The sequence below is a fragment of the Aotus nancymaae genome, unplaced genomic scaffold (genome assembly GCF_030222135.1).
Source record: "Aotus nancymaae isolate 86718 unplaced genomic scaffold, 86718_ANA_hifiasm-v0.15.2.pri h1tg000022l_1, whole genome shotgun sequence".
NCBI classification, from domain to species: Eukaryota; Metazoa; Chordata; class Mammalia; order Primates; family Aotidae; genus Aotus; species Aotus nancymaae.
The window spans coordinates 1,554,217-1,622,746 of record NW_026988435.1 but is presented as its reverse complement, the minus strand read 5'-3'; the positions used below and the strand labels follow the sequence as shown (position 1 = coordinate 1,622,746).

General features: G+C 44.5%; 2 protein-coding genes, 4 non-coding genes and 2 pseudogenes across 6 annotated transcripts; 5 read left to right on the top strand and 3 right to left on the bottom strand.

Moving 5' to 3' along the window:
• Positions 1–8,966: 8,966 nt before the first annotated feature.
• Positions 8,967–9,039, top strand: TRNAV-CAC (transfer RNA valine (anticodon CAC)). The gene has a single exon. It is a non-coding gene; the product is annotated as a tRNA-Val (tRNA).
• A 3,471-nt stretch (positions 9,040–12,510) lies between these two features.
• TRNAG-CCC (transfer RNA glycine (anticodon CCC)) lies at positions 12,511–12,581 on the top strand. Its single transcript has one exon. It is a non-coding gene; the product is annotated as a tRNA-Gly (tRNA).
• Positions 12,582–19,137: 6,556 nt separating this feature from the next.
• Positions 19,138–20,373, bottom strand: LOC105707697 (FAM231A/C-like protein; annotated as a pseudogene).
• Positions 20,374–23,841: 3,468 nt separating this feature from the next.
• Positions 23,842–23,913, top strand: TRNAE-UUC (transfer RNA glutamic acid (anticodon UUC)). Its single transcript has one exon. It is a non-coding gene; the product is annotated as a tRNA-Glu (tRNA).
• Positions 23,914–25,527: 1,614 nt separating this feature from the next.
• On the top strand, positions 25,528–25,847 carry LOC105707700 (large ribosomal subunit protein eL42-like; annotated as a pseudogene).
• A 1,182-nt stretch (positions 25,848–27,029) lies between these two features.
• On the top strand, positions 27,030–27,103 carry TRNAN-GUU (transfer RNA asparagine (anticodon GUU)). Its single transcript has one exon. It is a non-coding gene; the product is annotated as a tRNA-Asn (tRNA).
• A 5,333-nt stretch (positions 27,104–32,436) lies between these two features.
• Positions 32,437–33,434, bottom strand: LOC105707699 (NHP2-like protein 1). Its single transcript, XM_064379938.1, is given in 3 exon segments — positions 32,437–32,723; positions 32,726–32,839; positions 33,224–33,434. Coding segments are annotated over 3 exon segments (612 nt in total).
• A 21,297-nt stretch (positions 33,435–54,731) lies between these two features.
• Positions 54,732–64,187, bottom strand: LOC105716776 (neuroblastoma breakpoint family member 6-like protein). Its single transcript, XM_064379937.1, is given in 5 exon segments — positions 54,732–54,787; positions 58,760–58,995; positions 61,628–61,730; positions 64,011–64,031; positions 64,034–64,187. Coding segments are annotated over 5 exon segments (570 nt in total).
• Positions 64,188–68,530: the final 4,343 nt, after the last annotated feature.

Here is a 68,530-nt window from a genome sequence, read left to right as displayed (position 1 = left end):
TGGTGAACATCCTTGCATGCAGGAATAAGGCCCACTTGATCATGATGAATTATCTTTTTGATGTGCTGCTAGATTCAGTCTGCCAGTATTTTGTTGAGAATTTTTTCATCTATGTTCATCAGGGATATTGGCCTATAGTTGTCTTTTTATATTGTGTTCCTGCCAGATTTTGGTATCAGGGCGATACTGGTTTCATAGAATGAGTTAGGAATCCCTCCGCCTCAATGTTTTGGAATAGTTTTAGTAAGATTGGCAGCAGCTCCTCTTTGCACATCTGGTAGAATTCAGCTGTAAATCTGTCTGGTCCAGGGCTCTTTCAGATTAGTAGAATTTTTATTACTGATTCAATTTCTTAACTCATTATTGGTCTTTTCAGGATTTCAGTTTCTTCCTGGTTCAATTTTCAGAAGCTGTGTGTTTTCAGGAATTTCACTATTTCCTCTAGGTTTTCTAGTTTGTGCATATAGAGATGCTCGTAGTAGTCTCTGAAGAGCTTTTGTGTTTCTGTGGTATGAGTTGTAACGTCACCTTTGTCATTTCTGATTGTGCTCATTTGGAGCTTTTTTTCTTGATCAATCTAGCTAGTGGTCTATCAGTCGTGTTTATTCCCTCAAATAACCAACTTTTCATTTCATTTTGTCTCTATTTCATTTAGTTCTGCTCTGATTTAGTTATTTTTTTCCTTTTCCTAGCTTTAGGTTTTGTGTCTTGTTTTCCTAGTTCCTTTAGGTGTGATATTAGGTTCTTAACTTGAGATATTTTTATCTTTTCAAGGTAGGCATTTCGTGCCGTAAACGTCCTCTTAATACTGCTTTTTCTGTATTCCGGAGGTTTTGGCATGTTGTATCTCTACTTTCATTTGTTTCAATTTTTTAAATTTCTGCCTTAATTTTATTGTTTACCTGAAATTGATTCAGTTATTTAGTTTTCATGTATTTGTTTGGTTTTGACAGTTCATCTTGGCATTGATTTCTGCTTTTATTCTACTGTTATCAGAGAAGATACTTGATATAATTTCATTTCAAAAAAAATGACAGAGACTTGCTTTATGACTGAGCATGTGGTCAATCTTAGAGAATGTCCTGTGCACAGACGAGAAGAATGTATATCCTGTGGTTGTTGGATATTCTGTAGACATCTATTAGGTTCATTTGGTCAAGAGTCCAATTTAACCCAAAATTTCTTTGTTAGGTTTCTGCCTCAGTGATCTTTCTAGTGCTGACAGCGGAATGTTGAAGTCCTCCACTATTATAGTATGGCTGCGTGTTTCTTTGCTTAGGTCTAGTAGTATTTGTTTTATAAATCTGGGTACTCCAATGTTAGGCACATATATATTTAGGATAGTTAAATTTTCTTGTTCAATTGAATGCTTTATGATTCTATAATGACCTTCTTTGTCTTTTTTTTTTAAACTGTTGTTAGATTAGTTTTTTATTTGGTACAAGAATAGCAACTCCTGATCTTTTTTGTTTTCCATTTGCATAATAGATGTCTCTCTATCCCTTTACTTTGAGTCTATGGGGGCTATTACATGTGAGATAGGTCTCTCTTAAAGGCCACAGAAAGTTAGATTCTTTTTTCCCAAATTGCCACTCTATGCCTCCCTTTTTTTCACATGGAGTCTCACTTTGTTGCCCAGGCTGGAGTGCCGTGATGCCATCTTGGCTCACTGCAACCTCTGCCTCCTGGGTTCAAGTGATTCTCCTGCCTCAGCTTCCCAAGTAGCTGGCATTACAGGCACCTGCCACCACATCCAGGTAATTTTTGTATTTTTAGTGGAGATGTGGTTTCATCATGTCGGCCAGGCTAGTTTGGAACTCCTGACCTCAAGTGATACATCTGCCTTGGCCTCCCAAAGTGCTGGGATTACAGGTGTGAGCCACCACACCTGGCCGGCTCTACGCCTTTTAAGTGGAACTTTAAGGCTATTTACATTCAAGATTAATGTTGATGTGTGAGGTGTTGTTCCTATCATAGTGTTTAGCTAGTTGCTTTGTAGACTCAATTATGTATTTCTTTATAGGGTCTATGAGCTTTGTAATTACATGTGCTTTTATGGTAGCAAGTACCATCTATGTGTAGAACACCTTTGAACATTTTTATAGAGCCTGTCTGGTGTTAGTGAATTCCTTTAGCACTTGTCTGTCTGGGAAAAACTATTTCTTTTTCATTCATGAAGGTTAATTTGGCACAGTATGAATGTTTGACGGACACTTTTTTTTCTTTCAGGTAGCTAAAAAATAGGCCCCAATGTCTTCTGACTTGTAAGATTTCCATTGAGAAGTTTGCTGTTAGTCCGATGGGATTTCCTTTATAGATAATTTGGCCCTTTTCTTTAGCTGCCTTTAAGATTTTTTCTACACGCTGATGGTGGAAAGTCTTATGACTGTAAGCCTTGCATGGTTATCTTGTATAGTAGTATCTTGCAGAATTGTCCAAATTTCATGTATCTGGATATGAATTTCTCTAGTCAGATGAGGAAAATTTTTTCCTAAATTATTCCCTCAAATGTTTTCCAGGTTACTTGCTTTTTCTTCTTCTGTCTCAGGAATGCCAATAATCATAGGTTTGGTTGCTTTACATGACCCCATAATTCCCCAAAGCTTTGTACATTTTTTAAAAGTCCTTTTTTCTTAATTTTTGTCTGACTGGAAGAATTTGAAAGACCAAGCTTCAAGCTCTGAAATTCATTCTTCTGCTTGTCTAGTCTATTGTTAAAGCTTTCAATGTATTTGAAATTCCTTTCATGAATTTTACAATTACAAAAGTTCTTTTTTTTTTCTTAATATAGTTATCTGGACTTTCAGATACTGCATTGTTTTTCTGGTTTCTTTGTATTGGACTTTAATTTTTTCTTGAGTCTTTTTGAGTTTCCTTGCAATCCATATTTTGAATTCTTATCTGTCATTTCAGACATTTTAGTCTGGCTAGGATCAGTTGCTAGGAAACTAGTGCAATCCTTTTGAAGTGTGTAAATACTCTGAGTACGCTGGAATTCTTGCACTGATTCCTTCTCATCTGAGGGAGCTGTTGCTTCTTACTTTTGAATTTGCTATTGTTTTGAGGAGGATTTTTAATTTTTAATTTTTAATTTTTTAATGGTGTGACTGTGGTGTATGCTGTGTATGGTTGTTTGGCTTCGTATTTGGGTGCTTTCAGGGGCCCAAGCTCTGTATGTGTTCCTTGGTTGTGGATGGTTTCTGAGCAGTAGATTTCTCAGATTCTGTTGTATTGGAAGTAAAAGCTGACACATGAACCTTTGTTGCGGGCTGAGGATAAGGAATCCTCAGGAAGCTTATCTCACGGACTAAACCCTTCAGGCAGCAGGTTCTTTTTGTTTGGTGGTGCAGTTTCAGATGCTGTCCAGTAGATGGTGCTTAAGGGTAAGGGCCGGCAGGTAGGCCGGTGCGCAGTGGAAACACCTGCCCCGACAGGGTGGTAGCAGGAGGTCATGCTGGGGTGTGCTGAGGCTTCAGGGGAAGGGGTAGAGGTGCACCAGCTCCTCCTCCTGAGTAGGCAAGAATGTGATCCGCTTCGCTCTCACATCCCTGTCACAGAGCTCACAACCTTCAGTTCACAAAGCCTTTGTCCTTTGGTTCCCGGCTGTGGATATACCACTCTAACCACTTCCACTAAAATGGGGTTTGGGGCAAAGCTGCTTCTTCCAGTCCAGGGCAGGCAGCTCCATGGCCTGTATAGGGAGGGAGAGTTGGGCCCGTCCTTCCTGAAAGCCCAAGTGGCACAGGCTCGCTTGCTGGGTGGTCCCGCCGTGGAAAACTTGACAACGCTCTTAGTGCACACTCACTGGGTCCTTGAGAGAAGCACTGCCGCGTCTGCGGCCATATTGTGGGTAGGGGAGAGGTGACCCCTGCTTTTCCACGCCCGTTCCTGGGTGTCAGTGCTGTCCCCTTCTGCGATTGGTGCCACGCCAGTGTCTGCTTTGTCCGTGGAAGGGCTGTGGCTGTCTGTGCTCCCCCTCGCTTCGGGGTGACCCACGCTCAGTGTTGCATCTCCAGGGTTCCTGCAGCTCCCCAGGGACCCGCCCTGTACTTGCAAAGTCAGAGTAGGCTGTGGGGGTCTATGTGCAGGTGGACAATGACTGGAGGGTAGAGAATCCCCAGGTGGGATGGCGCTCCATCATGGCTGCACAACCAGCATGGCGGCCGCGGGCTCCGTTTGGGTCTGAGGACAATGCAGGCGTGCCTGAGTGTGCCGGCCACACAGTTCTCTGTCCCCGGGAAGTTTGCAAACCGCTAATGATGATGTTGCCCTGTCATAAGAGCAGAGGGTCTCCCCGACAGTTTAGCAGTCAGCAGACAGTCAGAGGGGTGAGGGGGGCAGAGAAGCGCTCCCACCTGCCCTGTGGAGCTCCACGGTCCTAGGGGTTGATCTCTGCCAGACTCCTGCTGCTTTCCTTTCCTGCACCCCGGCTACTTCCTGTGGGCACTCCGACACTACCTGGCTTTCTTCTCTCAGATTGCCGTTTGGAACTTGTCCGTTCACTGGTAACTTTAATCTTTCTGAGGAGAACTTGTCCCTAGTCAGCCATCTTGGAAAGTCACCAAAATTTCATTCTAGACATTTTACAGATAATCCGTAAATACCTGTTACTGGATGGAGGTGTTAGTTGATATGTATGTGTTCCTCGGTCCTTTTGTATCAGGAGAGATTGAAAACTGAGTATAAATAATAGGACTATATAACTGAAAAAAGATATTTCCCAGAGAAGCCCTTCTGAAATTTTTGTTTTAACAGTGGAAATAACTATGTTTGATACAAAGTCCTTTGACATTCAGATGTGAGTTCCCAGAGGGTGAATTAGGTGCTTTGGACACAGAAGCTGAGACCAAAGCTTGTGTGGGGGCTCTGCTGCCATCCAGTGCAGAGGGAGATTGGGAATATCTTTTAGTCTTTCTGAGCCTCAGTTTCCTCATCAGAAAGATCAGGTTATTGTTCTAGTTTTCTAAGGTCACTTTCTGCTGTTTTCTCTGAGTCTATGAGGGGGGTGAGATGTGTATTCAGCATACTCCAGACACTGCCACGGAGACCTGCCCTGGGTCTCTACTGCGTGTTTCTGGGACCTGGCCCAGACTGAGCCAATGCCCTTAAAGTGCAAACCTGAGAGACAAAATGGAAGAAAGTCAGCAAGTTTGGGGGATGAAAATAATTTTTTAAAATTGTGAAGTAATGGTGGAATGTGGGGTAGCCTATAGTGGTGAAATAAGGTCAGATTTCAAGTTGGCTTTGGATAAGATAGAGGGAAAAAGAAGTGTCTATGACATCATCAGATTCCGCAAAAAACATCTTGGGCTGAGCAGTGAATAACTTACTCCACAGTGAACTTTGCACCGTGTGAAGGAGATCACAAGATAATCTCAGGTCTGGCTTATACTGAGGGGAAACACCAAATCCAAGAGAGGAACACCAATTCCATGAAACCCTGCCCAAGACCCAGCAGCCTTGACCTTGGGGCTACCCTCACAGTGAACTCTCTTTATGTAAGTGTGGGCTTAGCAGGAATAAATGGTGCTTAGAGAAGGGTTGTAGACATCCGTTCTTGCCTTAAATAGTTCTGCCCTAAGTTTAGGAGGGGCCGAGGTAGGAGAATTCTTGTATCTGAAGCAGCATTACTAATAATATGCTTCTGTATTTCAGTTGGGAAAGGCTTTACACACAATATCTTATAAACATATTAAGTGCTGAGTTTTCCTTTCTCTGGGTTTAACACTTGGGATCAGATATGAATGTCTTCCTGAGGAACTCAAGCCAGTGGGAGGAAGAACACAAACAGATAATTTCAACAAATGTGGTAGTTCTCCTAAACTGGGTGGAGTGATAGCTCAAAGTAAGGCAGACGGGCCAAGAACACCTCTTCTATCTAAGAGGGTAAACCACTGAGAGGAATTGCTGACGACTGTCTGTTTTCATCAAGTCTCACCACAGATAACTGAACCCAGGACATGGACCACATGGTATAAAGCAGAGTTCTTTCTAGGGAAGGGAAGTTGTTGCCTCCTTGAAAAATGTGGAGCATCCCTGAGAGGCAACTTGGGACAAGTGTGTGGTTGACATGATTGGAGGTCTGCAAGCATTTCTCCGTTCAGCCATTGGACAAATGTCACTAAGAACCTTCTTTAATACTTGGCCCTGCGCTGAATACATGGATTCAGGGATCAATAAAACATTATCTAAACTGTCAAGGGGATCTCAGGTGAGTAGTCAATAATGGCCGCATTGCATGAGAAGTGCCATAATAGACACACGATGAAAATACGGGGAAGGGGATAACATTCAAAATAGGCAATGGCCTGCAGTCATTGCATCGATAATAAATGCATAAGAACAACTTTACAGTCTTAATTCAACAACTGAGAGGAAATGGACAGATTTCTCAGAAACTGCAAAATTGCAAACTCAACCAAGATGAAACAGACAATATGAATAGTCCTATAAACACTGAAAAATTGAATTTGTAATTAAATAACTCCTCACAAAGAAATGTTCAGGCCAAGTTGGTTTTACTGAAGAATTCTACTAACATTTAGAGAAGAATGAACACCAATTCACACAATCTATTATGGAAAGATGTAAGAGGAGGGAACACTTGCCAACTCATTGTATGAGGCTAATATCACTCTGACGCCAAAACCAGGCAAACACGGTACAAAAGGCAACTATAAACCAATATCCCCCTTAAATTTAGATGCAAAAATAAAAATCATCATCAAAATATTAGCAAATCAAATCCAGCAATGTATAAAAAGTCATACACCATCACAAAGCACGATTTATTCCAAGTCTGCAAAGTTGGTTCAACATTCCAAAGTTCATCAGTGTCATCCACCATTCAACAAGCTAAAAAGGAAAGGAATGGGATTATACTACTTGAGGCAGAAAAAGCACTGGCCACATCCAATACCCATTCATGAATAAAACGCTCAGATTGCTTACACAATGCCTCTTCCGGGACTTCTTAATGTGAGCAAACGACTGTTCTGATCAACGCAATGTAACGCGCGACGCTTGGCTGGCTCAGGTCGTGGGGTAGGGCCGCTTTGCGTTTTTCCTTTGGATCTGCCCCTCTTCCGGGTTTGTTCTCTAGAGCCAGCGGAAGGACTGGGTCCTCTCTCTTTGGCTCCTGTTACCCTGTCAGAAACTTCACACTCCTTCCCTTTCCAGAGAAGCTTCAGAGAGTGCTTTGCTGGGTGTGCTGGAACCAGGCAGGGCGCAAGTCTGTCGGGGTGAGCGCGGTGAGTCCACGTTTCCTCCGCTGTGAGTGCTCTTCCCGCTCCTGCAGGGAAAGGCAATGCCCCTTCTGTCTTGTCCACGTGGGACTCCAAAGGGTCCAGAGAGTTGGCAAATCCTCTCAGAGTGGGCAGGGGAGGAGACAGAATATGGAAATGGGGCGGTAGAGGGGTGGAATCCTACCGAATTTCCTGATTGAAGGCTGTCGTGAAGTAGGCCTCTGGGAGCGCGGCCCTCCAGTTTCTGGTGAGAGTAACATCCGACCAGTATCTGGTGAGGTCCAGTCTTGTCCCTGACTGCATTTTGGGCCAAAAGCAGAACGCGGCCGGCACTACGGCCTGGCGTCCTTGACCGAGCGGTCTGCATATTCCCCCGGGTGGAAACTCTTGGACTGCAGGTGTGAAGGAAATGCGGTCACCACTGCAGTGAGAAAAGCAGCTCGGGAAAATGGCACCTTCTTCTCCAAACTTTTCTTGAGACACTCTCGCTCTGTCGTCCAGGCTGGCGCGATCTGGGCTCACTGCGACTTCTGCCTCCTGGGTTCAAGCACTTCTCCTGCCTCAGCCTCCCAAGTAGCTACGTTTTTTTTTTTTTTTTTTTTGGATGGGGGAGAAAGAGAGGAGAGGAGAGAAGAGAGAGAGAGACAGAGACAGAGACAGAGATTGAGAGAGAGCGATTTTAACATCTTCAAGCAAAAAGGGACGCTTTCTGCCTGTTGGCCGTCTTCTGCTTGGTGAACGTGAAAATCCATCCAGAGGGTTTCAGTGAAAACCGCCTTTACCTCTTTGTCCCTCTTAGGTTGAAATCCACACTCCATAACCCTACTCAGCAGGAAAATTACAAAAGGCAAATATAAGACGTTTCAGTATTGTAAAAGGTAAAATGAAACTGCCCTTCAAGAAGAATCAGAAGACCGATGAGGGAGAGAGGTGAGAGCTGAATCTGAGTGGGCTGCCCCGTCTTCCAGGGTTTCACCCTCGGCCTCATGAAGGCGTGGCTTGGCCTTCATGAAATAAATATGGGAAATAAAGGGAAATACGATGTGCTCATATTTTCAAACAGCCAAGTGCCCTGAGACACAGCATTTGCTACGGTACCTGCTAAAATTTGAAAGTGTGATGAACTGTTACTTAAATTGAGCCGGGTAGACTAAGAGAGCAGCAGTGAATGATGCCCTTTAGGAGGAAGACGTCGGGGCGCTGAGGCCCAAGGGCCCTCGAGGAAAGAGCGCAGCCCGGGCCCCTCGGCCTAGGGAAGGGCGGGCAGGGACGATCCTACGGTTCCTGGGAGGATGCGAAGAGCCAAGAATGCTGACTGCCGGCGCCGGGGAAAAGTCCCTGACGTGCGGTCCTCATCCCTGGACAGGCGGCGTCCACACTTCTCCGCTGCGCGGGGCGCCCGGGGCTCTGACGCTCCAAATCCGCCGGCTGCTGCAGCTTCTGGGAGCCGGAGTGTCCGCCGGGAGGATGTAGCACCCGGCGCTCAGTTCTGGAACTAGAAACCCCACGGCCTCCCGGGTTTAGAACCCAGGTATGGCTCCCCACGGTCTTCGTTTTGGGGATAGGCGAGGAACGCTAAGCCTGGCCCTATTGCGAGCCATAGTCTCCTTACTGGCTGGTGCTTGTTGGCTTTTTTCAGTCAAATTTCTTATGTTAGACAGTAATACAAATGGCTGATCTAAGGTTTTCATGATTATATTTTGCCTATCGGTTACACGTGTGGTTTCCGTAGTGTAGTGGTTATCACGTTCGCCTCACACGCGAAAGGTCCCCGGTTCGAAACCGGGCGGAAACATGGGGATTTTAATTTAGGGGTAAAATTAATCGAGATTGGGAAACAAACACAGCACTAGTTGAACCCGTGTGTACGTTTTAGACCTCAACAATCTAGACAGATTGTCGACCAGGCTACAATGGCCACTGGCCTGCCAGTAAGGGGACTTCACAGCAGGTCTGCTCAATATTAGCTTTGGCTCCAGAAATTCCTTAAGATTCTCTTCATTCTCTTTGATTGCCTGAATTTTCACAGGCTGATGCTGAAAGTGGATGCCATCTTAGCGTATTTCCTAAGTATCCCGCTTGGCTCCGCTTTACTTTGATACAGTTACAGGTCTGACTGATTGGCAAGATCACAAAACAAAATATTTTTTGAAAAGGTTCTAAATCTGCATCTGGAAGTCGTAGAGTCAATATTTGGAAATAACATGAATTATGTACACACATACACATTTGCATGCATATCCCTTCCCCAAATGATCCTCAGAAAACCGATAGGTGTTCAAACTACTCTCCGGGAGCTTAGATAATCAACGATTTAATAAATTCAATTCCTAATATATGGTGTACACATCCTGGATTGTCCAGCCTTCTCTACCGCTTTGTCCCCGAACGCCCTCAATTTTGCCCAGGTGGATTCCAGGCCACTGACTCTCGCGTTGCTTTCTGTCCTCTCGACAGTGCGCTTCAGCACTATTGCCCCAGGTGACGCTGCTGAGAACAGCTAAGTGACCAGCACTATTGCAGCTGGAGGCCGAGGCCCAGAATCCTCAGGAATCTGCCATTTACCCAGGCGAAGAGCCCAAGGGTTCTCCCCACAGCTTCCCAACACCTTCCCAACATCCCTCTACAGATTTTTTAAAAATTAGACTTATTAACCTGTAGAGGTGGAGTGAATCAAAGAAACCACAAGATATCTCTCAGGGAACAAGGAGAGCACCAGGAATAAATCACTGGAGAATATTGAACAAGCAAGCCAAGGAAAAAAGAACGGAATGGAAACTGACAGGATGATTGCAGGGGATGGTGCTGAGGTGGATGCGAATCACTACTTACTATTAATAGATTGAGCCAAGCACACTAATGGGGCATAACTAAAATACTTAATAAGGCACTCCTTTACCCACCATGTGTTTTATAGTATGGTTGATAAAGAATGTGCCACCCTACTGGTTCTAGAATCTTCTGGAGTCAAGGAGCCAGAGCATGAGAGCATAAAAATCCTGTCACTTGAAGCCTTGGGCTCTGTACTGCTAAACCTGTCCCAGAGACTGGATTGCAAATGCAGGGGTGGTGTGATGGAAGGGACGTTTGTGTCCCCTTCAAGTTACATATTGAAGCCTTAGCCCCCAGTGTGAAGGTAGTTTTGGAGGGAGGGCCTGTGAAGGTTAATCAGATTTAGATGAGGTCATGACCGTTGGATCTCTATGATGAAATCACTATCACTATAAGAAATAGAAGGAAGACCAAAGTGCTCTCTCTCTCTCTCTCTCTCTCTCTCTCTCTCTTTCTCCATCATGCCAGGGAGAGGGAGAAGGTAGCAGTCTGCAAGTCAGGGAGTGACCCCTCACCAGGGAACGGAATCAGCTGGCAGTTTGATCTTGGACTTCTCAGACTCTCAAACTGTGAGAAAGAAATTCCTCGTGTTTAAGCCACCCAGTCTGTGGCATTTTGTTATGGAAGCCTGAGTTGAGACCACTGGTTCACTGGGGAATCCACTGATGTGAACCCATGAGAAGTTTGTGACATGTCAAGTAGTTTGCTGCTCCTGGATCTGAGTATTGGCAAGAGCTGTTAGAATGATGAGCATAGAGGGAAACAGGGTGCAGAGAATAAGGCATTAGTCATTGTACTGAAGAAATAAAGGGACTTGACATGGCTTTAGGCTGAAGTTAGGTGCAGATTAAAGCTGCGGAAGGGTCACTCGGCAAATAGTGTGGCACGTAAATGGTGTGGACTACACTGGCTGTAATTTATCTGCTTATGTTAATGGTCACAAGAGCTGATAGTGGAAAAGTGTGGTATTAAAGCAGCAGTAAGCTTGTGGAGTATCCAATACACTTAAACACCATTTTTTGAATTGAACTGAAATTGATATGTTGTGAAAACGAGAGTTTATCCAAAGAAAGATTTTCTTTGGGAAATAGGATGGATGGTGGTGAGGATAAGTGTCTAGGCGGGGTAGAGGCAGCTTTCAGTGTCTGCTGAAACACCCACGGCCACTGCATACTCTTTGGGAGATGCTGGCTTGGGGCTGATCAGAGTGTTGAGGTAGAGGGTGGTACTTGATGCTGACAGGGAACTCCCTGGTGTGTTGAGTTTTATTATCTGTGACTCTGAGATGCATATGAGACCTTTGTAAAGTTAGAAGTTGAGAGTAGAAAGTACATGTTTGTATTTTAGAAAGAGATTTGGGAATACATGTAGCTCTGGTTGATATAGACAATATGTGAAGGTTTATTGGCCAGAGCTGGTATGTGTCTTGCATGTTGGGTGGAGAATGGATAGAGCCACAGCTCTGCGAGGTCAGTGTGAAGGGTGATTTCCTTGTTGGGCTCAAGTTTATAACTCAGCTGGGACCTGGCTTGGCTTCTTGACTAGGGAAGAAGCATGATTTCATGTCACAGCTCCTGTCTTTGAAAAAGTCGTAATGACTCCCAGAGTCATTACGTGTGGGGCAAACTCTAGATTTTTCTCTTCATTGTAAACCCTCCAGGGAAGATTGAGGAAAGAAACCACTCTACTATTTGAACTTCATCAAAAGACTAATATATTAATATTTTGACCATCAATATTTCCTTAAACCAGTCTACTCCTTACATAGCTAATACATCAAGCATATTAACTTAGGAAATTGGATTCTCCCAGACAACGAATCATTGACTGCAAACGTTATTAATCTTTTTGCATCACATTTCCTTTAAATGCATTCTACATCTTTGAGCACACAAATAATAGTATTATAATGATTATAAGACCGATCGTTAATTACTCTTTTGCTAAAAATCAGCTACAAAGCACTAACTCAGTGGACCAACCTTTGTGTCTTCATTATCTCTACCTTGATTCTGGCCTTTTATTTTCTCTTTCTTCTAATTCTAATTCTGCTTCTGCTTCTCGTTTCCTCCTCGTTTAGAACTTTACTCACCTAAACCACCAGTTAGGTTACCTTCTCAGAACCAAGGCAGCAGTTTGAGGTTGACAATTGAAGATTTAGGATCAGAAAAAAGAAACACGAATGAATTTTTGATGTTTCATTATCAGGGGTTTGTAATTCAGGTAGAAAGACCTTTTTCAGAGTTAACAGATTGATCTGAAAAATAAGCTGTTTTAATATTTATAACGTTGGCTAGTAAAAGTTTTCTATAAAAACATTTTTTGCGGATGTCTTTGTTAGCTTTTAGTCGACACTTGATAAAGCCGCTTGTAAGAGTTTCTAGTCTTTCTGTATACTTCTTTCATTCTTCCCCCAGACCCTAGTAGGAGAGAAGCATTGGTGGTTCAGTGGTAGAATTCTCGCTTCCCAGGCGGGAGACCCGGGTTCAATTCCCGGCCAATGCAGTTGGTTTTTGAGCTTCACTTTCCTATTGTTCCTTTACCCTTCTGCCCTGCAAAATCATACTGCATAGCCTAAGAGTGCATTTAAAGGCTTCATCACCACAAGGTGAAGTGATGATGACAATAGTCACCAAGGTCGTGCAAAAAGACATTCAGGAGACTAACGCGGGACCCTTGCAGTTGTTGGACTCCACAAACCACTTAGCAAAGTGGCAAATACGAAGTGTTTCTGGCCAGTCGCCGCGGTTTTCATATTGGTACCTGTTAGTTTCATCTATTTTCTCGGCGGATCCCTGCAAACCCAAAAAAAAAATCAGGTTCCTGATTCACGTGCTGGACCCTAGGCTTCCCACTGAGGCATAATGGTGAGGATCAAGAAATGAAGCTCCCGGAAGGAGAGACGCTGTGGGCGGGGCAGTCACCTCAGAGGTCCAAGAGGCATCAGCGGCCCAAGAAAGGGGAAGTGTGTGGGGAAGAATCTGCGTGGAGATGAGGGGAGCGCGGAGAGTGGTACTTGTGCAGTGGACCCTCGGGGCTGTACCCCAGACACCGAGAATCGAATTTGCTAACATCGTAGCTACCGGGGCCTCCGAGTGTTTTGTGGGCCCATTGGTGTTCAGAGAGGGATTCCGGAATCTGCGTCTGGCAATGTGTGTCAACAGGTGTTGGCCTGAAATTTGGCTGGGCATAGTGGCTCGCGCCTGTAATCCCAGCACTTTGTGATGCTGAGGTGGATGGATGGCTTGAGGTCAAGAGTCCAAGACCAGTCTGGCTAACATGGTGAAACCACGCCTCTACTAAAAATACAAAAATGAGCCGAGTGTAGTGGTGTGAACTTGTTATTCCAGCTACTTGAGAGGCTGAAGCAGGAGAATCACTTGAACCCAGGAAGCAGAAGTTGCAGTGAGCCAAGATGAAGCCACTGTCCCCAGCCTGGGTGACAGAGGGAGATTGTCTCAAAAAAATAAAAAAGGTGTTGTCCTGAAAATTACATTTATATTTACTTTTTAGTTTTCTTTTTTTTTTTTTTTTTAAGAGACAGGGTCTTGCTGTGCTGCCCAGGCTGCATTGCAGTGATGCACTCCTAGCTCACTGTAGTCTGGAACTCCTGGGCTCCAGTGATCCTCCCGCCTCAGCCTCCAGGGTAGCTGAGATTACAGCTAAACCACCATGCCTGGTCCAAAAAAATATATTTGTAATATAGGAAAGCAAAGAACAGAATCTGGGAACTGTTTACCTGCTTGTGCTGTGAGGATGTAACTGCACTAGAGACACAACAAACGGCAACGGGTGATGAATTTTCTTCCAAAAGTTTTTAGAAGATTTTCTCTCCATTTAACAATCGCTTAAAATCTAGGACCAGCCACATTGGGGGAAATTTTTTTTCTTTCTGTTTCAAAAGTGAACCTCAATTTATTCAATATGAAAACTTTTCTAAGTGTGACTCCTCTGTACGTGTTGTGTATTAGACAATGCTGATACTAGGTTAGAACTAACTGGCTTGTTTTCTTTTTGTATTTAAAACTCTTTGGGGGATCTCTGACTTTCAAGAAGAAATTCTGAACTGCAATACATAATTGTTTTCTGTTTTTGTTTTAGAGATGAGGGTGTTGCTTTCTCATCCAGGTGGGAGTACAGTGGTGTGGCCACAGCTCACGGCAGCTGGCATTACAGGTGTGAGCCATGGAGCCTGGCCCATAATGTCTTATTTTATTTAGCTCTAAACAACAATCAGATGTTAGGGAAGAAAAATGTAGAAGGCCTGATTCATGAAAAGGAAATTGATGAATTACTTATGCCATGCAGCAAAAATGTTCAGACTCTAGAGTCCCAAAAGTATCTTATAGTTTTGCTGAAGGTGGCTGGTTACAAATACCAGCTGCTGCCAGGAGGCCAGTTGCAGAAATAGGAATGTAGCAGTTATGAGTATTTCTTCCTTATGTTTATATAGATATAAATTCTTTGTTTTTTTCACTCTTTATCTCCTTAGTCATCTAAAATAAGGTGTACCAATTTTATACCTTAGTACATCTGTAATTTACAGGAGACCACGAAGAACACTGAACATATCAATGAAGGTTTTGGGTCCTCTTCTCCATTTATATATAGGATAAATGTTAAGCAGAAAAAATGGCTTTGCTATTGTTTCTACTTGGATGCCAAGTTGACAAAGGGTGAGCTGATAATTAGGCCCTTCCAGGGAGCCTCTCTGCCTTAGAGATATTAGCAGGAACAAGCAGAAATTTTATGTAAAGGAGAAGCACACGTCCCTGAGTGGGCTCAAAGCACCAACCTTTGGGTTAACAACCCAACACGCTAACCTATCGCACCAGAGATGAGAATGCTGGCTTCGTGTGATCCCAAGAAGAAGAAAATACTATTAAGTAAGGCTAACCTGTAGTGCCTTCGGCCTTGCTCTCACTTGCTTCAGAAGTCAGCGCCCCTTGAGATACTCAGGTCTGTGACCGCCGGTGCCTGAGCCTCGTGGGGGAGCTTGTACACCCCTCGCCAACTCTCCTGCGATCGGTGCCGTCGGTGCAATCGGTGCGGTCAGTGCAATCGGTGCAGTTGGTGGGAAAGGATCCAGGAAAATGACTGCGTCAAAAGAAGAAACTTGAAAAAGAGTGAAAGAGGCTAGGCGTGGTGGCTCACGCCTGTAATCCCAGCACTTTGGGAGCTGAGAGGGGCGGATCACGAGATCTAGAGATTGAGAACATCCTGGACAACATGGTGAAACCCCGTCTCTACTAAAAATATAAAAATTAACTGGGCGTGGTGGCTCGTGCCTATAGTCTCAGCAACTCGAGAGGCTGAGGCAGGAGAATCGCTTGAACCCGGGAGGCAGAGGTTGCTTGTAGTGAGCCGAGATCGCGCCACTGCACTTCAGCCTGGAGACAGAGCAAGAATCCCTCAAAGCAAAAACAAAAACAAAACGGGAGCGAAAGAAGGCAGAGGTGGAGATGAGACAACAGACCTCCCAGGAGGCTTGTTGTAGAGGCAGTGGCCGGTCCTGAGAGGTGAGATTTTTTGAAATTATGTAGCAGAATGGGGTGAAAGAAACGGAGAGGCGCATGAAAGAGAGAAAAGCAGGAAAATCTGCAGACGTCCAGGAATAAAGCAGAGAAAATAGTGTGTGTTTTTACATTAAAAAATATAAGAAGTACGATGGTTGTCAGCAGGCTTCGAGGTCGTGTAGTGGTTAATACCTGCAGCCTCGGTTCTAATCCAAGTCACAGTAGTGTTTTCTACCCTGTGATTGTGGCTAACAGACCTGCAGTTTGCTTTGCCTTTAATCCCAGTGACCTCCAGAGAGCAGAGTAAACCGCTAGCCCGGAGCGCACCGCAGTCAGAAGAGGAGTTCAGCCCACAGCGAGTAAACCAGGGGCGGCCTGGTCAAAAGGAAAACTTGGACGTGCTCTTTGTCTCACAAACCCACGGGCAAAGATGCCACCTCTCAAGGACTCTTTCTCTGTAGCTTCCACTGATGAAATAATACGGTTATAGTCTTTTCTGGTAGAGAAAACAGCTCTATCAGTGGGACTTTTGAAAAACCCAAAATGAGGAAGAGCTTTTAATGAGTTTACAATAAAATCTACACTGGTTGTCATGACTACACCGGCTCGCCTCCATTCCCTGTCCACTAATTCTTATGAGAACAGTAAATTATTATTAATAATTAGCAGTATTAGTATAATTATCTGAGATGTAGTCTTGTTCTGTGACCCATGCTGGAGTGCAGTGGCTCAGTCTCGGCTCACTGCAACCTTCGTTTCCTGGGTTCAAGCAATGCAAACAGTAAATTATTAAACTACAGTTCACATAAAGTGCACAAGTCTTTAGTTCAATTTGTTTAACTTTGATAAATGTAATCACCACCCAGCTCAAGTTAAAAAAATTGTCATCACCTGAGAAAGGCCTGTAGAGCTCCTTTCCAGGCAACTCCCACCCTGTGTCCTCTTAGTTAATAACTACTCTGATGTCTATTGCCATAGGTTACAATTGCCTGTTCTTAAAATTCACATGAGTGAATGTATATATCTTTGGTATTTGGCCTTTATTCTGTAGTTATGTTCATTATACTCATGAGATCTATTAATGTAGTATCATAGATCACTTCTGAATTTTGGTTTTGATGTTACTGAAGTCTTGTGATGAATTTTTTTTTTTTTTTTTTGAGACAGAGTCTCACTCTTTTACCAGGTGCCAGGCTGGAGTTCAGTGGCATGATCTCAGCTCACTGCAACCTCCTCTTCCTGGCTTCCAGCAATTCTCCTGCCTCAGCCTCCCGAGTAGCTGAGACTACAGGTGTGTGCCACCACACCCAGCTAATATTTGTATCTTAGTAGAAACAGGGTTTCACTATGTTGGCCAGGATGGTCTTGATCTCTTGACTTCCTGATCTGCATAACAGTCTTTTGTGCACTTGAGATTCATGGAAGTACTTCAATTGCTGAGTAATGACCTGATTATAAGTTTAACATTAGTATAATTTGTCAGTCTTCTAGAATGGTTTTTCACCAGCAATGACACTTGAAGTGCTACCAAATTCTTGTCAGCAGTTGGTGTACTAACTTTGTGAAATGTAGCTATGCTTTCAGAACGGTCTGGCCAACATGATGAAATCCTGCCTCTACTAAACATACAAAAATTAGCCAGGCATGGAGGCATGCACCTGTAGTCCCAGCTACTCAGGAGGGGGAGGTTGCAGTGAGTGGAGATGGTGCCATTGCACTCCAGCTTGGGTGGGGAAAAATGTAGCCACACACTGGTGAGTGTTTAGCGCTATCTCAATGGGGAATTAATTTGTACCTGCCTAAAGAGTGATACTATCTAGCATATTTTCTTATGGCTTCCAACATATAAGAGATTCTCCTTTGCAAAAGCCTATTTGAATATTTTGCCTGATTCTATTTGGCTTAGCTCTCTATTACTGATCTATGGAAGTTCTCTTACATATTCAGAAATTGAGTCATTTTTCAAATAAGTATATTGCAAATGAATTTTCCCAGTCTGTGGCTTGACTAACAACTGAAAATTGTCAACTGAAAAATTACACAAGTTATAAACTTAGAAAGGAGATTTTATTTTTTATAAAGGTTTCAAGCGTGCAACGTGGCCATTCTGACAGACTGGGAGGCATACCCTCCTGCTGAAACTGGAAAAGTAGGTTTCCAGGGAGGGAAGAGTGGAGCAGGTATTTATGTAGATCTGGCTGGCCACATATGCATATTCAACAGGGAATAGGAGAGCTATGAATATTCATGAAAGGATCCTGCTGCATGCATGCTGAAGAAACATGTCTGCTACATGCAACCCATATTGACTTTGGGGTGGAGATAACATTTAAATGCATTATAATTAGGCCTCATGCTTCAAAAGGTGAAGGAGGGACATAAAGGCAATCAGGCGCACAGCCTCTGTAAACTGGCCAGAACCAGTCCACAGCCAGAGGTCTCTTATCGAGAGAAAGTGACTGAAATCAGTCTCTTGTCCAATCAGAGCTGTAGTTACGGCTTGTGTGTGGGGGGTGGCTCAGTCAGTGTGTGGTACTGGGTGAGCTGCGAGGGCTTCAGCATTGCTTATCTCAAGGCCAGTGCTGGTGTAGCTGCTAGAGAACAAAGGAAGAAGAAAAATATCTGTGGCAATTAGAACATACTTTATTCTTTAAGTTGAGGGGTGCATGGTTTAACCTTGCCTGGCATGGCCTTACATCTTGTGTATAATGTGGTGTCTTCCTGCTGTAAAGAGTCTGCTCTGACAGTCTCGTGGTCTCTGTTTTAACATTAGTACTGGTTGCGTGTGTCTAAACCAAAAGAGGGAGACAGTCTAAAGACAGGTGCCTGACCTTCCAGATACTGGCCAGGAAGTCAGTGCTTAAGACTTCTCTGGGGTCTCCTTGGCAAAGGGGTCTGTCTAGTTGGTTGGGTGGCTTTGGAGTTTATTTTCAGTTCTCAAAGCATTTAATTTTGATGAAATTTTGCCTTATATTTTCTTTATTTTTAAAACTTGTTATGCTCTATAAGAGATCTTTCTAATCAGGATAGTAAATGTATTATTTTAATTTTATCTCTCTATGGGTTCCAGAGTTCTAGTTTTAATTTTTAAATCGATGACATCTAAAATTCTACTCCTAACCAAAACATTCTTGGGGGTTACCAAGACAATTTCAAAAATCTTCCATAAATGGTCCTTAAAGAATTTTCTGGGATCCTGGGCTGCAGGGCACAGTGGCTTTAGTGCACCTCTGCTCTTAAGACTATTCAGAAACTGTCTCTGTGAATCCAACACGCTGTTTAAAGATCAGCAATTTAGGGCTTGCTTGCGGCTCGCAGTTATGTGGCAGCTGCTTTCTGGATCTCGTGAACGCCTGCATGCATACTTCTCCAGGAATTTTCTAACTTTGAATTCTTAAGGTATTTCCAGTGGCTTAGTGATCTCTTTCTTTTGCTTACTGCCACACACATACCACCAAATCCTGCACTCCAAGCTTCTTCTGCACCCTGGACTCCCAACCTCCAGTTAGACAATCTGCATCTTCCCGCACCTGCCTCAAGCTCCATCAGGCCACTGTGCCTCCCGCAGCAAGCAGGCCAGGTGGGATCTGGATTCCTTGTACACTTCTGAGGCAGGTGGCCAGGGGTGTGGATGATTCGGGTGGGAGTGGGTAAGGTTGAGGGCAGGAGTACACTGCAGTCTTCTGTCTTCGACCTCGCTGATCCAGGTGCTGCTCTCTCTCCAGTTATCTGCCTTCAGCCCTGTGTGGGAAATCAGGTCTGCACCCTGATCTTCCTGACTTCTCATTTTGTGAGGAACCTGAAGGGATGAACCATTGCTCTTGTTCCGTGCATTCTGTCCAAAAGGTACCATTCTCTCTACTTGCTCCGGGGCCTACCCACTTGTTGGGGTCTGTGAGAACGGCACGTCTGCTGGGGTCTCTTGACCTGGAAGAGAGTCCCAATAACTGGAGGACAGAGTGCATGCAAGAAAAGATAGACAGAAAAGCAGGGTCTGGAGGACTGAATGGGGAATGCCCCCATCAGCAGTTTATTCTGTGCACAGGGTCTCATTATATACTTTTCAGCCTGCAGTGGCTGACATCAACATTGGGAGATTACTTACAACGAAAGGAGAACAGAACGTTACAACATCATGAGTCTGGGATTCAAGATAAAACTAGTTAAAGGAGAAGCATACAATCAACTGTCTTAAAGATTGATCCATAAATGATAAAACAAACAGGTGACCTTTTCCAACTTATCAGATAATCCAGAACACAAAAGCAAGATCCTATTTTACAAAGATCGAAGCAAGCTACAAATCTTAAAGATAACAATTGCAGATGTCATGTGAATAGTCACAAGGTTCCGTGACTATTTGGTTAACAAAGTCATAAAACTACCCCAGAGCAGGTACTTCAAGAAACACAATGCCTAGTAAAACCACACAGCCTTCACCCAGCCCTTAGGTCAGTGGACCAGAGATAAACTTCTGCAAACTCCACTTCTTTCAATTCTTTCTTTCCCTTAGCTCGGCTGCCTCTGGGGGGAGAAATGTGTCTGGCCTCAAACTCCATTATGGCAGGGACACTTAGGGGTCTCTACGCTGGAGCGATCCCCACACCCACTGAGCTGTGGTGCTCAGGCTGGAATGTCACCCAGTACAGAGGCTGTGCAGCCCTTCGGTTCTGACTGCCCCACAGCAGCAAGACAAAGGCCACAGGGCATGCTGTGGTGGAACAGAATTCAGAGGCATGGGCCAAAGGTGTCTCTTTCCACAGTCCCTTTGCAGACCCCATGGAAGTAGGCACCCCTTTGAGGAGCAAGGTGGCCCAAGCCCTGGCTTCACATGCAGGCTCTTTGGTCCAGTGGGTCCTCTCTGTGCCTGGTATAGCCAACTGTTCATGCATCTCACCTGATTTCCCCTCCTCCACCACCTGAGCTCCTCCTCCACCCCCTTGCTCTGCTGTCCTTAGCACAGCAAGATCCCCAGCCCTTGGAAAAGCCCTATCCCCAGTGCTGGGGGAGGGAGTTGGGTCCAGGTCATCTAATCCCAGAAGAACAGAGAACTTGAGGCAGGAGAGAATCCTTTCCCTTTCCCTTGCGGGGTCTCTTGGCACAGCCTATCCAGGGGCCTGGGTCAGGGTCCAGATATCCTCTACCTTCCTTGAGGACCTGAATTTCCAAGCCCCCAGGGTTGGTCAACGTGGAGTCTTTCCCATTGTTCATCTAGGAACTGTAGGAATATCTCATGGGGCCCTCTCTTACCCATTAGAGACACCCAGAAAATACTCCAGCAGAAACTGGGTACAGGGCACTGGACAGCTATAATTATAATTACAAGGTGTGGAGGTCAGATATATTTTGTGACAGTTTTCTCTCTGTCTGTGGCTTGCTGGCCTTTCCACTTTCTTAGTAGCTTCTTTTGATGAGAAGATATGACTAATGCTGATGAAGTCTAATTTATCCTCTTCCTTTTATATGTATTTCTTTCTGTGTCCTACTAGTTGGTAGGCTAATCTTTGCCTTCCAACAAGTCTCAAAGTATCCTGAAAATGCTTTATACTGCTAGCTTTTCAGTTTTGGTATAAAGTTACTTCTGCGTGCAGCGTGAGGGAGAATAACACTGTTGGTCTCCTCCACCTCCACAGGAAAGTCCATCAATTGAAATGATTTATTTTCTTCAATTGAACTGCTTTTATTGACAACACGTTTATTGACCCGTATAGCTATGGATCAGTTCCAGGCCCCTTCACTCCGTCTATTTATCTATTTGTCTCTCCCGATGCCTTGCCTATAATAGCTTATAGTTAGCCTTAAAGTCAGACAGTGCAAGTCCTTGTTTTGTTCTTTTTCACACAGTGCAATAAATTTTGAAACAGGCAATAACTCATGAAACCCTTGCACACATCAGGATATGCTGTCACTTGCTCCCTTTCTGATATGGTTTGGCTGTGCCCTCACCCAAATCTCAACTTCAATTGTATCTCCCAGAATTCCCATGTGCTGTGGGAGGGGCCCAGGAGGAGGTAATTGAATCATGGGAGCTGGTCTTTCCTGTGCTATTCTCCTGATAGTGAGTAAGTTTCACTCTCTGATGGGTTTATCAGGTGTTTCCCCTTTTGCTTCTTCCTCATTTTCTCTTGCTGCTGACATGTAAGAAGTGCCTTTTGCCTCCCGCCATGATTCTGAGGCCTCCCCAGCCATGTGGAACTGTAAGTCCAATTAAACCTCTTTTTCTTCCCAGTCTCAGGTATATCTTTGTCAGCAGCATGAAAACGGATAAATACACTCTCATTTCAGAGTGCGACACATGCTCTCACTCACGTATGCTGGTTGCTGACTTGTGACCAAAGATTGTCTATTGTTCCCTCTGGGGACAATGAATCTCCAGGTGTCTGCAGGAAGGATGAACATGCAAAAAGTCCACAATACTCAGCACAGAGTCTGGATTTAGTCCCACTAGTATGGATGGGACTAATACTCTTGAAAAAGGGACCCCAGAGAGTTCTCTCACCCTCTTTCTGCCCTGATGATATGATGAGAAAGTGGCAGTCTATAAGCAGAAAAAAGCCCCTCACCATAATCCTACCATGTTGGCACGTTGATCTCAGACTTCCAATCTCCAGAACTGTGAGAAATAAATTTCTGTTGTGAGTTAGCCACCCAGTGTATGGCACATTGTTATAGAAGCCCGAACTGAGACAGGTGGAATCCCACGGAAAGTCTCTAATTTGCTAAGCTGGTCATCAGGTGGGATGTTGTCAGCTGGAAACAGGAAGAGCTGGCATTTCGTGCATAGGCAGGAAGAGAGTGGACAGAACCATTGTCATTGGCTTTGTCTGCCTTGGCAAACTGGAGACCGGGACTTGGCTCACCTTCGCCAGCCACAGGAACACTGGGAGGACCTCCAGAGGAGGTTAAGTCAACTAAATGGTAACTTTAGATCCTGAAACCTCATAGGATTTTTTCTCTTCCCTTTGATCTCTCTTCTGCCTAACCAATATGACAGGAGTCACCACCTTTCTTTCTCTTCAGAAAGGGATCCCTTTCAGACAGGACCGAAGTGGTCAGCTGTTTACCCTTGGTTTCTCTGCAGGCTCAACTGAAGAAACCTGAAGCTCCAGGAGAGGCGCGTGAAGCCAGCCGTCTGCCTGGCTGGCCCTGGTCAACAGGCTTGGAAGAGGCCGATTTGGAGGACAGAATGGAAGAAAAGACCTAAAGGCAGAATCTCATTGTGTCCAGATGTTAAAAGCCTCAAATCCTGAAGTCCTACTGTGTGGGGGAGGGAGGGAGTCTGGAGCTGGTTGGACCCCCAAGCCTTCATCTGGAGACTCATCTGCACAAGCCCAGAGAGCAGGACTATGCGCATCAATGGTTCTCAACAAGGGGCAACTTCGCCCTCACACCCCTCCCCCATCCCCGCGGGGACACTAGGCTGCAGGGAGGGAGAATGTCAAACCCCTGGAAACTCTCTCGTCAGCGGAGGCGAGGGATGCTGCTAAACACCCTAGATCCACCCAAGGGTCCCTCCCACACCCCAAAGTAGCCATTCCGCAGAGGTGGAGAAACTCGGGTGTAGATCAATGTCCACTCACTTGGCCGACAGGAAATCATGAATTGGCGACTAATTGGATCTTGGATCTGAGAAAAAAACTCCAGCGTCAGAGGAAACTCTTGGGTTTTGCCCGAAGCGTATGGAAGTGTGGCTTTGCAGTTGCCTAAGATGGGAAAATGGCAGTCGTCGCAGGTTGCAGGGGGAAGGTCAGAGACCAGTTCAGGGCCCCGATCCTTCCTGGAAAGAGTTTTCCATCCAGCCCGCCTCAGTTTCTGCATCCATCTGAGTCCTTTATGATGTCAGGGATGCCGGGGTCTGAGTGCTTTATGATGCTGAGGGTTTCCTGGTCTCACCACGGGCACCTCCCTGCTCCCGTCTCCTCCTGGCAACCTGGTGCGTGGCTCAGGCCCCAGCAACCCGCGACCGCCTTTCCATGGGCTGCTGCCTGCAAAGGCGCATCTCTAGGTCAGTGGTCAGGTGCAGCTGGGAGGCTGCACGTGGCTCAGGAACTCGGGACTTGTGGCCTTGGTGGGCCTCACTGAGCACCCATTGCATTGCCTGTGTGCTCTTATTTTGGAGATTAGAGGGAATGGCCTTGCGAGATGACTTCAGGAGCCATCAGTGACCCCCAAAAGGCAGAAGTCCTCCCAGAGCACAGGGAAACTGTCACTTCGGACCAAAGGCAGGAAAGACACTACCCTTTTCTGTCTCCCTGGTGGTCTAGTGGCTAGGATTCAGCGCTTTCACTGCTGCGGCCCGGGTTCGATTCCCGGTCAGGGAAGCTTTTGGCACCAGCCTTTCTCCCTCGGGAATCTTCCTACTCTGCTGTCAGCCAGCCTGCTCCAAGGGCCAGATGCAGAACAGTCTCCGCTGTGAGTTGCAAACCCTGGTAAAGGAGGGCAAGTCCTGGTGGACTGCCTCTCAAGACACCACTCTGGCTTATCTCCATGTCAGTTATCCGCTGAAGTAGCTTTAGAGAGTGACCGAGCATCTAACTCAGGTGTATGCAGCCGTGCAGAGTTGCCAGGCCCTGTGGATCTGCACCCAAGAACCACACCCTTTTTGCCGCTACCGCACCAGAGGCACTGATGGGGCTGAGCTGTGAACTAAGAGAGAGGCCAAGCCAAGTCATGGTATTTGTGTGTACACTGGCCCATCAGCTGAGCCTCCCCACCTCGGTTTGCAGCTACCTGCTTGTTAGGCCTTTGGAAGAGGTGACTGGAGGATGGTAGAGGAGTGAGCGCAGATGACAACCTCCGGGGCCCTTCTGTTTGGAGATTGAGTGGTGGAGGAAGATGATGTTCGCTGACCAAACAAAGGCAGCAGGTGGAGTAAGCACAGATGGAAAACTGTTGCCGGTGTCCTAAGCAGAAGGCAGGTGTAAAATTCAGCTCCAGGATGTCAAAAAAATGGTACACAGACAAATCCCACAAAGCCTGCACTCTACCAAGCACTTGCATAGGCTTCCCCTTTTCCATTCAGAACCCCATGGCCCCTATAACATCCTGGGGGATGAAGTGCACAGAATCGGCAGAGGTGGCTGGCAGAGGTGGCCAGCAGAGTGGCTGGGGTGAGGGTGGTGGCTGCGGGGTGGGAGCCCCTGCTGATAAGAGGCCTGGGTTGTCATGTGGGTGACTGTGGGTGGAATCTTTGGAGGAGGGAATGGTGGAAGCTTCCATCTTTGGTGGAAGAATGGCGAGCAGTGAGCACACCACCAGGGGAGAGAAGGCTGTGCTGTCCCTGCAGGTTATGTGCTCATTCATACTTATCTGGCAGGGGAGAGACCGTGGTCATGAAGGGGGTTCTCCAGGGTGAAACTTCCTCATCACACTCTAGACTTGCTGATCGAGGTGATTTCCTCAATGTGGGAAACGGTGTTTGTGCTAGAAGAGGGCTGTGGTGACATAACCGGGTTCAAGACTGATATCGCTTCGCGCCCACCCAAAAACGTTTATGGCTTCCTTCTCTCTCTCTCTCTCTTCTTTCTGTCCTAAAGTTGCCTCATCTTCACATCTCATCATTTTTCAAGAGTGTCTCTCTCTCATTAAAAGCCCCACTAAATATATGAAATATCACAACCAGGAAGACTGCAATGACTACATTATTCATTCGTGGAAGCTGCAGACCAGCCAGATTGACAGTCGCTTCATAGTTTCTGCTAAAACAGTGAGACATAGAGCACGTTGAAGGTTTCTCTTTGACGGGCCCCTTGCTTGTGAACTATTGCTTTCTGGCTTTCCAGCTGCAGATAAAGGCTGCAGCTGGTGGAAAAACTGAAAGCAAACCAAGAGGCACGTGGGTTCACTCCAGTGGGTCCAAGATATAGCCAGACTGTACCAGGATTAGGATTAGAACCGCGGTTGCTGCTTTCCGTGCCGGTAGCGCTCACACCGACATGGTGAATGTTCCTAAAACCCGCCGGACTTTCTGGAAGAAGTGTGGCAAGCACCAGTCCCACGAAGTGACACAGCACAAGTAGGGCCAGGATTCTCTGCATGCCCAGGGAAAGCGACATCGTGACAGGAAGCAGAGTGGCTATGGTGGGCAAACTAAGCCGATTTTCCAGAAAAAAGCCAAAACTACAAGGAAGAGTGTGCTAAGGCTTGAGTGCCTTGAGCCCCCTGCAGATCTAGGAGAATGCTGATTACTCAAAGATGCAAGCATTTTGAGCTGGGAGAAGATAAGAAGAGAAAGGGCCAAGTGATCCAGTTCTAAGTGTCATCTTTCCTTTTATGAAGACAATAAAGTCTTGAGTTTATGTTCAAAAAGAAAAGAAAAGAAAGAACCGAGGTTGCTGCAGGCATGCAGAGCTCTAACTGCTGTAGAATCCCAAGGCGCCCCACACGTACTGCCCGTCGTTTTGCTTCCCTCCCCCACCCCGCCCTCTCCTCTCTCTTTCTTTCTGTCTTTCTTCTTTCCTTTACTTCTCTCTTTTGACAGAGTTTTGCTTCATCGTCCAGGCTGGAGGGCAGTGGTGAGATCTCGGCTCACTGCTACATCTGCCTCCCAGGTTCAAGCGATTCTCCTGCCTCAGCCTCCCTAGTAGCTGGGACTGCTCACGTGCACCACCACGCCCGCTACTTTTTATATTTTTAGTAGAGATGGGCTTTCACCATGTTGGCCAGGCTGGTCTCGAACTCCTTACTTCAAGGGAGTGATCTACCCACCTCGAGATCCCAAAGTGCTGGGATTATAGGCGTGAGCTACGGCGCCCGGTCCCCTGGTTTTCTTCCTTTTTTTTTTTAACATGAAATCACTTACACTATTTTTACTTCTTTATTCTCGGACAGCTACAGGTTCTTGTGATTTTCTCTCATGTCTTCTCCTCATTTTCCCCTCTCCATTCTGATACATGTCCCATCTCCTCTGCATCTGGCCGGTGCCCTCTGCACAGGCATCCTGGGTGGTCCCGTCATCTCATCCTGGTTTCCTTTGCTTCTTCCTCCTCCCTTTCCTGTTTCCCCTTTTGAAACCCCTGCCTCTTCCTCACTCCCGCCCCACCGACCTCATCTACTGAAGCTGAGTTGAGGGAGGGGAGAGCAAGCAGAGCAGATGATTTCCTGAAGGTGGCGCACAAAATCCAGAAAGAGCCACGAGGAGTCATTTCCCTTGAGCCTCACTAGGCTGAGGCTGGGGTCACAGATCCAGGCATTTCCAGAGGCACTGGCTTCTGAAGCAGGAGCTGGTCAGTGTAGGGCAAAGGCCATCTGACCACCCCTTTGGCTTCAGAGTCACCCAGTGCACGAGTTTCTAACGGGAAAAAATGATTAGTCAACTCAACCTCTCGTTTTGCGAGGATTTGGAGTCTGCACACTAGTCCTGCAGAAAGCTAATGGCAACCCCTAGAGTTTAGTGATTGCTTAATCTATGTTGAGATGAAAACAAAAGGTTTAGATTGTCTCTGTGGCACAATTGGTTAGCACATTTGGCTGTTAACCGAAAGGTTGGTGGTTCAAGTCCATCCAGGGACTGCTTTTAAATGTTGGCTGTTGTGCACAGATAAATGTTGGCATTTGTTCCCAGATGTGGTGGCTCATGCCTGTAATCCCAGCACTTTGGGAGGCCTAGACTTGAGCTCAGAAAAAGACCAGTGAGACTCATATCTCTTAAAAAAAAAAAAAAAAAAAAAAGCCGGGTTTGGTGGCTCACATCTGTAGTCCCAGCACTTTGGGAGGCCAAGGCAGGCAGATCACCTGAGGTAGGAGTTTGAGACCAGCTTGACCAACATGGAAGAAAACCTGTCTCTACTAAAAATACAAAACAAAACTAGATGGGCGTCGTAACACTTGCTGATATTACAGATACCATCTACTCACGAGGCTGAGACAGGAGAATTGCTTGAACCTGTGTTATAAATGCCATAATCCATCCAGATTACTTTTGGTCAGACAATCAGATGTGGTTTTTTTGTTTTTATTTTTAAGATGATTCTCACTCTAATCACCAGGCTGGAGTGCAGTGGCACCATCTTGGCTCACCGCAACATCCACTTCCGGGTTCAAGTGATTCTCCTGCCTCGGCCTCCCGAGTAGCTGGGATTACAGGTGCCTGCCACTATGCCTGGCTAATTTTTGTACTTTTACTAGAGATGGGGTTTCATCATGTTAACAAGGCTGGTCTTGACCTCCTAACCTCAGGTGATCCGCCTGCCTGGGCCTCCCAAAGTGCTGGGATTACAGGCATGAGCCACCACTGGCCATCCTCTCTGCTAATTCTAATATCATGTTAGGTCTGTTCAATTTTGATTATCTGATGATTTCCCTCTTTATGGGTCATCGTTTCCTGGCTCTTTGCATGCTAGGTGTCCTCTAATTGGATGCTGGACGTCGTGAAGTTTACCTTCCTGCATACTAGGTATTTTTAAATTCATTTTTTGTCCTTGCCAGGAGGAAGTCATATTTTATAATTTCTATAAATTGTCTTGAAGTTTGTCCTGGAATGCACTTAAGTGATGTGTAAAGAGTTTGATCCCTTTGGATCTTGCTTTTATGAACTTTTAGGTGGTTCAGGAATAGTGCTCAGTCCAAGGCTGATTATATTTGATTACTAAAGCATTATGAATGATGAATAATTCCATTCTGGCTGGTGTGAACAGATACTGTTTTCTGCACTGTGTTAGTAGCTGGGATTACAGGGACATGCTGCCATGCCTGGCTCATTTTTGTATTTTTAGTAAAGATGGTGTTTTGTCATGTTGGCCATGGTGGTCTCAAACTCTTGACTTCAGGTGATCTGCCTGCTTCCACCTCCCAAAATGCTGGGATTACAGGCATGAGCTGCAGAGCCAGGCCTAAAAATATATACTTTTGCTGGGCATGGTGGCTCATGCCTGTAATCCCAGCACTTTGGGAGGCCAAAATGTGCAGATCACCTGAGGTCAGGAGCTCGAGACCAGCCTGACCAACATAGTGAAACCCCATCTCTACTAAAAATGCAAAAATTATCCAGGGGTGTGCATGCCTGTAATCCCAGTTACTCAGGAGGCTCAGAAAGAAGAATCGCTTGAACCTGGGAGGTGGAAATTGCAGGGGTCCTAGATAGAGTCACTGCACTCCTGGGTGACAAAGCAAGTCTCCATCTCATATATATGTATATATATATATGTATATATATTCCCATATACTTGGCTTAAGATCCAGATATAGCTTCAGATTGGTTTTCTCTCAGGCAATTCAACCTGTTCTGCAGCTGTGCTCTGAGATGGAGGGTAGCCAAGCAGGACCCCCAGGAAATAACTCCTGAACTTTCCGAGACGTCATCACTTACTCGGTTTCAGCCTATGGAGAAATTCAGGCATTAGAAGAGAATGAAGAGAACTTTATGAGATGTCCTGATCTCAAACTTAACTTGTTGTGTTGCCCTCAACGTCCCCTGCTGAAATGATTGCCTGGTGACAACTGTGCCCTTCCCTCCTCAGCACTGTGACTAGCAGGACACGGCATGAGGTGTGGTTCCCCGTGAGCAGATTGTTAGTTAGTAATGGCAGTCCTTTCATGTTTCTTTAGAATCACTTGTGTGTTTCCAACCTTCACAAAAGCAAGGGTGCTGCCACCCCATTTCAAACGGGGGACTGGGGTCCTTTCACATGTGAATGGAACATGATAACCCCTGCACTACAGAGACCCCTCACAGTCTCTGGCACAAGACGTATTTCTGAAAATGTTAACATCTGCCATTTTTAACTACTGGAGTCTCCAATACAAGAAATTCGACTGCTTTTCAAAATTTTAGTGAAAAAGACACCAGGAAACACAATCCCTTAGGCAGAGAGGCTGAACCTCGTTGAGGGTTCCTCATTTAGCCCCAAAGCCAAGATCCCAGGGACCCTCAATCTGGCTTCGGGATCCCACATCTCACGCAGGGTTTCCGGAAACTAAGCGCCCCTGTGCAGGATTCTCCCGGCTGACTCTCTCTGGCTCCCAGAAGCTGCAGGCATCAGTGCGTATTGAGCATCGGAGCCCTGAGTGCCCCACGCCGCAAGAGTGTGGATGCTGCCCCTTCAAGGCTGCAGACTGTGCATCGGGGGCCTTTTTCACCAGCACCGGCCATCAGGCTCTTGGCTCTTGACAGGAAATCATGCTTCGGGTCCTACCGGGAGCCAAAGGACCCTCCCTGCTCGCCCTTTCCCCAGCTTGAGGGGTCTGACCGGCTCTTTCCTTGCCAGCCCTTTGGCCTCAGCACCTCCACGTCTTCCAAAGGACATCCTTCACTGCCACTCTCACTTAGTCTATTCAACTGAATTTAAGCTGTACTTCTTCACATGTTCAAGTTCTAGCAGGTACCCTAGCAGAGGCTGTATCTCAAGGCATTTGGCTGTTTGAAAATATTGAACAACCAACTCAGGCCAAACTATGCTTCTTAGCCTGCATTGAATGTATGTGAAGCTCACGCCACGAGGTTTATGAAATGCCAGAGTTTCACTGAGCCATCACTGCCGAAGGACACAGGCAGCCTATTCAGATTTCATGATCACAGCATCTCCACCTCCATCTTGAGATTTTTTTTTTCTAAGCGCCATTTTATTGCATTCTTTCATTCATAAGACTTGAAACTTTTTATTTGCCTTTTTAATGTTCCTGCTCAACAGGTCTTGAAGTGAATTGTAAGAAAGAGTTAAGGGCAGTGTTCAGAGAAAGGCAGCATCTGTGAAGTTTTCACATTTGCCCCACAGCAAGAGGTCAACAGGCAGAGTTGCCTTTTGCTTAAAGATGTTAATATTTTCTCTAAGGTCTTCTTTAGAAGTGAATGTGAAACAAGTTCGAGGAATGAAATGCCATTTGCTCCAGCAGCTGCTTTTCTTACTGCGGTGGTTACCACGTTTCCTTCATGTCCAAAGTTCAAATGCTCCCACCCCAGGGAAAGTGACAAAATGTTGACATTTCAAGCAATGTGCAGCTTGAAGCTTCTCTGCAGGCTGAACAGGAAGTGGGGGTTCCTGACTCTTCAAGAGAAGCCATACAGAGAAGTCTTAAGCGTGTCTCTGGACCCTGAGCACAGGCCAGGAAGAGGCTTGAAGGTGAGGGCAGAGCCAAGAAAGGCTGGAAAGACAGGCCGACCCACTCTCCCCAGGGTACCTTCTTCAGGACAGTCATTTGCTCTAATTCAGTGACCAGGAAAGGAGAGACTGTGCAGAGCAGCGTCCCCACTCCAAACATAAATTGCTACCTAGATGTGGAGTCTGAGTAAAATATCAGCATCAAAAAGAAGTCTGGTTGGCCAGGCCAGTGACTCACGCCTGTAGTCCCAATACTTTGGGAAGTCTAGGCAAGCTGATCCCTTGAGCTCTGAGTTTGAGACTAGCCTGGGCAAAATGCCAAAACCCTGTCTCTGTGTAGCATGCCTGTGGTCCTAGCTACTCCAGAGGATGAGGTTGGAGAATCGCTTGAGCCCGGGTGTTTGAGGCTGCAGTGAGACATGATCATGCTACTGCACTGCAGCCTGGGTGACAGAGCAAGACCCTGTCTTCAAACCAACCAATAAAAACCTGTGATTTTTTTTTTTTTTTTTTTTTTTGCTCTGAGTATTGCATGGATGAGAACAAAGAATTCCAACTAAGGTGGAAGCAGTGCAGATGTGAAAGGTTTTATGGGAAACATCCAGTGCTCTGTCAGGGACCCCAGGCCTGGCTTGCAAGTGGTTCCATCCAGGCTCTGCGGGTTCCTGCAAGTCTCTGTGTCCTGATGTTGGAGGTCCCAGGGGCTGAGTGCTTAGCCTCTTCTCAGCCTGGGTGCCTCCCTTTCCTTTCTCCTGGTAATCTGGTCCACTGTCCGGGCTTCCGTGGCCATCTCTCCAGAGCCATGCTGTTGCCTTGAAAAGAGACATCTCTAGATCAGTTTTTTCCCCATTAAATTGGAATATGAATGTATTTATTAGTGTGCTCACCAAAATAAATGACACATTAATTAGCACCCTCCTCATGGGATAAAGAATACATATGACCCACACTGTGGCAGGAAACAGGGGTGAGGGCTATCAGAGCTGCTACCACGTGTCCCCTGAAGAAATCTCGATTCACCAGAGTGAGTTGCTTCCTTGGATTCCATCATCTCTGCTGTAGCTACCAGCCAGGTCTCCATGATCTTCCCACAATCCTTCACCACAGCAGCAGTCCATGTTATTTGCCCTTGCCACTCCTGCCTCTTTTAAGACCCCAGTCCACTGACCCATGTCTCATGCACCCACCTCAGAAATCTCACAGCACGTCTCTTTTGTATGCTGCTGCCCGGCCGCCATCAGGGCACAATTGTGGGGTGAAGGAAGAGCATCCAAATGCAAACAGCAGGGGCACATTAGTAAATGACACTTGGACATAAACCTAACAACCTCACGGAACACACGTTTTCTCTGAAAATGATACATAATCCCCTAGAAGCAAAGGAAAGCCCTCACTCATATGGACGTGTATGAATGATTCCACACCCAGGCCAAGGGATACATGGTGGGTGCTGTTTACTTCCATTGCACCTGCACACAGTAGAAAGTTAGCGGCTGAAAGCTAGAAGCAGATCTGTAGCCCTGCTCCCATCAGGCTTTCCTGGCCCTTCCTGCCTTTGATGGTGATACCACTCTGCTTCCTGTGTTCTGAACATTTGTTCATTTTTCAATAGAGAGAATAACAGGATGAATGATGACAGAGAGAGGGTAGATGGAGAGAAGGTGGAAAACAGCCCTGTAAAACAGAACAAAAACAATACAAAACCCCAGAAACCAGATTTAATTCTACAGTATTTTATAACAAGAGAAAGCAGTGAAAATAACCTCAGGAGGAGGAGTCAGCAGAGAGAATGGAGCCGAGGCCACAGGTTTAGACTAGGAGGCTTTCAGTGGATTGCTGAATGGACTGAATCAGCTGTGAGCCTTTGATGGTGACAGAACAGGTGATGACCGGCCTGGAGACCCCACACACCCACCCCAGTGTCTGCTTGGAGTACACAGACATTCCAGGCAGGCCCAGCACATTCTCATCTTCACACAGCAGTGGAAGGTGTGAAATGATCTCTAGCAGCTCGGTGTCTACAGCCACCACAGTGAACTCACACATACCTCTGTTGAGGGCTTTTATGTCTTCATTGGCTCCTGTGTGAAACTGTTATAGTTACATGACTGCTAAAGGAGGTCCGATAGTTTCTTGGTGAGGAGGACATCTGTGAGGGGACAGGCCTTTGGGTTTACATCGGCCTCAGAGCTGCAGTTCCAGTGGCTCTGCACTTCTCAGGGAGCACAGCAGACGTCAGAGCCTCCGGCTCAGTTTTGACTTGTGCATGTGACAGCCTTTGTGGGCATCGTGTGCACTTCACCTTTTGGAGAAAACTTTGAAAGACAGGAGGAATGAAAGAAAGTGTCACTAGTTCCCTGGTGGTCTAGTGGCTAGGATTTGGTGTTTTCATTGCTGCAGCCTGGGTTTGATCCTGGTCAGGGAGGACGTGCTTTGACAAGGTGTCCAAAAGCAGCAGCTCTTCCCCTTGTTACTACAATTCGCGAGGTGCCCCAAGGCCCAGATGCAGGAGAGTTTCCGACAACTCCAGTGAAGAGGAGGTAATGGTGATGCTCTACCTGTTCCTCATGCGCTCGACAGCAAACCTGGTTCCTACCCTTTTCCTCCATGGGCACCCTGGCACTCCTGTTCTTTTCCTCCTTGGGCACCCTGGCACTCCTGTTCTTTTCCTCCTTGGGCACCCTGGCACTCCTGTTCTTTTCCTCCTTGGGCACCCTGGCACTCCAGTTCTTTTCCTCCATGGGCACCCTGGCACTCCTGTTCTTTTCCTCCTTGGGCACCCTGGCACTCCTGTTCTTTTCCTCCATGGGCACCCTGGCACTCCTGTTCTTTTCATGCCTCCATTCCTCACACGGCAGTACTGGCTTTAGAGGTCAACCAAGCAGCTTCCTCAAGGTGACACAACCATGCATCGATTGACAGCTGGGTGGGGTCCTACCCTACTGATGGGCTGCCATTGCTGACAGAATGAGCTCTGCTTCTGGTAATGGCTGCTTGCAGATTTCAGAGTAACTCTCCCACAGATAATGACTACAAACTAGAAAAATGTATTTCTAAAAAAAAATTTGAAGATGCTGGAAGACTGAACAAAAGCAGGCAGACATGTGGAAGAATGGTGTGGAGTGAGTTTTCCATTTTGCAAACTTTTGGTGGAGAGTTGTTAACTGAAAATTCATACAATTTGTAAGGTTACAGAGGAGACTTTATTTATTTAATTTGAAATGCAGTCTCACTCTGTCCCAAGCTGGAGTGCAGTGGCAGGATTTCCACTCACTGCAACCGCCACCTCCCTGGTTCAAGTGATTCTCCTGCCTCAGCCTCCTGAGTAGCTGAGGATACAGGTGTGCACCACTTCACCCAGCTAATTTTTGTATTTTTAGTAGAGGCAGGCCTTCACCATGTTGACCATACTGGTCTTCAACTCTTGACCTTGGGATCTGACTGCCTCAGCCTCCCAAAGTGCTGGGATTACAGGCGTGATACAACGGTGGTGGTCATCCTGACAGGCTGAGAAATGGAGAAAGTCCAGAAGCAGGCACTTTGAGGGAGGGAGGGGCAAGACAGGAATTTAAGTTGAATGAGTTGGCCAAACATACATATTCAACAAGTTATAGGAGGATTCATGAATATTTATGAAGAGGGTCCTGATGCATGCTTATGGAACAGACATTCACATAATATACAACCTTGTTCACCTTGCTGTGGATACTTAGCATTTAAATGCATCACAGTTAGGCCCTATACACAAAGGTCTTTTCAGGACACACAGGCACGCAAATGCCCAGCTACTGTAAATCTCACAGAACCAGTCCATGGTCGCTGGTCTTCTCATCAGGATAAAGTTACTGAAATCAGTCTCTTGTCCAATCAAGGCTGTAGTTATGGCCTGTGGAAAGTGGGGTTCAGTATGTAGTGAGGGGTGAGCAGCAAGTGCTTCCACGCTCCTTCTACTCAAGGCCAGTGCTGGTTTAGCTGCTAGAGAAAGAACCCTATGGCAGTTAGAACATAGTTTATTCTTTACTTGTATGGGGTGTGTGATTTCACCCTTGCCTGGCATGGTCCTAGGTCCTATTTATAATTTGGTGTCTTATTGCCATAAAGAGTCCCTTCTGTCAGTCTTATGATCACTATGATAACATTAAGATTGGTCAGTTTTGTTCAAATTGCAAAAAGGTGGGAATATAATGAGGCTTGTCTGGCCTCCTGTTTCTTCTTGGCCAGGGTCTTAGTTTTTAAGGTTTACCAAGGGTCACGTTGGCCAATGGGGGGTCCATTTAGTCAGTTGGGGGACTTAGGATTTTATTTTTAGCTTATTCAACAAACTTCGGTCCACCTTACTTGGGTTAGCTAAATTACAATACAAAACCAAACTGTCTTCCTAGATTAAAGTAACAGAGGACAAAGTTTGGACAACCATAGCAGCTGGAACATCAGGGGGTTGGGTGGAATCTCAGAAAGGAAACAGCACAGTAGCGTGACTATAGCTAACAGCAGCGTATAGTATATTTCACAGTAGCTAAGAAGAGAGAATTTGAAATGTTCCCAACACAAAGAGATGATAAGATGTTTGAGATGATGGATATCCTAAACACCCTGATTTGACCATTACACATTGTAGGCATGTATCAAAATACCATATGTACTCCCATAAACATGTATAATTATTTTGTATCAATTAGAATATAAAACTTAATAATAATAAGCAAAGAGGTCAGGACACAACTTTTGGAGGTAATGGTTGTTTTTTTTTTGAGACGGAATCTCACTTTTTTTCCCAGGCTGGAGTGCAGTGGTGTGATCTCGGCTCACTGCAACCTCCATCTCCCAGGTTCAAGCAATCCTCATATCTCAGCCTCCTGAGTAGCTGAAATTACAGGTGTGTGCCATCACACTGACTAATTTTTTTATTTTTAGTTGAGATCATGTTTCATCATGTTGGCCAAACTGTTACTGAACTCCTGACATCAAGTGATCTGCCGGCCTGGGCCTCCTGAAGTGCTGGGATTATAAGTGTGAGCCCAGCCAAATAGTTTTATTGTACACATTGTGGTGATAATTTAATGGGTCTATATTTATTTCCAAACTCAGCAAGATGTATTCATTAAATATGTACAACTTTTACCATACCAAACATACATCAGTAACTTGTTTTAAGAAAAAAATACAGCAGGCCGGGCACGGTGGCTCAAGCCTGTAATCCCAGCACTTTGGGAGGCCGAGGCGGGTGGATCACGAGGTCAAGAGATCGAGACCATCCCGGTCAACATGGTGAAACCCCGTCTCTACTAATACAAAAAAATTAGCTGGGCACGGTGGTGCGTGCCTGTAATCCCAGCTACTCAGGAGGCTGAGGCAGGAGAATTGCCTGAACCCAGGAGGCGGAGGTTGCGGTGAGCCGAGATCGCGCCATTGCACTCAAGCCTGGGTATCAAGAGCGAAACTCCGTCTCAAAAAAAAAAATAAATAAAAAAAGAAAAAAATACAGCAAATAAGAACATATAGTTATATAATTGTCCTGTGATTAACAGATGCCAAACAGAGAAAGATATAAAATCTAAGAAAACACAGAACACTTGTTGACAGATATATTTGTACAAGAATATTCAAGCACAGCACTTTTTTCATAATAGTCCAAACTGGAAATAACCAAATTGTCCATCGGCTGTGGTGTATTCCCACATTGGAATGACACTCGCCAGTAACACCCAAATCACCTAGATACATATAATAATGTGGATATATTTTAAAGATGTGAAAAAACCCACAACACGAAAAGTGAATTTACGTCAATTTCAAGAAGAGAGCAACATAAACTACGGTGATAAACAGAAGAGTGATTAACCGATCATCAGAATAGTGATTAGCTAACTGGAGAATGGTGGGATTGCCTGGAAAGGAACTCTACGGACCTTTTAAAATTTATTTTATTTTTTAAATTTGAAAAAAATATTTTATAGAGATGGGGGTCGTGCCATGTTGCCCAGGCTGGCCTCAAACTCCTTGGCACAGTCAATCTTCCCACCTCAGCCTCCCAAGTGCTGGGATTACAAGCATGGGCTACCATGCCTGGTGTCTACAGATGTTTTTGGAATGATGAAAATTTTCTATAACCTAATCTAGGTGATGATTACATGTGTCAGTATTTAATAACCTGTCCAGTTAATATATTTGAATTTTACGCTATGTGAATTACATTTCATTAGTTTGCTCTTTAGCATAAACATGGCTGTTGGGGAATGGAAGATGGAGACAAGTCAGTGTAGACCATGGCAAGGAGTTTGGATTTTATTTTAAACTCAGCAAAAGCTCATTTTCATTTCCCCTACCAAAAGAATCCCTTCTAATATCTCAACCAGAAGAACAGCTATGACTACACAATTTCGTTAGTGGAAAGTACAGAGAAGCCTTCTTGAGAATCGGCATTTCACCTTGTGGGGCAGTTCAACGCATGCCCAGACATGAGACACCTCCAAGTTCCCAACAACCTAGTCCAGGGGTGTTCTGCTGGTCCTCACTGGATCACGCTGGCAAGTCAGTGGTAAGCCTTGTTCTCTGGCCACAATAAGGGTTGCAGCCATTGTGAGAACAGTAAAAACCAGTTATGACCTCACCACTGCATTAGTGGAAGCTACCGCCATGGTGGATTGAAGGGCGGCACTTTACCTTTTGGGATATTTTCTGTTCAATGGTGAGACATAGGGCGTGTCCTGGGCCCCAGGTGTGTGCACTGTGGGCTCTCCTTCCCTTTGCCTGACTGCACCACATTGCAGCAGTCAGTGGTAAACCTCGCTAAAGGACTCAGCCAGTGCGGGATTGTAAGCAAACCAAAAGACCCCTCAGTTTCTACCTAAAAGATGCCAGACACAACATTTTGGGTTGGAACTGAAGCTCTGCATTCACAATGCAAAGTGCTCATCACTATGCCACCATGGCACACCACAAACTTGCTGGCAGATGCTGAGTTTTCTTTAATATTTTTGATGTAAAAATATTCACAATATTTTGTTCTTGCATCGCTTGCTTTCTGACAGGTGGAGTGGTAAGAAGCACAAATTCCTATATCCTGTTCTTTCAAAAAATGTTTAGTTTGATCAGAATGCAGGATATTGAACAAGATAACTAGCCTATCCCCTCCAAAAACTCAGCGACAAAAGCAAAGAAATGGAGGGACTGTTCTAGGAAACTGAAGTGCAATTGAGGAACTTCACTGGGAACCTAGGGAGGAACATCAGTATCACAACTCACTTCTCTCTCTCTCTCTCAAATAAATATTATGTATACATATGCATATATACATTACATATGTATATAATGTATTACACACCACACACACACATACAGACACACACAGAGAAAGAGAGTTTAATTAACCAAAGAAGAATTCCTGAATCAGGAAACTCCAGAACCAGAATAGGTTCAGAGAGGCTCTAGTGATACCATGTAGTGGAAGAAGATTTATGGATAGAAAAAGGAAAGTGACTCACAGAAAACAGAAATGAGGTATAAAAAAATCAGATTGGCTACAGCTCTGAGTTTGTCTTATTTGAACCCAGTTCGAATAGTTGGCCACCTTTGATTGGCCAAAACTCAGTCACTGGCACAAGAGTAGGTTACAGGCTGTTGGCCGGATGTGGTGTTTCATGCCTGTAATCCCAGCACTTTGGGAGGCCGAGGTGGGCGGAACATCAGGTCAAGAGATCGAGACCATCCTGGCCAACATGATGAAACCCTGTCTCTACTAAAAATACAAAAATTAGCTGGATGTGGTGGCGTGTGCCTGTAGTCCCAGTTACTTGGAAGACTGAGGCAGGAGAATTGCTTGAACCTGCGAGGTGGAGGTTGCAGTGAGCCGAGATCACTCCACTGCACTCCAGCCTTGTGCCTGGTGACGGAGCAAGACTCTCTCAAAAAAAGAAAAAAAAAAAGAGTAGGTTACAGGCTGTTTACACATTCAGTTAGGTTACACTTCATTACATATGGAGAAATCCTTAAAATATGTATAGAGGCAGCTTTCAGCTAATGATATGTATAGATCTTTAAATTAAGATATTTATGCATATGCATATCATTAAATTAAGACATTTATGCATATGTAATGTGTGCATGTGTGTTATATGTGTACATATATACACATGTATATATATGCATGTGTATATATATAATACACATGCACACATGTATATATAAATATAGGTATTTATGCATATATAGTGTGTGTTATATGTGTATATATGACACACATGCACACACTATATATGCATAAATACCTATATACATACACATATATGTGTATAGATGTGACATTTTCTAAACAATTAGAAAATTTCTATCTGGACTACATACTAGATAATATTATTGAATTAATGTTAATATCCTGAGGTTTGATCATTATATTGTATTATAATTATATAGAACAATGTCCTTAATCTCATTAAATACATGCTGACATATTTAGGAATGAAGTGGAGTTTTCTTTTTCTGCATTTGCTATGAAATATGCATGTGTGTGTGGGTGTGTGTAGACAGAAAAAAATGGTAAAGAAATGTTCATTGTTGAACTTGGGTGAACGGTGTAGAGGTGTTCTTTTTTTTCAACTTTTCTATAGGTTTGAAACTTTTCAAAGTAAATAATTGTGAAGGAAAAAGTAAGGAATGGGAGGCTGTGAAGAGCTGGCTGAGTTCTAGGCTAAAATTTGGCTCTCTGCGGGTCTCTGCCTTGCAGGAGGAGTGACAGCTCTCAGTACCTCTCGCTGCCAGAAGAAAGTGTAGGTTTCCAGTCTGCTGTACGAATCTATCTAAGGGATCCCCTCCTGTCACCCAGGATATGGGTGAAGTGTCTTCTTAGACCTTCTTACATGAATCAGGCTTCTAGCCTGGACGTCTGGTAGGTAAGTTTAAGACTAATTTGTATGTTTCAAAGCTTCTGAAGAAGACATCCCACTTTTTCATTGGATTCCAAAAGACAAGTCAATGTGTATGAAGAATTTATTTTCAGAAAAAGAAATCTAAAGGAGAGTAAGTTATTTGAAACCTAACAGTCCCATTGGGGTATATTGTTTTCACCTGTTGGTCCTACAGAAATCTCAAGGGTGGGAATTTGGCCCATCCAGGAAGATGTTTCCAGATCATGAGTAAATAGCAAATTTTTAAGATCATTCTTTGGCAGAGAGTCTCCTGAGACAGGAAAGTGGCAGGAATTATTTTCCAGGGGTGGCCCAGTTGATCAGAGAAGGATCTAGTCCAAACAGGGTGCAGGAAAGAAGCTGACCAAAATCAGCAGATGGAGACAAAAGCTACCTCTAGTTACTCTCAATGCTCATTAGCATAAAGACACTCCCACCAGTGCCACGACAGCTTATAAATCAAAATGTCAACATGTCATGGCAATGCCTGGGAAGTTACCTTATATGGTTCTGGAAAAACCCCATCCCTTTTCAAGAAAGTTCTGAATAACCTATCTCCTAATTAGCATCTAATTAAAAGTGAGTATACATACAGCTAGCTAGCAGCCCACATACTGCCTACGGGTTACCCCTGCCCTACAAGAAGCAGCCCCAGTTTAACCAGAGCTGCTTTCTTTCACCACTGGGTTGCTCTTGATTTCTTATCAAGGAAGAGCCAAGAACTCCCTGGGCTAAGCTTCAATTTTGGGGTTGTTCTGCCTTGTATCATCTGGTGACCACAAAGACAAGAGAAGACAAGAGAAGACAAGATGGGATGGGGCGCCATATAGGACAGCACAGGACAGAGTCAAGAACTGTTTAAGGCAGGACACTTGGTTGTGAAAGTCCCTTACTGTGTTGACCCCGAGATGCCAGAGTCACATTGTTCTGTGGCCCCAACTTGGCCTTTGGGGTTCACTGTTGGCCACCCCTTGGAGTTCCAGCATTTGCTGTGAGGAACCTCATCGGCTGATACTTGGGTACTCTGGGGTTTTGGCATTTTGTTGTGTGTGAGAGTTCCACTGTCACTGTTGGCCTCCGCCTGGATGCTCTGGGGTTTTCAGCACTGACATTCCCTATAGGATCGTGGATTAGAGCCCCTCCCCTGGGGGAGTGTTGATGTCATCTTCTCTGCCCTTCAGTTAAAAAATTACCATTTTCCCTAACAGCCCGTTGTGGGCCCCTTCCTCTGTGACCTTGCACAAGGCCATGCTGTACTCTTGATCACAGGGGCAGGGGTTCCTGGACCCCAACCCAAGTGACAACTACCCATAGTGGCAGACAAGCAGCAGCCACCCAAACATTTTGCCCAAACATTTCTCTTCAGTGTCTGTGGCTGCTGGGTAGACTCTCTGGCAGCTCAGGGGACAACACTGTTCATGCCTTCCCTTCCTCCCTTCCGTGACCACCTGGTTTCTCTTAGCCCCTCTTTGCCCAAACTGAAATGCTTTCTTCACTCTCTGTGGAATTGAGACCCATCATTCTACTGCTCATTCATAGTTCCTAGTACACTTTCATAATGCTTTGTTACCTGTACTTACATCTTCTCTGCAGGAGGTGGGAATTTGAAAGGAAGAGTTAACTGGGCTTTTGCTAGACTTAGAAAAACTTGTGGGTGGAGTAGAGATCCTTGCAGACATGGGGATCACAGCGAGCATCCCAAAGGACTCCCCACTAGGGTGTCTTTCAGGCAATTGGGGCAAATTCAAATTAGATGGCTCAAAGAAAAAGAAACACATTTTCTTGGGAGAACAAGAAATTTGGCTTGAAACTGGTTCTTTCCATTATAATATTATTTTACAACTGGACTTATTCAGTAGAAAGGAAGGAAAATGGGGGGAAGCTCCTTATGTACAGGCTCTTATGGCCACTTACCAGGATTCTGACTTAAGAGTCAACTGCAGGATGTGTCTGGCTCATGTTACTTCCAGGCACCAAGAAACGGCATGGGAGATTCTGGATGCTCCCTTCCTAGTGGCACCCCCTGGAAGGCCCATCCCCTCCTGAGGGTCTTCTCAGTCCCCCAATTCTGAGAGGGGTGATGCCAGTTCTCCAGAGCAGGATTCCACACAATGTCATGAAGAATCCCTCTCCCTTATTCAGTGAGCTCCAGCCTATATCCCCCACTGCCCAAGGAAGTAAGCCCAGCCAGTACCACCAGGAGTGGGGCTCTACATCAGCCCCTGGAATGGAATCTGTGTCCATTGTGGGATGTAGCTGGCAGAGACAGGGGAACAATCAGAGTCTGTGTGCCATTTCCATGTCCAAATTGGTTTTATTCAAGGAGAAATGTGACTGGGGTTTGAAGGATCCAGGGCAGTTCATAGAAGAGTTTGTTAGGGTGATCATGTCTTTTGATTTAACTTGGCACAACTTGCAAATATTATTATCCACTTGCTGTCCTATACAGGAGAAGCAAAGGATTCTGGGTACTGCCTGTGAATATGCAGATAGAGTAGCTGCTTATATCCAAGGCCATGCCGTTTATGTAGAAGGAGATGCAGTTCCACAGAGAGACCCTCAGTGGGATTACCAGAAGGATTCCCACAATCTTCAATGTAGAAATCACAGGCTAACTTGTTTAACAGAAGGTATGAAAAGGTGTGTGACTAAGCCAGTTAATTATGACAAGGATAGAGAAGGAACTCAGCAGAAGGATGAAAATCTTGCCCTGCTTCAGGGCTGCTTGGTTGAGGCACTCAGGAAAATACTAATGTAGCCTCAGACACCTAGAAGGGTGGGCTCTACTGGGCATGCATTTTATTACTCAATCTACCCCTGACATTAGGAGGAAGTTACAAAAGGCAGGAGTGGGACCCCAAATTCCACAAGCCAACCCTTAAACATGGCCTTTGGAGTTTACAGCAATAGCCACAGGGCAGAGGAAGAGGAGAAAACCAAAAGAAATGACCAAAATGTGCAACTGTTAGCAGCTGCTGTCAGCCTCCTGTGCCTTCTGGGTTACCCATGGTAAGAGAGTGTTGCAAGAGTGGCTTTGGAATGCCCAGACGAAGGACAGCTCTTCAGCCCCTGGGCTGGAATTGGTGAGCCTTCTGTAAGCAAGAGGGCCACTGGAGGAAAGGCTGCCTCAGGCCCCAAAGGGAGTCTCAGCTCCCCAGGCCCCTAATGGCTGAGAGAACAGAGGACTGACAGGGTCCAAACTTCCCTACAGCTTCCACCAGACACCTTACCATCTCCACAGAGGGCCTCAGGTAACTCCTGACATGGCAGGTAAAAATATTGAGTTATTGGACATGTGAGCCACCTTCTCAGTTTGGAGCCGGTCCTCGGGGCTGCTGTCTTCCCACTCCTATACTGAAATGAGGATGATGGCCGCCAAAAGCCAGGTGAGTCACCCATTCCTTTAGTTGCAGTGTAAGGAACCACATGTTTTCCCACAGATTTTGGCTTATCCCAGAGGGCCTTATTCCTTTACTGGGAAGAGACTTACTTTCCCAATTACAGCCCACAGTTCAATTTGGAGCACCTCAAGAGAAGGCCACAGGCTGGTATGGGACAATTCTCCTAGCTCTAAGTGCATGCCTTAACACAGATGAAGACGTTCCTTCCAGCACATGACTTCCCCTCTGTTTGGGACATGGAAGTTCCTGGAAGAACTGTTAATGTACTCTCAGTCAGGTTATTTTGAAAGGCAGTATTAATTATCTATGGGAAAAACAATACCCTTTTATGTGTGATGGATCACACCTGTAATCTAGCACTTTGGGAGGACAAGGTGGGCATATTACTTGAAGCCAGGAGTTCAAGACCAGTGTGGCCAAAATGACAAAACCTCATCTCTACTAAACACAAAAATTAGCTGGGTGCGGTGGTGGGTGCCTGTAATCCCAACTACTCAGGAGGCTGTGGCATGAGAATTGCTTGAACCCAGGTGGCAGAGATTGCAGTGAGCCTCTCACCACTGCACTCCTGCATGGATGAAAGAGGGAGACTCTGTCTCAAAAAACAAGAAAAAAGAAAATCAAAAAGCAAAAAACAAAGAATACCAATATCCTTTTAGACTTGAGGCTCAGAGGGGCATCCATCCTCTAATAATGAAGTATGGATTACTATTCTGTCAGTCCCAATGTAACACCCCCATTTTTCCTGTTAATAAGCCAAACTGAGGGCAGTTAATGAGGCGGTAGCTCCAGTTGCACTAGTTCCTAATCCTTATGCAATAATAACCCACGTCCCTGAAGGTGCTCACTGGGTCACAGTGTTCGATTTCAAAGATGTTTTCTTGTACCTACCTATACACCTGTAGACTCCCAGTACCTTTTTTCATTGTGACTAATCCAGACACTCATGCTGCATCTTGGCTTACCTGGACTGTGCTTTCCCCAAGGTTTTAGGACAGTCCGCATCTGTTTGGCAATGCATTGGCAAAAGAATTAAGGGAACTACAGTTAATTAATGGATCTCTCTTGCAATATGTGTATGACCTATTAATTTCCAGCCCTACTAGGGGACGATTCTGATAAAAATATAACTCCAGTATTTACTTTTGTGACAAAACAAGCATAACTGCTATCGCCTCAAAGGCCCAAATTTCTGTCCAAAGGGGTCATGTCATGTATTTGGGACACATGGTCATTTCTGGGACTAAGATCTTGGCCCAGGGATGAAAAGAGACCATCCTGGCACTCCAGCCCCCTCAAATTAAGAAGCCTTTTTGAGAATAGCTGGATTCTGCCAGATTTGGATTTCCAGGTTTGGGCTCATAGCAAAACCACTCTACACACCTCCAAAAGGGAGTGGTCACAAGCCTTTGAATTGGAATGGGACCTGTCAACAGGCATTCTTCACCTTAAAAATAAAGCTAGGAACAGCCGCAGCTTTAGGGCTTTTGAAGTTAGAAAAACCTTTCACCTGCTATGTGGAAAACAAGGGACAGCTTTGGATGTTCTAACTCAAAGGCTTAGGAATTACTTTGGACCAGTGGGCTATTTCTCTAAACAGCTAGACCAGGTGGCAGCTGGGTGGCCAGGATGCTTGAGACCTGTGGCTACCATCACTCTATTGGTGGAAGAAGCCAGTAAGTTTAACTTAGGATGACAATGAGATGTCACAGCACCCCCACTTAACCCCATGAAGTATGGTACAGAGGGTCCTGGAGCCAAAAGTGTACCAATGGCTACCAGGGGACCAGCTGCTTAAGTATCAGGTCCTTCTGCATGACAGCCCGGATGTTACCCTTAAAGGATGCTGATTTTTAAACCCTGCTACTCTGTTGCTGGACTTCACATCTCAAGAAACAGATTCCCAACTCATTGACTTCTGTGGGGAAACCATGGAAGAGATCTCTAGAAGGCCCAATCTTAAAGACAAGACCTGTCTAACCCCAATGTTGAGTAGTTGGAGATGGAAATAGCTTTATTTATGAGGGAATAAGAAAGGAAGTTTAGCCAGCAAGAAGTCATTGAGGCCCAGGGTTTACCTTCTCAGACTTCTGCTCAAAAAGCAGAATTCACTGTTCTAATTAGGGCATTCTAGCTATGGAAATAATTAATGCCAAGGGCAGTGGCTCACAACTGTAATCCTAGCACTTTGGGAGGCGGAGGTGGGTGGATCACTGGAGGTCAGGAGTTCAAGACCAGCCTGGTCAACATGGCGAAACCCCATCTCTACTAAAAATATAAAAATTAGCCAGGCATGGTGTTGGCTGCCTGTAATCCCAGCTACTTGGGAGGCTGGAACATGGGAATCATTTGAACCCAGGAGGCAGAGTTTGCAGTGAGCTGAGATCATGCCAATGCACTCCAGCCTGGGTGACAGAGCAAGACTCTGTTACAAAAACAAACAAACAAATAAACAAACAAAACTTGAGAGTCAATGTATTTACTGACTGTGAATCTGGGTTCCCGGTGCTCCATGCTCAGGCAGCCATAGAGAAGGAAAGGGGACTATCAACAGCTAAGGATCCCCCATACAACTTTACCCAGATCTCGCAACTTTTAGATGCTGTCCAACTCCCAAAGGAAATAACAATTATTCACTGCAGGGGACACCAGAAGGGAGACACTTTTATTATTAGAGGAGATGGCCTGGTTGAAAGAGCAGCTAACGCCACAGCTAAGGCTGGCATTCCAGGCTGCTGTACTCCATCCATGTCAGCAGCACCATACTGCTATACCCTTAGGGAAATTAAAGGGACCGAGCACAAGGCTTCCAGCGAGACCCCTCAGATGGTTGCTAGAAAATAAACTCTATTCTTTGCAAAGGCATAAGAATGATACAAATAAAATAAAAATTAAAAAATCAACTCTATTCCTGGGGCTGAGAAAAGGGAAATCATGAAACATTTTCATGATGCCTCACATTTGGGATAGGATTCTCCATTCAAACTAGTTTCTCAAATATTCTTGGAGAAAGGATTGTTCCAGACTGTAAAAAGTGTTACAACTTGGGAATTTGCCCCATACCCTGATCCCAGCTTAAACCTGTGCAACACCAAGGAACACACCATGGGGAGACTGGAAGAGAGATTTAACCCAGATGCTGCCTTACAGGGGACTCCAGTGTTTGCTAGTATTTACAGACACTTTCACCAGGTGAATAGATGCTTTCCCCACAAGGACAGAAAAAGCACTGGAAGTGTCCAAATTCTTACATAAAGAAATCATCCCAAGATCTGGGTTACCAAAAGGTTTGCAAGGTGATAACTGACCTCCCTTCACAGCTAAGGTGACCGAGTGAGGTAATGCCTCAGCTTTAGGCATTATCTGTCGTCACTCCTCATGGAGTCTCAATCTTTGGATCATAGGGAAAGCCAACCCATGACATCAGCAAAATTCTTTCAGGGAACCTCAGAAGCCTGAGTTTCTCTCTTACTCATAGACATTTTGCATGTGAGGATGGCTCTTTGCAAAGGGAACTTTAAAGCTTAGTCTATTTGAAATGACATGGAAGGCCTTTTTTAACTTTAGACCTCCTGTTTGATGAAGAGACACATAGATTATCAACTTAGGCCAGGTTCAAAAGGACCTTCAATAATATGGAAATGAATGTAACCTTCTCCCACAAGGAAAAGGATTAACTCCCCTATTCAACCAGGAGACTTAGTCTTTCTAAAAACTTAGAAAGAAGGATCCCCCAACAATCAATTACAACCAAAATGGAAGGGCCCCTATCAGGCATTATTATGCATGCCACTGCTGTTAAATTTCAAAGTTGCTTTTCTTTCTTTTTTTGGAGGGAGGGAGGAATGGAGACTTGCTCTGTCACCCAGGCTGGAGTGCAGTGGCACAATCTCAGCTCACTGCAACCTCTGCCTCCTGGGTTCAAGCAATTCTCCTGCCTCACCCTCCTGAGAAGGTGGGATTACAGGCATGCACCACTATAGCCAGCTGATTTTTTTTTTTTTTTTTTTTTTTTGTATTTTTAGTAGAGAAGAGGTTTCCCCATGTTGGCCAGGCTGGTCTCGAACTCCTGACCTAGTGATCTGCTTGCCTCAGCCTCCCAAAGTGTTGGGATTTAAAGGTGTGAGCCACCACGACCAACCTCAAACTTTCACAGGAGTCCTCACAGATGACAGAGGAAGATGCCATGACCTACACTTGCAAACTCCCAGAAGACTTAAAGCTATTGTTTTGCAAATGCACAGAGAAGTATTAATAACCTGATGCTGTGGATGAACATGAAGGCGTAAGTTTTTCTCTTAGTCCTAATTACAATGTTTTCTATCTTACAGCTTTGCCCTGCTGATGGAATTCAATAAAGGAACCTCTAGCAGCAGACAGCTGCTTTTTATCCTTCCTAAGACCTTGCAGACACTCGCTTTTTACCTTTTCTAGGACGTTTAATAGGTATCTTGTTATGACTTATCTTTGGTCCTTGCTTGTTGAACCTCCTTGTGAAGTTTGTATCTTCTAGATCACAGTAATTCCATGTAAAGATGATGCTGGCACTGGGCTTCCAACCCATCCCCTCTTCTGACCCAGAAAATAAAGACATCCTGCCTTTGGGCTGTTTAGAACAACTTTCCAGAGAATTGACTTCTCCGATGCTAGGCAGGGCCTATGCCCATAACATCAGCAGGAAGCAGTTGCAGAAGATGAGCCTCCACCCTTCTGCAAGCCCCTTAAGATGAAGGAGGACTATGTGATCTCCACGGGGAAATGAGGTAGGAGACCAGCAGGACTTACTTTCCAGTCACAGTCCCACTGACAGAGCAGCACCTGGTCAGAACAGGGTGCAGAGGAGAAGCCTGCTGAAACCAGCAGATGATGATGAAAGTGACCTCTGGTTGCCCTCACTGCCATTAGCATAAAGACACTCCCACTGAGACCATGGCCAGTTTAGAAATGCCACGACAACACACCTTGGCAATGGCCTGGAAGTTATTTTATGTTTGGAAACTCCCTGTCCCTTTTCCAGAAAGTTCTGAATAACCTACCTCTTAATTGGCATATAATTAAAAGTGGGTATAAATACAACTAGCTAGTAGCCCACAGGCACCAGCTCTGCACACTGCCTATGGGGCCAACCCACAGTAGTTTCTGGGAGGAAATTTCCCAGGCTAAGAACCAGTTTGGGGGCTTGCCTGCCCTGTGTCACTGTCACTGTTTCCTTGGGTCTCCCAGGAATGTACATGTGTGAGGCTGCCCTGCTTATAGATCTGTGTAACTGCAAGGAAACAGGATATCTTGCCTGCAGCTTTCAGAGTTGGAGATATATGTAGCTTCACTACTGAGCGCTAACATTAATTTTGGAATCAAGTCATGCATTCAGAATTTCTGTGGCATACGTGTAGTGAACACATTCATGATTGAGTTTCCTGCTTTTAGCTGGAGCAAGAAAGTTTATAATTGTGATTTGTACAAAAAACTCATAGGCACTTAATCTTGAGTCCAAGTCCTCGCCATTTTCCTCCAGCTGCTGCTGACTCCAGTTGTACACAGGATGGGGAAAGGGGACTATCTGTGAATCTAGGCATCACTGTCCCTCGGGCAGTTATCACATCTGCAGGCTGAAGGGATATGATTTCTACAATCCAGCTATCCATTTGGAGTACAAATCTGGAGTGGCTGCAAAATTTGGTTCTCAGAGATGGAGCTTTTGTGTTTGGATTTTCAATTGTTCTGTTGTTTTAGTTTTTCTTCTCAACTGGGTAACTGTGACTAAGCTTTGTTAAAAGTAGAGAACTTCTCATAGTTCCAACATTAGTTGTTACCTGAAACTGACAAACACACACAGCACTGAACATCAATCTTTGGTCAGGTGTTGCTGATACCTAACTGAGGCTGAGTGAGAGCTACATGGTAATACAGGCCAGGTGCAAACTGAGCGCAGCTCAGTGGATAATCTCTCGTAGTGAACTACAGGCTGGAAGAAGATAGTAATAACAGGTGGAAAAGAAACTCTCCTGAAATGAACTAGCTGGCCTGCGTCCTGTGGGACACAGGACCCACCCAGCTTATGACTCTAAAAGCCTTGCTCAAGACCACTGCAGATGAGTTAGCTAGGTCTCTACCACCTCCTCACCATCAGCTGACTCTCCCTAATACTCCTCTGGCCCCCTTCAAGTCACGTAGCTGGGCTTGTGCAATACGTGTGCACATCATAGGTAAATACTTTGCAGGCAGCATTGCTGGGTGCTGTGGGATTGACATAAACTCCCACATATTGCCAGCTCTGAGCCATCAGACAAACTTGTGACTAAGTGACTCCAGTAGTCTAAGGACAGTTCAGACTGAGAGGGTGTTTGGAAGCAAAATAATCCTTTGGAGTATTATGGAGAAAAACAGAGGTCTTTCACACTTGCCAGGAAGGGATGTGCTTGCTCAAAGCCACTGCAGATGAGTTAGCTAGGACTCTACCACCTCCTCACCATCAACTCCAGAGGAGTATTATGGAGAGAAATAAAGGTCTTTCACACCTCCCAGGAAGGGATTTGCTTAGCCTCAAAAGTGCACATTCAGAAACAGCTTGTCATGAAAAAGAGAGGACATTTTGTAGAGAAATAACCCTCCTAAATCCCTGTCCTATTCCTTTTAAATAAGTGATGGTGCCAAGGGAAGAGCCCAGAATGTGGAAGCAGCAGGTGCTCAGACACCACCAAGTACAGCTCCATCCTTAGCCAAGGAGACAGTGGTGATGAGAGGCTAAGGCCAGATGATCTGTGAGTGAAAGACCTGGGATGAGAATTGAGGCCTCACATGTTTCCATTACATCACAGAGTTTAGGGGAAGTTAGAGGGGAGGCTTCAATCTGGAGAAGTCTAACAGGCTTTATGTGAATACTAGGTAGGATGCATCACATAGTAAAAGAGTGTTAAAAAGCTGATCACAAAGAATTGTATATTTGTCACTGCATCTTGTGGTCAAAAACATTTGAGAAACTGCTCTACATAGGCAAACCATAGGTTCAGTCTATCCATCTACCTCTTTTTCTCTTCTCCTTTTTCCATGCTGTGCAAACAAGACCATTGAGCGATGAAGGCAAATTCCATCAATGGCTGATGTTAAACCTTTTCTATGTGGTAGCTGCACATTTGAGACACCTCTATGCTGGTGACTTGAGATTCTAGTAGATAGATGGTCCTTTTCTTCTCTAGCCACGTGTTACAATCACTTGGGAGCTTTTTAAGACTACTAGTGGCTTCCACCCACTGGGAAGCATTTCAATCAGAATCTCTATGTGTAGAGCTCAGGCACTCATGTTAGTTAAAACCTCACCAGGCTTTATACTATGACGGAATGATTTAAAGCTACTGAGTAGACCCACCCTATTTCCCACCATTCTCTTTGTTTCTCTTTCACCACAGGCTTCTTTCCGACTCTCACCATCTCAAGTAAATCACTGTCTTTCTCAGTTGGACTTCCAAGGCAAAGTTGGCCTCTGGATTCCCTTTTCTCAAAGCTAAATCATCCCAAATGCTCCCTTCAAGTCAATAGCTGGGCTTTTAGACACCTGCACATCATGGGGAAATACTCTCCAGCGCGGTTGCTGGGTGCTGTGGAATTCACATAAACTCCCACATTTGCCAGCTCTGAACCATCAGGCAAGCTTGTGACTAAGTGACTCCAGTAGTCTGGGGACAGTCTTAACTCAGAAGGGTCTTTGGAAGGAAAAGCAAACATAGGAATGAGAGGGGAAAAAAAATAAAAACCCATGTGATCTTGGCTTATCCCTAACCAAGCTTGTGCAAGAACGGACATTGAGGTGGGCATTGTGCACGGCAGAGCTGAGTAAATGCCAAGTCTGGAGTTTAAGGGACAGGCTGAAGAGATTCTGCAGGTTTGTAAACATTTTTGCCAATTTGACCATGTTTTTTCGTGTTTTTTTTTGTTTCTGTTTGCTTTTTCTCCTCAGCAGTAAGAGCTAGACACAACAAGGTAGCTGGGATATTATCATTTCAACCAATAAATGTGCATTTTGCCAAGAACCAAATGAACTATGCTGATTGCAGTTTTTAGTGCTTTATTATCATCAGTTTGAAAATTAGCACTTTTGTGCTTTTTTTGGCTTATGGCGCCTTTTTGGTTTCATACTTCCTCAAAGACAGTAACTTAGAATGTAAATTATGATTGCTTATACTTTCAGTACTCTAGGGGAAAGTTGATTTAATCTTAATAAAAAGCATTTAATTAAAACAATTGTTCTCCTAATTCTTTTCACCTTTTAAGTTTGTTCTTCTTTTCTCCAATTTGCAATAGCGGAGTGTGGCTTGCACCTAAATAGGATATTCCTCTGAGCTGCTTATTGCTGGAACCTGGCAGTCTGGGGCCTGTTGGGGGAGCATCTGGAAAGCAGCCCTCTCCAGGCTGAGAATAACTATGAGAATTGTGGGTCAAAAGGCTTTGGGCAGCTCTGGCCTCCCCGTCCTCTTTGGTTTCTACAGTGGGGTGTGACAAAAGAAGGGACCCTTCTGAGAGTGACTTCACATTGAGGCTTTTTACCACTTACCTTTGGAAATTTGATTCAGGCAAGCCGGGGGAGTCTCTGGTATTCTTCTCTGAGAACTCTGTTTTCATTATGCAGCCGGACAATGGAATCTATGATCTGCCTGTAAAGCTCAGAAGGTCATCCTGTTCCAGGAAATCATGACAATTTAGGCAAGTTATACATGTTTGCTTAAGAGAATGCTTTCTGCACATTTCATGTTCTTCATCTCTATCTTAGCCTAGGAAGAATCCCTGGGGACTCAGGGGTAGAACTTTCATGTGATGGGGCAGGAGGTTCATTTTCACATGATTCTCAACAAATGCCAGCACATCACATGCATTCACACCCAATGGTTGTAATAGGAAGAAGGCTTTTCTGAAATAGTTGCTACTTCGGTGTGGGAAGGGACCTGGTGACTGTTCTTCTGGCCCAGTACAATGTTGTGAAATGGTGGCCTCTGTGTGAGAGCAATCTAAGAGGAAGGGGTTGGAGAGAATGGCCTTGGAGTGGTAGAATGAAGAGTAACCAGGACATTAGGGAAGCTGATGAGATGGCAGCAGAGGAGACTCATTCTGCTACATGGGTGCTCAGAAACCTGTGTTTTACTGAATGCCAATCACAGAAGAAGCAGAGAGACAGCAGGCAGTGTACAGCAGCAGATAGAAGACAGCAGACTGACTAGGAATCACAAGAATGATTTTAGAGGTAGATACCCCTGAGATGGAGGCAAATCTCTATCGAAACATATTTATTCACCTGTAAGGAACAATGATAGCAGTCGCCCTACCTCTCTAGCTGGACATTTATAGTGAATAAGTGAAGTATGTCAAAGTGCTTGAAATCTATAAAGCTCTGCCCTAGTCACATGCATTTAGAAAAATACATATTGCCAGGAGCAGACTGACTGGAGCCTCTCCTGCCATTTTCTTCATCAAAGCTGCTGAGATAACATTCCGGCTTTTCTTACAAGCAGTTGTTGATGAAAAGGGTTTCCTTCAGGCGCTGCCGCTGGCTCCGGAGCTCCTCTCCTGCAGCCATTCCCCCAGGACATGGAGTGAGATGGGAAATGAAGAATGCCAGTCACTGAAGGGGTAGTCAGGGGCCTCTCATCAAGATCCCCGTCTTTCACCATTATTTTGCCAACTTCATCTTCTCATCAGGGAACAGAAGGCAACTTCCTGTAAGAGCTCTTGGGGTTTCAAACAAAGCATGGCCAAGTGCTGAGCAAACTGCACAGGGTTGCCTCCCTACACATGGGAAGTGTAGGGCAGCGGGAAGGAGGTGGGACATCACCGAAGGTCTCTGAGCAGGGCTTTTCCAGCACTGGGAAAGGTGTGACCACCTCCTTGAGATGTCTTGTAGGTAGTAGGGAATATCTTCCTCTCTACAAAATATTTCTCCTGAACTTTTTTTTTTTTTGAGACAGAGTCTCACTCTGTCACCCAGGCTGGAGTGCAGAGGCCCCATCTTGGCTCACTGCAACTTCCATCTCCTGGGTTCAAAGGATTCTCATGCTGCAGCCTCCTGAGTAACTGACACTACAGGGATGCACCAGCCTTCCTGGCTAATTTTTGCATCTTTAGTAGAGATGGGGTTTCACCATGTTGGCCAGGCTGGTCTTGAATTCCTGAGCTCAAGTGATCCACCCACCTAGGCCTCCTGAAGTGCCAGGATTACAGGTGTGAACCACTGTGCCCAGCCCAGAAGATCTTTAACAGATGGTAAAGGCCTTCATCTGCACCTTATGCTGAAATTGGAAAGAAAAGTAAGGATGCCTTCATCAGAGGATGGTATGAGTAATAAAAGCCACATACTTATCCTCACTACTGACAAAATGACAAGCCTAATACGGCTTATATTAGTATAAAAGCTCAGTGAGGGAATTCATAGAGTCTCTTTCTCTTGCCTAGAAGAGTATATAAGGCATGTGGCTCCCTAACAATCCAAAGTTTTGCCCCCAAAGTAAAGTCAAATATTCAAGTAAGGGAGAGGAGATACAGGTTGAGGTTTGAATCTGTATACACACCAACGAGGCTACCAACCCAAGGGGCTCTTACATACCTGGAGGAGCTCCAGTGGTGAGAGTGGAGTTATTCTGGGAAGAGGGCATGCTGGTGACTTTGCTGCTAGATTCAGCCTATTCTGCAGCAGATACCGTAGTCGCTGGTTTAGACTGAAGTACATCATTGAGACTAAACTTACAAAGATCTTAAAAATACCTTGGGGCTGCACAAAGATTGAGAATCTTGGCTATTTACAAAGTGTTGCCAAGATGAAAGTTTTGTCTTTATGGAAATCCCCTGGTATTCTAGTAGTCAGATGGAACCTTATGAGAGAGCAGCGCCCAAGGAGAGATGGAGACTGGAGCTTGAAGCCCAGGAGCCATTACAATTGCACCTCCAAAAATACTGGCAAGCCTGCCAACAATCCTGGGATGGCTAAAACAGCTAAGGGAGACTGTTCAGAAACTGTAATTATCAAGACTATTTCAGGAAGGCAGGGTGCGGTGTCTCACATCTATAATCCCAGAACTTTGGGAGGCGGGGGTGAGTGAATTGCCTGAGCTCAGGAGTTTGAGACCAGCTTGTGCAACAAGGCAAGACCCCGGCAAAACAAATAGCCAGGCTTAGTGGTCTCAGCCACTCAGGAGGCTGATGTGGGAGGATCCTTTGAGCCCGGGGTTGTAGGTTTTGGTGAGTCAAGATCATGCCACTGCACTCCAGCCTGGGTGACAGAGCTAGAGACCCTGTCTCAATAACAATAACTATGTGGAGTGACCCATTGAATACTGGCTCCTGAGAAAACCTAACCTCCCAGGGCTTTTGCAGATTTTAGACGTCTAGCTTTAAATACTTGGTTTGGTGTCAATTTACTTTTCAGGGTAATTTTCTGGCTGTAAAATATCTGCCAGTATAATTCAGGAAAACTGCACAGAAAGCAAATAGGCATCTCGCTTTGGTTTTTAACCATCTCACTTTGGTTTTTAACCATATAGATATAGTTACAGAAACCAGGGATACCTGGTTGGTTTACTTTTTGATAAGATTGACTAGTTAACTCAATGTGACAAATTATTAGAAAACCGGAACCAATACAAGAGCTGCAAAGAGAACAGGGAACCATTTTTTAAAGGACACATTGTGTAATCAGTGAACAAAATAGGGACAATCAGCAGTTTCTGCTTTTTCTAGAGATCTGGGACCTTTAACCTCTTGAACCCTGGAATCCTCTCTAGATTTGGTTAGTCCATTAACAGCCCTTCATCATCTAGAGTTACCTGGGAGCCAGTAGCTTTTGCCTGTCTTCATCTTTCTTCTCTTTGTGATTTTCTGCCAACCAAAATTAGAATGCGCTAGTCAGAAATTAAGCAGGTCCCATTATGGTCAGGGACATAACACTTTACATGTGTCTTCAGAATGCCCTGTGAGATTATTGCAGGAGGCCTCAGGTTGTTTCTTTAGTGAAGTGGTCTGGCAGGCTTGCCTGAGCCCACTGGACAGGGCATCCCTGAAGTGCTGAATCATCACCATGGCATCAGCTGCCTGAAGCAGAGCAAAAAGTTTAAAATGTCTTTTGCTCCCCAGCTCAAAGAATACTTCCCGGCTGCTCTTTGGACCCTCCAGTTGTAACCTTTCTTCCTGCCACAGACTGGTTGCCAGACAATGACTGTCCCATTGCTGCTCTCACACAGAAAATACTGCAGTCTCTGAGGGGACAAATACCCTGTCCCACCTCTACTCCAAACAGAGGACAGCCAGGTGCCTTCAAGTCTGTCCCTATTGTGCCTTGTTCTTCCTCAGATGTTCTTGAGAGTCTTTTTTTTTTTTCAGTTTGTGAGTGAGAATTGGGAGTAATTCTATGAAAAATATTCTAGTATAAATCAACTTTTCCAATACCAGTTTCTACTATGTCCAGTGCCTAAGGTAACCCCAAAAAATTTGGACAGTTTATTGGGACCTGAAAATAAATAGATAAATAAATAACCCCAAAAGAGAAATACACTTATGAACATTAGGATACTACTTCAACTGATCTCTACAGCAGCTGTGGAATGATGATTTTACCCTCTTTACAAATGAGGAAACAGAAGTTCAAGAAGGACCAATCACCTGTACAAAGTTAGTAAACGCAGTGCTGAGACTAGAGCCCAGGTAATTCTGATTCTTAGCCCAGGGATCTTCCATTCTCACAAGCTGCCTTCTGTCATACTCTTCTTTCTGACCACGGAGATTGAATGGAGACTTTTGTTTCCGGCCAACTTGGAGTAATAGGGACCAGATTTGTTCTCCACCTTAAGCAACTGGAAAACTATTTTCAACTATAGCTTCAACATTGGACGTAGTGCAGTACAGTGCAGTGATCCCTGGGAGAGTGAAAATAAAAGCGGTAAGCCCTAAGATTACTCTGGTTTACCACCTGAGGTTTTGAACTGCAGAGAAGTTGGGGAGGGCCCAGGCAGAGCCTGTAGTAAGTTTGTAGAAGTTAGGGTGGTGACATCACAGGACAGACTGGAGAGTAGATTGCTGCACAGAGAGAATGCCTTGGATACCTGTCTTCAATCTTCAGCTAAGTGCTGATTAGTACATGTATGTGAGGAAATGATGCAAAGCAGGGAAAAGAACTTCTCAAAAGGAATCGTGTCTGTAGCTCACACAGAGCTTGCGACACTTGGTGTTTCCATCAGCTGAAGTGAAAAACCCTTTTAATAAAGGGAGCATTGGTTAGAACAGGGGTCCCCAAACACCAGCACTGGTCCGTGGCCTGTTAGGAATAGGGCCACACAGCAGAAGGTGAGCAGCAGCCAGAAAGAATTACCACCTGAGCTCCGCCTCCTGTCAGATCAGCGATGGCATTAGATTCTCATTGGAGCACAAACCCATCTGTGAACTGTACATGCGAAAGATCTAGGTTCCACAAGAAATCTAGGTTGCACGCTCCTTATGAGACGCTAGTGAATGCCTGATTTTTGGATGTGAAACAGTTTCATACTGAAACCATCACCCCCACCACTACCACCCTACCCCCACCCCATCCATGGAAAAATTGTCTTCCATGCAACCAGTTCCTGGTGCCAAAACAGTTGGAGACCACAGGCTTCGAATATGCAAAGGAGTATTACCCCCAATGTAAGCTATGGACTTTGGGTGATAATAAGATGTCAGGGTAAGTTCATCAATTGTAATAAATGTACCATTCTGGAGAGAGATGTTGATAGTCTAGGAGGCTATGCATGTGTAGAGGCAAGGGGCAGATAGGAATGGTTTGTACTTCCTGTTCAATTTTGCTGTGAATCTGAAACTACTCTAAAAAATAAGGTTTATTTTTTTAAAAAGGCATATTTCCTCCATAGTGGGAAAAAAATAGCCATTGACTAATATCTGATCTTATCCTGCCTAAAAAATTTAAAAAGCCAGCTTGAAAAGAAGCAAATTGTTTTTAACTAATTTTATTGTATACCAAACAAAGCTAAAACAATTTTAACACAAAATGCAAAAAGTCCAGCACTCAATGAGTTACAATTGGCAGTGTCTAACACCAAATCAAATAGTGTTAGGAATGCAGAGAGACAGAAAACTAAGATCCACGATGAAAAAGGGAAAAAAAAATCAATCCACTTTAACTGACTTAGAAAGGACACATCAGATGAGAATTAAACACAATAGGAAGGGCACAGAGACAGAATTTGTAGACAAGAACATTGAAACAAATATAACTATATTCCTTGAATTAAAGAAGGTAGGCCAGGTACAGTGGCTCATGCCTGTAATTCCAGCCCTTTGGAAGGCTGAGGTGGGTGGGCCACTGAGGTCAGGAGTTCAAGACCAGCCAGACCAATGTGCTGAAACCTCATCTCTATGAAAAATATGAAAATGAGCTAAGTGTGGCATCACATGGCTGTAATCCTAGTTATTCAGGAGGCTGAGGCAGAGGAATTGCTTGAACCAAGGAGGTGAAGGTTGCAGTGAGCCAAAATCTCACCACTGCACTCCAGTTTGGGCAACAGAACAAGACTCTGTCTCAAAAACTAGAATGAAATAAAATGAAGATGATAGGGGAAATATGAAATGATGTGGAGTTACACAGAAGACATTAAAAAAAAGAGCTAAATTAAATTTAGATGAAAAACAAAGCCTGAGATGAAAATACACTGGCTAGGATTAACAGCAGATTAGATGCTGCTTAAGAAAGGTTAATCAATTCCAAGACATGGAACTAAAAAGAAACAAAGAGAAAAAAGATACAACAAAAATGGACAGACCATTAGTCAGCTGTGGTACAATTACAAAGCAGCTAACACAAATATAACTGGAGTCTTTGAAGGAGAAGATAGAGATAAAAAATAAAATGTATATTATATATATTTGTTATATATGCCATGTATATAATATATTATAATGCCGTGTATAATACATATTATATGTCATTATTATTCAAATTTGCTGAGAACTATAAATGTGCAGATGCAAGAAACTAAATGAGGTAAAACAATATATAAAAGATAAAACTATACACGGTCTTATCATAGTCAAATTGCTTAAAACCAGTGATAAATAGAAAATCTCAAAAGCAGCCAGAGGAAAAAACATATTATGTACAGAGGAACAAAAATAAGAATTACGGCAGACTTCTTGTAGGAAACAATGTAAGCCAGAAGCCAGTGGAATATCACTTTTCAAACACTTTTTAAAAACAAAAAAACTGTCAACTAGAATCCTACATCCAGTGAAAATATCTTCCAGAAGTTAAGGTGAGTTCTTATACTCATCAAGATGAAGTCGTCTGCTATACTCTATCTCTCTTACTGATTGAAACTACTAAGTTTCAGGCCAGGCACAGTGACTCACACCTGTAATCTCAGAACTTTGGGGGGCCAGAGAGGGTGAATCACTTGAGCTCAGTAGTTCAAGACCAGCCTGGGCAACATAGCAAAATCCTGTCTCTACAAAAAATATAAATATTAGCCAGGAATGGTGGCACACACCTGTAGTCCCAGCCACTTGGGAGGCTGAGATGGGAGGATTGCTTAAGCCCAGGAGGCAGAGATTGCAGAGCCAAGATCGTGTCCCCTGCTCCAGCCTGGGTAAGAGAGCGACTGTGTCTCAAACAACAAAACTAAGAACTCTTGAAAGAATATTAAAGTGATTACCTGAGTGCTCTAAAGAGAAAACAATAGAATGCGGATTTAGGACCATAGTCTAAAGTAAAATAAAATCTCCAATGGAGATAACCTTGTACTTTTTCTCCCCACTTTGGGGGACTTGGGAGGAGCTAAGGGTCCTCAGAGCCTGTAGCCAGCTTACCTGTTGCGAGGTTTCTGGCAAGGATCTCTGTCAGCTGGCTTCCTTCTACCATTTGCTCACAGAGTCTCTGTCTCTGGTCATAGGCAATGCCAGTGTTCCTGAGGAGGCTCTCATAAGACTTGACTGTGTTCTTCACATGCTGGGTGAAAAGGCAGCAGACACTGCTCCCTTCCTGTATCTTCTGCCATAAGTGGGTCAGTTCTTCAGCCTGAGCATGGATTAAGGGATCATGTATTCTAAGATGGGAAAGAAGAGTAAAATGTATGAGGGAATGTGGTGAATAACAGGTTATAGGAGCTTCAGAGGAGAGATCTCTTAGAATCCCCATAAGGAACTCCCCAAGTTGAATTCTCTCTCTTTTTTTTTTTTTTTTTTTTTTTTGAGACAGAGTCTCATCTCATTCTGTTGCCCAGGCTGGAGTGCAGTGATGCAATCTTGGCTCACTGCAACCTCCACCTCCGAGGTTCAAATGATTCTCTTGCCTCAGCCTTCCAAGTAGCTGGAACTACAGGTGCCCACCACCATGCCAGGCTAATTTTTATATTTTTAGTAGAGATGGGGTTTTGCCATGTTGGCCAGGCTAGCTTCAAACTCCTGATCTCAAATGATATGCACACCTCAGCCTCCCAAGGTGCTGGGATGAAAGGTACAAACCATCACACCTGGCCCAAGATGAATTCTTCTACACATTGTTTGACTTGCCTGTGGCAGAGGAAATGAAGAAACAGCCTCGGGTTTGTCTTTTTTTCTTTTTTTTTTTTTTTTTTACTTACTGTAGTTTAAAAAATGTGCCTTTTTTCCCCACTTTAGCCCAAGTACATTTTCATATGATACACATCAAGCATTATGCAGTAAATAAAGCCAGGTTCAAAAGTGTTGGGCAGGCATTTCTGGTATTAATTGAAAGTTAAAATGAAAATTTAGTGAAAACGTCAAGGATAGCATTCTTCTTAACATGAAGATAAGCCATAACCAGTAAGAAGGCAATTTAAACTAGAGTTCTAGCCAGGCACACCGGCTGACACCTGTAATTCCAGCACTTTGGGAGGCTGAGGAGGATGAGTCACCTCAGGTTGGGAGCTTGAGACCAACCTAGAAAACATGGTGAAACCCCAGTACTAAAAATACAAAAATTAGCCAATGTGGTGGCATGCACCTGTATTCTCAGCTACTTGGGAGGCTGAGGTGGAAGGATTGCTTGAATCTGGGGTGGGAGGTGGAGGCTGCAGTGAGCTGAGATGACATCACTGCACTCTAGCCTGCAACAAACTCTATCTCCGAAAAAAAAAAAAAAAGAAAAAGAAGAAAGTTCTGAGTAGTAATTTGATTGCTCTATGTGGGATTCATTGTTTTCTAATTATTGTATAAACATTTCTCATGGTGATATGTGTGGCTCATGTTGGATTGTAACCCCCAGTGTTGGGAGGGACTTGCTGGAGAGTGACTGGACCCTGGGGGCGGATTTCCCCCTTGCTGTTCTCATGAGGGTGAGTGAGCTCTCACCAAGTTTGCTTGTTTGAAAGTGTAGCACCTCCCTCTTCGCTCTGTCTCTCTCTCCTCTTCTGGCCATGTGAAGACCATGCCTGCTTCCCCTTCGACTTCCACAATGATAGTAAATTTCCTGAGGCCTGCGCAGAAGCAGAAGCCTGTACAGCCCACAGAACCATCAGCCGATTAAACCTCTTCTCTTTATAAATCAGTCTCAGTCTCACATATCAGTCTCAGATATGTGTCTATAGCAGCGTGAGAATGGATTAATACACATCAGTCTAAATGTAGAGTGTGAGTTCTGTGAATCTAAAGACAGCACCACCTATTACCCAATGTACAGCACCCAGTAGTACATACACATACAAGTGGTTACTCAGTTAATGCATAGATCCATGTAATCCCAGAGCTGGAGTGAACATTTACAGTCATCCACCCCATCTAATGCCTGAGTGTCCTCCCTGCTATGCTATTCTTCTAAGTAGTCATCTACAGGTCATCTTTCAAACGCTAGTCCTTAGAGTTTCTAGAAAGTGTCAGGGGAAGTTAAGACATACACTGAGCAGAAACAGGTTCCAGACCTATCTCCCCTTCAATCAAATATCTCTGCTTTGCTGAGTTTTACATGTTTGAGTGTCTATGATTTCCTTTCAACAAAGGATTAAAAGAAGTTTTGAATACTATAATCTACCCTATGTCTGAAACCCTCTAAGGATAGGCAATGCTGGTCCCGAGCAAATTAATAATCCATTTTCCACACAACAGCTGCTCAATCATCTATCTATCCAGTAGCCCTACCAGTCAATACTCCACCTAGGATAATGTTTTTTTAATAAAGCTTGGAGAAGAAATATTCTATCATGAAGGGCACTTCAGAAAGCTTGAAAATCATCTCTTATAGAAAATGTTAGTCCATTAATGATAATCACCACATCTATAAATGGGAACCAATATAATCCTAACAGAAAGTTGTTGTTCAGGGTTTTATATGCATTTGGGATGGTTATAATACTTGCAATGGTGCATGTAATCTTCATAACCCTCTAAGGTAGAAACTGTCCGTATTTTCATTTTATAAATGAGATAGCCCAGGTAAGTCACATGCAGAAAAGTGAAGTAAATTTGCTGAAGGACACACAGATAGAAGCCACACTGCTGGTATTCCAATGCAGGCAGCTGTCTCCATGTTATTAATATGCTATTTAATGGAAAACCCTAGAGACCTGACTCTGCCATAGCCTCATTGTGCCTTAGTCTAGTTCAGTGTCTGCTTGTACATTTCTGCCCTTCTCCTTGCACAGATTTGCCCTTTATTCTACCAGCTTGGGCTGCCCCACTTCAAACAGCATTGATGCACTTCCCACAGAGGTACCTCCTTACCGGAGCCTTGCAGCTGGTCTCGGCATCTCAGCCAGTTCCCTCTCCTTGAACTCCAGCTCCTCCTCCAGCACAGACTCTATAAGATCTTTGTACTCTTCACATTCTAAGAAAAGACAGGCATGTTGCATCGGTGGGAGGCTGGACATGCTGCTGCGGGGTCACTGCCTGCAGCACAGGAGGCAGAGCCTATCTCAAGGATAAACGTATCCCCAGTACCAGGCTTTACACCGGGATTTCCATATCTTTATTCCTCAATCTCTCAACTACTCCCTGTTTTAGAGCTGAGGAAAGACAAGCCCACAGGCAGATAAAGGAACTTAACAAGATGGCTCAACTGGAATGAGGTAAAGTCAGAATTCACATCCCCTGAGGTCTGACTCCAGATCTTTTTGTTTGTTTGTTTGTTTGAGCTGGACTCTCACTTTGTTGCCCAGGCTGGAGTGCAGTGGCATGATCTCAGCTCATTGCAGCCGCTGTCTCCTGGTTTCAAGCACTTCTCCTGCCTCAGCGTCCCAAGTAGCTGAGATTACAGATGTGTACCACCACACACAGCTAATGTTTGTATTTTTAGTAGAGATAGATTTCACCATGTTGGCCAGGCTCATCTCAAACTCCTGACCTCAAATGATCCTCCCGCCTTGGCTTCCCAAAGTGCTGGGATTACAGGCATGAGCCACCATGCCCAGCCATGACTTCAAATCTTAAGGCCAATATACCAAGCCCTACAGCCTCTTAAGTAAAACACGAACATGAAGGCATAAAATAATGACTTCCTGTGTGTTTGGGAAGACACTAAAAAGTGTAGGACTGATGGTTCTCCTGTTTCAAGAGTCTCAATAATCCCCAAATATTTCCAAGATTTAAATATTCATCTGGATATGACTGTGTAAAACTGTATATGGAGGAGAAAGATCCAAATGAAAAATGCCCAAATGCTAACAGGTGGTGTTGTAAACGGAGAACCACCACAGCGTTTGTCATGGTACTGACGCAGTAGGTTTTAAGAATTATCGTCATGTGACCATCATCACTATCCAAAGAGGTTGTCACTAATCTATTACCAGCACAGATGAGAAAACTGAGGCACAGTGATGATAAGTTAGATTTGAACACAGGACATTTGGCTCCGGGGTATATGCTCTTTAATCTTTGCACAATAATACCTTTATACTAAGCTCTTAGGTAATATTTTTCTTCTCTAGCTTGAGAAAATTTTGTCCTACAATTATAATGATAGTGATAATGAATGAAGTTTAAAAAAAGATGAGTTTTTCCACACACGGAAGCTTGCCTTTTCACTTCTTTAATAAGGGGGCTTTTCACTTTACTTTCTATGACAGTAAGTCGGACAGCAACTTTTAGCCACCCCACACCCTGCAATGGTTTATTTTAAAGTAATTGTAGAAATTGAAATGCAAACTCGATCTCAGTGTAATTGTAGAAATTGAAATGCAAACTCGATCTCAGTGTTAACCAGAGTCCTCCCCCAATTCCCTGTTCCTCTCATGCCCTTGTTCCCATGTTTCCTTGTCATTACAGCTTCTCCCTTCGCCCACTATTAGTAACGGGCTTGGGATGTTACAGTGGATTTACAGACATGAGAGCTGACTCTGGAGAGGAAAGGGCCAGACCCTACCTTGGCCTGGCCTTCTGCTGAGAACGGCGGTCTGCTGCACTTGGCCTTGTTCTCATTATGGCCATGTATCTCAGCTCTGACCCTGGAGGTCCACCTGCAGTTGCTTGCTGTTGGCGAAACTGATACTCAGGGAGAGACAGCAAGGCTGTTACAAAGTCTCTGATTTTCAGGAAATACCCTCAATCTAACCCGAGCATGAAAAATGGCTTATTTGAACTTATATGGGAAGAGAATCTTGATCCAGGCATCAAGACTTTTCTCCATGTCTGCTATTGAAGTTCGCATCTCCACATATCTGTGACTCGTTGAGAACAGGCAGTTTTAAGTTCCTTCAAGGCAGATAGGGTACACTATTACTGCTTTCAGCCTTGGTGCTGTTGGCACAGTGCTTTGCAAATGGGTGCTCTTATAAAAGTTACATTGAATCCTGAGATGTTTTAACCAACAGCGGTATTACATGTCTGTAGAAGCTGATATGCATTGCTGAGAGGGAAAGACAGTTTCATCCCTAAACCAAGGTTTTAGTCTCTATTCCTCACTACAGTCTCCCTGCAAATTTTACACCTTTGTGCTTCAGGTTTTATGTGCTCAGCAAATTGAGAGTACAATGCCCACTTGTGCCTTTCTAGGAGTGTAGTCAGGATACAATTAATTTTGATAGATAATAAAGTCTGCAGTGTTTCACTACACAGAGGAAAGATGGACAATCATTGATCACTTTGGTGACCATGCCCCTAGGGGACCTACTGTATTTCTGCAGCTGGTTGGCAGGGAGTAGGCAGTAGCTTTGGGTGTCAGGAATGTCTCTTTGAGGTCTCGGAAGTTCTGCTGGCATTTTTCAAATTCAGAGCGCAAGTACTGATTGGTTTCCAGGATGCTCATTTCTGCCCTTGGACCAAAAAAAGGGGTGGGAGATACTGCCATGCTGAAGCTTGTGGAGGGAGCAGAGCCAGAGCCTATGAAGAAGAAACCCAAACAAATAATGCTTTCAAAACAAACAGGCCAGGCACGGTGGCTCATGCCTGTAATCCCAACACTTTGGGAAGCCGAGGTGGGTGGATCATGAGGTCAAGAGATCGAGACCATCCAGGCCAACATGGTGAAACCCCGTCTCTACTAAAAAATACAAAAAATTAGCTGGGTGTGGTGGTGTGCACTTGTAGTCCCAGCTACTCAGGAGGCTGAGGCAGGAGAATTGCTTGAACCCAGGAGGTGGAGTTTGCAATGAGTGGAGATCGTGCCACTGCACTCCAGCCTGGTGCCTGGTGACAGAGTGAGAATCTGTCTCAAAAAAATAAATAAATGAAAAAAAAAAAAAACAAAGGAATGGATTATGGTAATGGTTGCACTACTTGGGTAAATTACTAAAAAGTATTCAACTCTACAATTATAATGAGTGGCTTTATAGTATGTAAATTATACTTCAATAAAGATTGTTTACATTAAAAAAAAAAAAAAAGGGACTTCAACGGGCCTAAAGAAAGCAGGTCTGAGTCATAACTTACTTTTGGGATAAACTTTGGCAGCATCCCACAACTCTGAATATCCTTAGCCACAAAAACAAGGCAGCAGGTGGCTAAGCTTAGAGTCTAAGGTACTGTCTGTGATTCAGGCTCTGATAGGAAGGTCAGAGGTAAGACCAAGTGCCAGGCAACGGTGTGGAGTCACAATAACAGAATTAGAAGGTGGGGGCATCATGGAATATTAGGATCTCTGCCTTCCAGGTGCCTAGGCCATGTGGAAACACAAGGTCTCTCCTGAAGGTCACCACCAACGGAGACCCTCCCTCAGCGGTCATTCTCAGCATTTGTATACCCTTGTGACATACCACAGGCCTCTCTCTTTCAAAAATTTACCCACATTTTCATTGTTTGTTATTGCAAATGCACAGAAAACTTCAAGGAATACATATTTCCCAAGTTCTAGCATTGTCTGAAGGACGGTCATGAAGTCACTTTTTCCTGATTAAAAATGTAACACTTTTACATAGTCTCAGTATTCTTCTTTGGTTCTCCAGTTTTCTACAGCATTTTAATACTATCAGAAAAACCCTGAATATTCTGCTCACTGTGTCAATAATTTATTTATAAGTATTTCAAGGCCAGGTGCAGTGGCTCACACCTGTAATCCCAGCACTTTGGGAGACCAAGGTGGGTGGATGACTTGAGCTCAGGAGTCTGAGACCAACCCAAGCAGCATAGCCAAATGTTGCCTCTACCAAAAAATTTTAAAACTTGGCTGGGCATAGTGCTGCATGCCTGTAGTCCCAGTGATTCAGGAGACTGAGGTGAAAGGATCGCTTGGGTCCAGGAGTTTGTGGCTGCAGGGAACCAAGACCATGCCACTGCACTCCAGTCTTGACAGCAAAGTGAGACTCTGTCTCAAAAAATAAAACTAATAAAAAATAAAATGATTTTGGTCAATGTCTTAACATTTGTATTGCTGCAACCCAAAGTTATACTGGCATCTTTTCCCCACTGGGGAAGCATGTTAGATTTTTTAATTTGTTTTTTTAATAGACAAGGTCTAGCTCTGCTGCTCAAGCTGGAGTTTAATTGTGTGATCACAGCTCACTGCAGCCTCCAACCCCCAGGTTCAAGGGATCCTCCTGCCTCAGCCTCCTGAATTGCTGGGACTACAGGCACTTCTCACCACCCTCAGCTGTTTTGTGTGTTTGTGTGTGTGTGTGTGTGTGTGTGTGTAAATGGGATCTCACTATGTTGCCCAGGCTGGTCTCAAACTCCTGGGCTCAAGTTATTCTCACACCTTGGCCTCCCAAAGTGTTTGGATTACAGGCATGAGCCCCACCCCTGGCCCATGTTGGTTTTTCATTTAATTTGAAGACAAGTTTGATACTCATAACTCCTAACCCCTCTCTCCTCTTCTATGTGTCAGTTGCTTTGTGTTATAATCTCTATATACATATTTTGTGCTCGTCACTTACGATTTTCATTTTAACTCCACAGGCTCTCTTTCCAATTTGTCACAACCACTGAAATAATTTATATGTTTCTCTCTCTTTAAATACATGTAGTAGCCACCTAATTTGGAATGACTTATAAACTGTTACTGTTTTATATGTTTGAAGCAGTTTTTATGGAACACTAAAGATTTGCATTGACCCAAAGCCACTGGCCTAAGGATATCTTCTCAGACCCAGCATAGCATAAATCAAGGTCATGGGTCTGTGGCAGTCAGTGGTGATCCACAGCTTTCCTGTGCAGTGGGATAGAAGCTGAGGTTTTAATGACAGGCACAGATAGGCAGAAGAGAAGCGATGCCCTGACTCACCCCCTCACTTCCTGTGTATCACTTCCTCCCTGGTTTTGTGAGACTGACACTAGGGAGACTCTTCTGGAATACCTGTCTTTTCCCTTCAGCTGCCTGACTTTCCTGGGCTACTGGCCTACACATGTGTAACCATGGTCACCTCCATTTTCATGACAAACTGAAGGAAGGAGGGCCAACAACCTGCACACCCTCCATGCTGACCTGCAACTATCCTGTGTGAGAGTGTTAGTCAGTGAGATGTCTCAAAAACTATATGATTTCAATCCTTTTACATTTATTATGATTGATTTGAAGGGCTAGCAGATGGTCTATCCTATAGAATGTCCTCTGTGTACTTGAGAGGGAACATATTCTGTTCTTGTTGGGTGGACTATTCTATAGATGTCTGGTACGTTGTGTTTACATCTTTTATTTCTTTATTGATCTTCTGCATAGTTGCTCTATTCATTATTGAAAATGTGGTATTAAAGTCTCCATCTACTATTGTTGAATTGTCAATTTCTCCATTCAATTCTTTTTTTTTTTAACTAATAACTTCAATTTCTAATACTGGAAACAATTTTGCCACTCTAGAAACAATGTTAGGGGAGAAAAATCTTCCCTACAAAGATAAACTTAAACCCATCAAAATGATAAATATTGTAACTTTTTACTTCTGCCATTTCAGATGCTCTCCTGCAATACTACCGCTTCATTTAACATGGTTCCTGTCCCATCACACACTGAAGAGAAAACAGCATGACAGCAAAGCTTAGACAGTTGAACATAATGATCTGTACAATGATTCTTAAAAAGCCTTTGGCCTTAGTGGCCTTTTTTCTTCACTTACACATTAAAAATGCTGCTGCAGTAACCAGTGTTTGGGAAAAAGCTCAGTCTTCAAGACCCATGAACTGACAGAATTTCAATACAGTAAGTTTCCGATTTGCAATTTGTAGTGCACATGACAGTGAGCGAGGCTCTGGATGAATACAGATGAGGATGCCTCGTTAGACAATCTACCTCAAGTAGTTAAAAAAAAATTCACAGATACCCATCAGCTACTGCTTTAGGTTCTAACAGTGTCTTAATCTGAGAAACAAATGCCTCACAAAATATGTTTACTGAGATGAGTAAGTAAAAAACCAGGTGGCTGATAACAATATACTCCACCCCAGGCCATAGTCTGAGTTACAGTAAAACCAGCATAAAATCACAAAGGCGTTCCCTGAAAAACAAAAGTAAAGTGCTGGATGACAATGTCACTAAAACCTCATCAATGTATTAAAGAGAAGTTACATACAAAATTAAACAAGATGTGCCAAACATATTTGATCGCTGCTAATTCTATTCTTTTTTCAACTTTCCTTAAATGCTCAGGAAGATACGGTTGTCTCGGTAGATTGTGTGGCACAGCATAACAACTTAAGTCTGCCTCCAACAAGGTGGGTGTTCTCTGAAAAGTCAGAAGAGCCACCAAGAGAGGAACAGAAATGCAATAAAAGGCACAGTTCACTTGGGCAAGGAACTGAAGCACCTTGGAATTTCAAAAAGAATCCACTAGGAGTCACCAAAGTGTTAACAATTCCTTGGGAATTTATAAACAAAAATATCTAGACTAGAAATAGAATATAAGGCCCCTCTGGAACCACTGCACACCTTTCCCTCCGTTCTCCGATTAAACTGCTGCATAAAATAAGGTGATTTAGCCTGTTTTAAGGAAGGCTTCTATCGCACCTGCAATTTCTTTGGTTGGCATAACGTACTTTTGTTAAAATATTTCCATAATGAAGCCCTGCTGTGTGGTTAGCTGGGTGTGGACTTTCCCCCCTTTCTTGGGGGCGCTCCTCCTCACAGTCAAGTTGTCCTTTAGAACTAAAGATTGAGTAGGATGGAGTCTTTATTCAATAGCCCTGTTCTATAATATGTAAGAACAGATTTCAATGTTGAAAAGAAAGTGAGAGGGAGAGGAGAGGGAGGGGGGAAGAGAGGGAGGA